Source organism: Lithobates pipiens, unplaced genomic scaffold (assembly GCF_037356315.1).
Source record: "Lithobates pipiens isolate NorthernLeopardFrog02 unplaced genomic scaffold, aLitPip1_a1.2 Scaffold_16, whole genome shotgun sequence".
Classification (NCBI taxonomy): domain Eukaryota; kingdom Metazoa; phylum Chordata; class Amphibia; order Anura; family Ranidae; genus Lithobates; species Lithobates pipiens.
Window position 1 is genome coordinate 22,806,296 of NW_027507748.1, and position 72,089 is coordinate 22,878,384.

Consider the following 72,089-nt stretch of genomic DNA (forward strand, 5'->3'; position numbering starts at 1 on the left):
TCAATGACACGACGCAATGCACGCTCCATAAAGAAGGCATAAGGTACCATGTCACTGATGGCGCCATGGCTGCAACTGACCAGTTTGGTGATCTCCTCAAATGGGCGCAGAAGTCTGCATGCATCGCGCATGAGCAGCCACTGGCGCGGTGAAAAAACCGCCAGCTCCCCAGAACCAGTTCTGCCGCAGAGTTCATACAGGTAGACGTTAACTGCACGTTTCTGCTGGAGCAGCCTATCAAGCATATAGAAGGTCAAGTTCCATCGCGTCGGGCAATCGCAAATAAGATGTCTGACCAGCAGATTGTGTCACTGCTGAATGTCAGCAAGGCGAGCCATGGCCGTGTAAGATCTTCTGAAATGGGCCGAGATTTTCCTTGCCTGCCGCAAGATGTCCTGGACCCCAGGGTATTTGACAACGAATTGCTGCACGACCAAGTTTAAGACGTGTGCCATGCATGGCACGTGCGTGATTTTGCCCTGTTTCAATGCGCTAAGCAGATTGGCACCGTTGTCACACCCCACTTTACCAACTGTCGAATTGAGCGGTGTTAGCCACTGATCTGCCTGTGAATGCAAAGCTGAAAGGAGTGCCGGGCCAGTGTGGCTCTTGGCTTCCAGGCACAACAGACGCAGCACGGCATGGCAACGTCTCACCTGGCATGTCGAATAGGTTCTGGGGAGCTTGGGTGGCGCAGCGGAAGAGAAGCTAGCAGCGGAAAAGGAGGAGTCAGCTGAGGAGGAGAGGGAGGAGGATGGAGTAGGAAGAGGAGGAGAAGAAGAAGAGTCAGGCCTGCATGCAATCCGTGGCGGTAAAACCAAATCTACATGGGTGCCACGGGTTACATGCTTGACAGCCGTCAGAAGGTTCACCCAGTGGGCAGTAAAAGTGATATACCTTCCCTGCCCGTGTTTGCTAGACCACGTGTCTGTGGTCAGATGTATCTTGGCACCAACACTGTTTGCCAGAGATACATTCGCTTGCCGCTGAACATGGCCATATAGCTCTGGGATGCCCTTCTCTGAGAAATACTTCCTTCCTGGGGCCTTCCATTGTGGTGTTCCAATGGCCACAAATTTGCGAAAGGCCTCCGAGTCCACCAGTTTATATGGCAGTAGTTGGCGGGCTATGAGTTCTGACAAGCCAGTCGTCAACCATTGGGCAAGAGAGTTATCCGGCGTCATCATTATTTTTTTACGCTCGAACATTAGACCCATGGAAGCCTGCCTTTTTTGCAGAAAAACGTGAGCTTGGCGTGATGGGAGGTGGAGTGGAGGACAATTGTGAGGAGAGAGGAGAAGGAGAAGTAGAAGACGAGGCTGGACGGTGAGAGCCTGGAGTGTGGCTTTGTGTGTTCCGTTGCTCCCACTTGGCTCGGTGATGGCTGCCCATGTGCCTTCTTAAGGCGGTCGTCCCTAGGTGAGTGTTGGGCTTACTGCGACTAATGTGTTGACAGCAAAGATTGCAGATGGCAACGCTATTGTCAGCAGCGGACACGTTAAAAAAAGCCCACACTGCGGAGCCATGTGCCGTTTGTCCTGGGAGCGCCAGATGTGACCGTACATGGTCGATGACTCGCTCCTGATACATTTGCAGTCTGCTTTGTCCCTCCTGTGCAATGTAAGTTATTCCTGCTTCTCCTCCCTATCTGCTGGTCCATATCTCCCTCTGAACTCCCCTCCTCTTCCTCTCTTGTGGGCACCCACGTGACATCACTAGACACGTCATCATCGATGTCACCTTCCCCACCGCTATAAGTAGAGATCTCAGAGTAGGCAGCAACACCGGGGACCAACCTCCTCCTTGGGCTGATCTGGGTACTGTCGTCGGACTGCTGAGTAGCGGTTGTTGCTACCTCCTCTTCCTGATCCAATACCAAGAGTGGCTGCGCATCAGAAATGTCCTCTTGATATGGATCGGAAAATAATTCCTGTGACTCAAGCGGAAGGTATGTGGTGGTGGTGGTAGTGTTTTGGGGGTGCACATAGCAGAGAGTGAAGAAGAGGGTGCAGATCGAGAGGATGAGGAGGATGCAGAAGAGTAAGGCTGAGCGAGCCATTCAACCAAGTCTGGTGCGTCCTTTAAAGTAATTGAACGCACCTTCTGCAACTTCCCACTTTGGCTCAAGCCTGTTGCTCCTGCCCTACCCCTACCACCCCTGCGGAAGGGCTTGCTCCTTCCTCTGCCTGTCATTTTTTAAATGACCCCGTGACAAAACTCTCAGTCCCTATACCGATGAAGGACTGCTGCAGTATAGGGCAGCGGTCAGCAGTAGTGCACCTCAACCCTATGTATTGTGTACCGATACCAGTCCTTATAGAATAGCAGACTGTACCTCCCTCAATCCTATGTACTGTAGCACCCTAGACAGACCAAGTTACCAGTCCTGATAAAGAGCTTTGTGGAACAAGTGAGTTGTGACTGATTAGCAGACTGCAGCAGAAGGGCAGCAGTCAAGTATAATATCCTTTCTATATTTGGAAGAAAGAATATTATACGTGTACAAGCCTATTACCATACCACTGATACCAGTCCTGAAAAGAACCTTTGTGGAACTAATGGTAACAGCTACTGATTAAACTGACCCTCACTGCCTCACACACTGCTTCCTGCCTGTCCCTATATAAACTGACAAAACAGAGGCTACTGGAACAATAACTGGAATAGCACTTTTGTGGACCTGATAGTAACAGCTAATAACTAAACTGACTGTCCCTACAGCAGCACACAGCGTCCTGTCCCTTTCTCTAAATTGACAAAAGACACTGAGGCTGCTGCAACAATCAGTAGCACAGAAAACCTATATACACCTAACACCTATACCAGTCCTGAAAAAAACTTTTGTGCACCAAATAGCTAGCGATTTGGGTCACTGCAATCTCTCCCTTCTCCACACAGCAACCTCTCCCTATAGTGACTAAAGAAAGAATGTAAAATGTCCACCGGATTGGGTGTATTTATAAGTTAGGGGGAATGTCCAAGTGTCCATGTGCTGTAATGTCTCAATTGGCTGTCCTGTACCCCATGATGGATGTGTCATCATAGGTCAAAGACCGCGAACAGCCGAAATTCGCCGCAAAACGACTGCCGGGCGAACCGTTCAGCCATCACTACTCATAATTGAAAATTGAATGCCAAGACCCCCTGCTCTCTAGCTCCCTTGCCACCTGCTCCCATGCTCACAGGACTTCTCCCAAGCCTCTTCTATCCTACGGAACTCCCTACCCCAATCTGCCCAACTATCTCCTCATCCTACTATCTTCCTTCTCTTCAGAGAAGCCAATCCCGCCTCCACCTAACAACTGTATTTCCACTATCTCCATCAGTTCACCCCCAAATTTATTACCAATTGTGTCCCTTGACCCTCCCTCTTAGATTGTAATCTCTAACGAGTGGGTACCTCTGATTCCTCTTGTATTGAATTGTAGTGCAACTGCATTGTCTGCTTTTATAGCGCAAACCGATGGCGCTATATAAATCATGTTTAACAGTAATAATTACACCACCATGCCTCATTCCAAAACACCATATAACAGGGGTCACCAAACTTTGTAAACAAAGGGCCAGTTTACTGTCCTTCAGACTGTAGAGGGGCTGGACTGTGAATAATGGAAGTAGAAAATGTCCCGGCATCAGTGGGAGTAAACAATGCCACATCATTGTTGACACTTGGTGGGAAAAATCATGCCCCATCGCTGGTGTCAAACAGAGGAACTGTGCCTCATCATTGGTGTCATGGGGAGGAATCGTGCCCCTTTCTTGCTGTCTTTGGTAATATATCATCCTCTGATACCAACACTGGGGCATAACTTCCCCCAAAGGGCTTGATAAAAGCCAGCAAAGGACCGCCACAGTTTGGAGACCACTGACATATAAGCCTCCACTGGTGCCACCATCCACCCAAAGGGAAACATTCTGAACTCACCGAATCCTGGAGTCTAACTTTTATACAAAGAAAGGCAACTGTGCGTTATATTGTAAATTCCTCCCTGGCTCATCGCTCTCTCCTCTCCACTTCTTCTCCTCAGAGGGTTAATGCAATGCCAACATGCTGGTCAAGAAAGAAAAGCTAAAATAGTGTAAAATCTTCCAACCAATTTTAATTAAGACGTAAAATCTACTCAAATAAAAATAATTTTTAAAGCCAGGCTATCGGGGAAGCCGAATATATCGTCTGCTCACACCCAGCTCCACGGGCCGGCCTCACACAGCTGTGTTTCAGTGTCTTGCTGTGCTAGCAGGCTCCTGAACTATCCCTCCACCCTGATGCGTTTCGTTGCCTTAGCAACTTTATCAAGAGGATCTGGAGGATACACGTACTAGAGATATTAGACCTCCTACTGCTTAGAGGTCCATGACTAAAGGGTGAGAATATTTCCATAGGTGTGGGTGATGGCTGTCATATTTATGGGAAACGCTGAAGTTTGTTTGCACAGTATGACGTGTGCGGATGATGGTAGTTACATGGAAGAGGTTTTATTGACTCATAATTGGTTTATGTCATGTTTATTGGAAGAGTAAATGGAAGATCATATACATTATCTCACAAAAGTGAGTACACCCCTCACATTTTTGTAAATATTTTATTCTATCTTTTCATGTGACAACACTGAAGAAATGACACTTGTCTACAATGTAAAGTAGTGAGTGTACAGCTTGTATAACAGTGTACATTTTCTGTCCCCTCAAAAATAACTCAACGCACAGCCATTAATGTCTAAACTGTTGGTAACAAAAGTGAGGACACCCCTAAGTGAAAATATTTTGTATGATTACCATTGTTTTCCAGCATGGCCTCTTGGGCATGGAGGTCACCAGAGTTTCACAGGTTGCCACTGGAGTCCTCTTCCCCTTCTCTATGACCACATCATGGAGCTGGTGGATGTTGGAGACCTTGAGCTCCTCCACCTTTCATTTGACGATGCCCCACAGATGCTCAATAGGGTTTAGGTCTGGAGATATGCTTGGCCAGTCCATCCCCTTTACCCTCATCTTCTTTAGCAAGGCAGTGGTCATCTTGTGTTTGGGGTCGTTATCATGTTGGAATACTGCCCTGCGGCCCAGTCTCTGAAGGGAGGGGATCATGCTCTGCTTTATTATGTCACAGTACATGTTGGCATTCATGGTTCCCTCAAAGAACTGTAGCTCCCCAATGCATTGGTAATCAGTGAGAAGAATGTTCCTTACATTGGTGATCAGTGAGAAGAATGTTCCTTACATTGGTGATCAGTGGGAAGAATGTTCCTTACATTGGTGATCAGTGAGAAGAATGTTCCTTACATTGGTGATCAGTGAGAAGAATGTTCCTTACATTGGTGATCAGTGAGAAGAATGTTCCTTACATTGGTGATCAGTGGGAAGAATGTTCCTTACATTGGTGATCAGTGGGAAGAATGTTCCTTACATTGGTGATCAGTGGGAAGAATGTTCCTTACATTGGTGATCAGTGGGAAGAATGTTCCTTACATTGGTGATCAGTGGGAAGAATGTTCCTTACATTGATGATCAGTGAGAAGAATGTCCCTTACATTGGTGATCAGTGAGAAGAATGTTCCTTACATTGGTGATCAGTGAGAAGAATGTTCCTTACATTGGTGATCAGTGAGAAGAATGTTCCTTACATTGGTGATCAGTGGGAATAATGTTCCTTACATTGGTGATCAGTGGGAAGAATGTTCCTTACATTGGTGATCAGTGGGAAGAATGTTCCTTACATTGGTGATCAGTGGGAAGAATGTTCCTTACATTGATGATCAGTGAGAAGAATGTCCCTTACATTGGTGATCAGTGAGAAGAATGTTCCTTACATTGGTGATCAGTGAGAAGAATGTTCCTTACATTGGTGATCGGTGGGAAGAATGTTCCTTACATTGGTGATCGGTGAGAAGAATGTTCCTTACATTGGTGATCGGTGAGAAGAATGTTCCTTACATTGGTGATCGGTGGGAAGAATGTTCCTTACATTGGTGATCGGTGAGAAGAATGTTCCTTACATTGGTGATCGGTGAGAAGAATGTTCCTTACATTGGTGATCGGTGAGAAGAATGTTCCTTACATTGGTGATCAGTGAGAAGAATGTTCCTTACATTGGTGATCGGTGGGAAGAATGTCCCTTACATTGGTGATCAGTGAGAAGAATGTTCCTTACATTGGTGATCAGTGAGAAGAATGTTCCTTACATTGGTGATCAGTGAGAAGAATGTTCCTTACATTGGTGATCAGTGAGAAGAATGTTCCTTACATTGGTGATCAGTGAGAAGAATGTTCCTTACATTGGTGATCAGTGAGAAGAATGTCCCTTACATTGGTGATCAGTGAGAAGAATGTTCCTTACATTGGTGATCAGTGAGAAGAATGTTCCTTACATTGGTGATCAGTGAGAAGAATGTTCCTTACATTGGTGATCAGTGAGAAGAATGTTCCTTACATTGGTGATCAGTGAGAAGAATGTCCCTTACATTGGTGATCAGTGAGAAGAATGTTCCTTACATTGGTGATCAGTGAGAAGAATGTTCCTTACATTGGTGATCAGTGAGAAGAATGTTCCTTACATTGGTGATCAGTGAGAAGAATGTTCCTTACATTGGTGATCAGTGAGAAGAATGTTCCTTACATTGGTGATCGGTGGGAAGAATGTTCCTTACATTGGTGATCGGTGAGAAGAATGTTCCTTACATTGGTGATCGGTGAGAAGAATGTTCCTTACATTGGTGATCGGTGGGAAGAATGTTCCTTACATTGGTGATCGGTGAGAAGAATGTTCCTTACATTGGTGATCGGTGAGAAGAATGTTCCTTACATTGGTGATCGGTGAGAAGAATGTTCCTTACATTGGTGATCAGTGAGAAGAATGTTCCTTACATTGGTGATCGGTGGGAAGAATGTCCCTTACATTGGTGATCAGTGAGAAGAATGTTCCTTACATTGGTGATCGGTGGGAAGAATGTTCCTTACATTGGTGATCGGTGGGAAGAATGTTCCTTACATTGGTGATCGGTGAGAAGAATGTTCCTTACATTGGTGATCGGTGAGAAGAATGTTCCTTACATTGGTGATCGGTGAGAAGAATGTTCCTTACATTGGTGATCAGTGGGAAGAATGTTCCTTACATTGGTGATCAGTGGGAAGAATGTTCCTTACATTGGTGATCAGTGAGAAGAATGTTCCTTACATTGGTGATCAGTGAGAAGAATGTTCCTTACATTGGTGATCAGTGGGAAGAATGTTCCTTACATTGGTGATCAGTGGGAAGAATGTTCCTTACATTGGTGATCAGTGGGAAGAATGTTCCTTACATTGGTGATCAGTGAGAAGAATGTTCCTTACATTGGTGATCAGTGGGAAGAATGTTCCTTACATTGGTGATCAGTGAGAAGAATGTTCCTTACATTGGTGATCAGTGAGAAGAATGCTCCTTACATTGGTGATCAGTGAGAAGAATGTTCCTTACATTGGTGATCAGTGAGAAGAATGTTCCTTACATTGGTGATCAGTGAGAAGAATGTTCCTTACATTGGTGATCAGTGGGAAGAATGTTCCTTACATTGGTGATCAGTGAGAAGAATGTCCCTTACATTGGTGATCAGAGAGAAGAATGTTCCTTACATTGGTGATCAGTGGGAAGAATGTTCCTTACATTGGTGATCAGTGAGAAGAATGTCCCTTACATTGGTGATCAGAGAGAAGAATGTCCCTTACATTGGTGATCAGAGAGAAGAATGTTCCTTACATTGGTGATCAGTGAGAAGAATGTTCCTTACATTGGTGATCAGTGAGAAGAATGTTCCTTACATTGGTGATCAGTGAGAAGAATGTTCCTTACATTGGTGATCAGTGAGAAGAATGCTCCTTACATTGGTGATCAGTGAGAAGAATGTTCCTTACATTGGTGATCAGTGAGAAGAATGTCCCTTACATTGGTGATCAGTGAGGAGAATGTTCCTTACATTGGTGATCAGTGGGAAGAATGTTCCTTACATTGGTGATCAGTGGGGAGAATGTTCCTTACATTGGTGATCAGTGGGAAGAATGTTCCTTACATTGGTGATCAGTGGGAAGAATGTTCCTTACATTGGTGATCAGTGGGGAGAATGTTCCTTACATTGGTGATCAGTGGGGAGAATGTTCCTTACATTTGTGATCAGTGGGGAGAATGACTAATCAGCTCACCTCGCTGTCACTCTGCTCTCTCCTTCTATGTGTATGCCCCATGTTACTTCATGAGCAGCACAACTGATTGGTTCCATGTGCCACTTCTCCCTCTCAACATCTGAGCTCTGTTGTATCGGGTTTACAAGATGCTGACTCCAAGTAAAATGCTGTCACTTAAACTGCTCGTATATAAAAAAAAATATCCATTTTTATATCACGGCTTCATTGTTTGTTTTAACCATGAAAAGGCCAAACCAATGTACAAGGTTGTAGGGTGGATGTGGATTCACCTGAATGGTCGCTAAGTGATAAAATGTGATGGGGGGATTACATTTTTGCTGCATCATGTGTACAGCCCTGAGCACCTGTGTGGTTTTCTTCAGGTGGGCAGTCGGGGTAAGGGGGGAGGGGGGTGGTAAAACCAGAGACCTGTGTGCCACCCTCAAATTTACCTCCAGGATTCCGCAGGCTGCTTGTACCATTCCACTGATTTAGTGGGGGGTATAAAAAATAATGATCTCAGCACAGACTTTTGTTGCAGCAATCACAGGATTTTTGTGCCGTGCCATGTCCAAAGTCCAGTGTCAGTTTTCTCCTGAGAATGTCACACCCCTCTCCCTGTGGAATGGTACAGTCCTCATGTATATAAGTCCAGGTATTGGCTGATCTACTCAGTCTGCTGAGAACTTTGCAAAAATGAGTGACGTTGGGAAGAGTGAGCGTCCGATACCTGGGGGATGGACTGATTCCAGGCCATCTGGTCCAGAAGATCAAGCTATACTTGACAAGGTAAGTAGTTGGGGGGTCCAATCCTAAGGGCTCATTACCACCAATCAGCTCGTTCAGTTGAGTTTTAATAATGAATTTTAGAAGCTGATTGGCTGCCATGCACAACTGCTCCAGTTTTGATAAAATCCCTCTTTATGTATTTTGCATAATGCTTTATTTTGCATGTAACTTCTATACCTTCCTGTGTTTGCTGTTCCATATTTCCGATAATGTATTAAATAAACAAATGTGTAGAGGGACATCTCTATCTATACGGCAATCGCTCTGCCTTCCTGATGGTAAAATATCAATTGAAAAGACCACATTGGGACAGATCGGCACCCTAGAGCTGGCCACACAGCTTACAATCTGATTGTATATTGTATCTCCGTTGAACCCCGTCCATTCATATTGTATTCAGTTTGGCTCTACACGATTTTCAGTTGGCTAAAAGTACAATCATGTTGTATTATGTGTGTGTGTGTGTCAGATTCAGAGCGGCTCACTGTGAACAATGGGCGGGTGGGTATGTAGCCGACCTGAGCGGCATTGAAGCACAATGGATGTTCCCACAAAGCAGTGATGTGAAAGTGACCCTAAAATGGTATTAAACCAAAAATATGTATTACTGTATATTGCAGCCAATCCTTGGGTATGGTGGCCGCATTAGTTTTTGTTTTGTAAGCTGTTGGCCAGTAAGTGACAGGGGTGCTTACAAGGGTCATCTTTTATTCCTTTTTGTGTAAAATCTTTATTCCAAAAGAAAAACGGTTGCTGGAAACTGTCATCTGGAGCTCAGCTTCAATCTGTTAGTCAATTCCATCTAAAGCCAGCCATCGATCCTTGGTACGGTCCCAACTGAACCAACCAAGATTCCATCCATTTGTGGGCAGGCTGGTTGTGCTGAAGATGATCCATCAATTAACTTCATTGCAACCAGCCTGTCTGATCTTCTTTTTTTTTTTTTTTGTTCCCTGTGATCACTGCCGGCAGCGATCACTGTGTTCTGCCGGTGGGGAAGGTTCTCTGCGGGCAGAACATATTAGCACTACGAGAGAGATTCTGCCATCAACACGGATTGTATCGATGGGAGAAATTGGCCATTTATCTTTCCTTCCATGCTGACTTTTGATAACTTACCTGTCCCAGGATCCAGCGATGTCGGCAGCAGATGACGAGCAATCTCGTCTCTCGGCTGCCCCCGCCGCCATCCTCTGTAAACACAGTTTAAGTTGGTACCGATATAGACAACATTATCGTTATAATACTCTATATAGGATTTCCACATCACCCTACTAAAGCCAGGTGATGGGTAGCTCGCTGTGACTTTGACACAGATGTGTTTCACAGGTCCCTGCCCGCTTCTTCAGGAAGAGAACTACAGCCAAGCTCTAAAATGGGAAACTTGGTTATCAATTGTAGTACTGTAACTGTTATACGGAGTATATATATCACTTCAATTAAGTACTCTACGTACCTCAAAATATACTAAATCAAACCTAATGATCACCCTAAGACCTAAGATCTTTACCAAAGATAGGCACAAACTTTTATATAGAAATAAAAAAAAAAAAAACACAGGATGGTCCTTGTCTTAGTTTTATCTCAGACTATATAAGAAACAATCAAAGGAGATAGAAAGAGTAATATGCGAACATTGGCCTATTCTCCTGAAGGAGGATGTTTTGAACAATATTTTGCTGTCTCATCCAAAGTTTATTTACAGGAAAATAATGCTATACCTGGAAAACTTGTAAAGAATATCAGATCTGCCAAAAAAAGTCAAGATGTTTGGAGATTTGGAAGGTTTCTTCAGATGCAATAAATGCAAGGCATGTAAACACACAAAGGAAAGTAGAAGGGAAAAATAATAATAATTTGACCTCATTTGCTGATGGTAAACATCATAAAATGAAATGTTTGATCACGTGTGACTCCACACATGTGGTATACGTACTGGAGTGTCCATGTAGAAAACAGTACGTGGGTAGGACCACCAGAGAACTAAAGACAAGGATCAATGAACATGTCGGCAATATAGTGAAAGGATTTGAAAACCATAGCGTGTCACGACACTTCAAATTGAAGCACAAAGGTGACCCTAGGCAGCTTCTATTTTATGGGATCGATAGAATTTTAATTGCTTTTTAACAAATTTTTAAATATAGATCATTTTTGGAAATGAACCTCTTAGGCCGCGTACACACGAGAGGATTGTCCGCCCAACTAAGTCTGTCAGACAATCCGACAGACAGTCCGTCCTACTTTTGAATGAACGGACTTGACCACACACGATGAACAGACAGTCTGCTGAAAGCTTGCGCGATGATGTGTACAGCACGTACGACGGGACTAGAAATACGACGTCCAATACACTGCAATGCAACCTTCGGCCGTGTAAATCCTTTCTGAGCATGCGCCATACTTGGTCCGTCCAACTTGCCTACTCACGAGCGGACTGTCCGCTGAAACCAAGTTTGGACGGACAATATTACGGAAATTCCGAAAGACTTAGTCCGCCAGACTGTCCGCTGAAAAAGTCCGCTGAAGCCCACACACGAGCGGATTGTCCGCTGAAACACGTTTCAGCGGACCAAGTCTGTCAGACAGTCCGCCCGTGTGTACGCGGCCTTAGTAGTTTGAAGTAGACAGAGAATGGTCTCATCCTTCAGAGTTACCCTTTTGGTCTAGAGTTACCCTTTTATAGTTGATGATTGGCCCTTTAAAAACATTCCCAGTGAGCGTGTGATATTACTTTACAATAGTCGGTCACGGTGTGGTGTAGGAATAAAAATAACGATAAAACTGTGTCATGCTATTGGTTAGGGTCTATAATAATATATAACAGATGGCTTAGTTGTTAGGCTTTCTTAATGTTGGTACATGTTCACTGCTGAGGGTTGCTCAACAACTTGTGGGTGGCTGGCCCATACATAAAATGGCGTGTATGGCTTCAGACGTTCTGCCACCCGGTAGGACGCCCATATAACGCAACGCATAGGGCGGGGTCAGGATGTTGAAGCAGACACTCTGTCCAGGATTTTACTCGCAGCTCGCATACGAACCTCAGTGGCTGGAGACGGTTTGGATATATTACTATGCCAAAACTCCATAGTGTCGGGTCTGACACTGAAAAGTGTGAGTGTATCTTTTAATGTTTTAAATAAATCTTTTTATAAATGGCATCACCCTATTGGAGCTTCCTTCTTCCTTCCCTTATACATATGGATATCATGACATGATTTACTGGAGAGGACCTGGTGCACTTGCTAACAAACATCTCTGATTTAAGCATTGATCGCAAAAAGGAGGAGCTGCTGGTTTATAATTTGACCAGCTATTGGATCTGGTGAGTCAGTTTGGTACGGCTGGTGGAGGATCACATTCGGGTGTTATTGTCACAGTTTTCATCAATGTACAAGTTTCACTGCATGATATTGTTGTGGATTGATATTTGAAGAATCATCTTTTATATACAATTTTTATATTGTTTCATAGTAAAGTTGAATAAATCACCAGTCCATCCTGAGTGTCTACAATTGTACCTGTACATCACACACTCACATTGGTCCCTACCCTCAAGGAGCCCACAATCCAAGGTCCCCATTCGTATACAAGGGCCAATTTTGGACAGAAGCCAATTAACCTACCTGCATGTCTTTGGAATGTGGGAGGAAACCGGAGTACCTGGAGGAAACCCACGCAGGCACAGGAAGAACATGCAAACTCCAGGCAGGTAGTGTCGTGGTTGGGATTCAAACCAGTGACCCTTCTTACTGCTAGGTGAGAGTGCTAACCACTACACCACTGTGTCACCCATCTCTTATAATATATATATATTTTTTAAACACATCTTTTATGGACTTCATTCTTCACACATTTCTTTTAAATTTTATATATGGTTTATTCACAAGCACTTTAATGTTTTGCATGTACAGTAAAACCTTGGACTGCGAGCATAATTAGTTTCAGAAACATGCTTGTAATCCAAAGCACTTGTATATCAAAGTGAATTTCCCCATAAGAAAATAATGGAAACTCGGATGATTCCTTCAACAACCATTTATTCATAGGTCCTTCAGTTTATAGTCCATATAATAAGATTATAGCAATATGACCAGGTTGTATGACCATAAAATGTCCATCCACAAATGGAAGCCTCCACAAGGGGATTAGAGGCAAAATCCAGCAGGAGCCACAGAGTAAGAGAGGGCGCCTCTAAGTGTAGCAATATGTTGCTAATTGTTGTATCTTCATTAAATGTAACCATATTGTTACACTTAGAGGCGCCTCTCTTCTCTTTTATACTCAGTTGTGACATGACGCTATTTGTATATCAAGACGTCGCTTGTATATCAAGTCAAAATTTATAAAACAATTTTGCTTGTCTTGCAAAACACTCTCATACCAAGTTACTCTCAAACCAAGGTTTTACTTTACATGAATTATGTCACTAGAAGTTATATGATGAATTGGTTATAGATCATATATGTGTGTATACATTTTCTCACTATAGGATATAATTGCAGTGACTATCTGATTAGTCTGATCCTCTGCAGAAATTATTGTATTACAGTTGTTACTGAGTGCGGGTCTAGATTTGAGTCTCTCCAAACCTGATACAGTTTTTCTTGCTTTCAGGTAAAAGAAGAGTTTCAGAGGCGTATAGACTCGCTCTTGCCTATCAGCAAGTTTCTGGCACTCCTTGTCCGTACTCAGATTGTTGGCGGCACAAAATACCTTTTCTTGGTAAGGCTTTGGGTTCTAAGCAATATTGACAGCTTGGGGTGTTCCTATAATGATAAGCGCATTATGTGTGGTAGCTACACGGTAAAGGAACCTAAGGCATGATAACCATGGAGTGGATCAGCTGTAGGAAGCAGGAATGGGATTATTATACATTTATATAGCTTTGACATATTCTGCAGTTCTGTAAAAAGAATACTGAACCAGTCACATCAGTCTATGCACCAAAGGAGCTTACATTGTAATATCTTCCCCACAGTCACATACTATTATTATTATTATAATACATTTATATAGCTCTGACATATACTGCAGTGCTGTACAGAGAACACTGAGCCAGTCACATCAGTCATCAGGTTGTGCTGTTCTGCAATGTGTTGCTGGCTCACGAAGGCCTACACCATGTGCTCAAGCTGCAATCCAGGGCTTGTCCCTATGCAAGGGGAGTGCTTACCAGCATTTCAGGATAGAGTGGTGAATAGACTTCACCGTATTACTAAGGAGGAACAGAAGCTTAATGTCCTGAAAGCAGATGGAGAGTGCCTGTGTAAGTACCAGCCAGAGGGTGGTACTTGCTAGAGCAACGGTAACAGTATGGATGGAGGGTAAGTAAGTGGCTTTACATGGTGGCTCCAATACTACTCCTGTCTCAGGATCTGCCATGACTGAGTCAGTATCTGCCCCACTCCCTCCCCAGCAGCCTGGGTCATCTCAGGAGGAGGTTGAGGAAAATGGTGGATTGCTGCAGGCCATTACAGAAATGGAATCTCCATTGAGTGGCAGGAAATTTTGTTTTTTCACTGACTCGTCAGATGAAGATGAGGAGGAGGATGTCATGCCTCAGCCAGTAAGGGAGAAAGTTGTGGGAAAATTTTCATTTGTGAAGTCTGATCAGTGCTGCAGTGTCTGCAAATGGCGGACATGCTGTTTCAGTTCAGGAAAATGCTGGTGAAGGAGTGCTTGTTGAGAATCTCTGTGTATAGATGCCTTTCCTATGATTACTGCTACAGACAAAGAGACTGCATCTGTCAATGAATTCTTGCAATTGGCAAGGAAAGCAGGAGGAGATGGTGGGAATCCAGACAAAGATGTTCCTGCTGGCTGTTAGATCAAGGAGCAGGAGTCCCACATGAACACCAAGACTGCAGAGCCAAAGTGCCGCATGGATGCTAAAACAGCTGGTGTTTTTTCTAAGCAGAAGACTTTACCTAATAAAAGGACTGTTGGTAATTGTGGTACTTCTGGGACTATGGTGAGTGGGACTGCTGTGCTGGAGGGGAGAAGGGGGGATCAGATGGTGGGTAAATTGCCAAACCTGATTTCAAAGGTTCCTATGCACCCAGTTAATATTTCTATGCAACCAGTTAATGTGTCATCTGTCCCAGTTGGGAACTATGCTAAGGCTGTGTCGGGACAAAGTCATGCTGCTGGTGGAAGGGAACCAGTTGTGGGACTTTCACCTAACACACCTTCTTCCATTAAACGCAGGAACGTGGTACCGCTCAGGTAGGTGGAATACCTCCTCCTTCCTATCAGGAGGGTGGTTGTGAATAGAATCCAAGTCATCGGATTTAAAGTGAAGGATATTTATGCTCTCATCAGTCCGGCAGGTTCCTATGAATATGATTTATCATTTGTGCTTCCAGAATCACTGGATCTGTTTTGGGAGCGATATGAGCATGTGTATAGGGGCCAGCCGGACTGCAAGGGGCTTGTCCCCAAAGTTATCTTATGACAACCTTTGATTATAGAAACATGAGAAGGAAGTTGGGACTTTGTGTGACGCAAATGGTGATTAGACAAGGTAATACATACATGGTGACTTAATGAGTTTATTAAAATAAGGAGGGTATAGAATTGCACTCAGTATGGAAGAAATTAAAGGGCACCACATATATGTAAAAGTTGATTAAAGTACAGTTCATGAACACATAAAATCAGAGAATACAAATACATAATCCAAATAATTCATGTATTTACAACCTTAAAAACGAAAATGGCAGCCCATTCCAGTAGCAATCTATGGAGTGATTACTCCGCGTAAGGAAACAAGTAATTAAAAAAATGAGGAATAAATTCAGTGATGATTGACTAAAAAAAGGTGCATGCTGGCAGAGCTCAACGCGTTTCATGTGAAGACACTTCACCGGGAGTGAATGCATCCATTAGTCTGTAATATTTATATATATATATATATATATATATATAGTAAGAACGCCAGCAAAGAAAGAGGAAAGAATATTGCAGTCTGATTACTTACATAGGACTGACTGGAAAACTGGAGTATGTGGTACTGCACCTAATGAGGAAATGCTAGGATAGTCATCTGTCAAGGGAGCTGAGGAGGCTATACCACGCAAGGGGGGAACGCCCAGACATAGGGTCCCCAAGTAGTTGGATTCTCCATATGGTGTGTATGGTAACACAGAGTAGGGCTCCAAAGGAGTCTATGAAAAAGGGAGGGTTATACTATGAAGAACTCTCATGGAGTAGGGATGGTGTTAAACAAGTAAGGGCCAGAAAAGTGGCGAGGGGAAAATTAGAAAATGGTGAAGGGAGATAAGGGTATACCAGAGAGAACCATAACCAGATGGACAGATCAAGGGGTGAAAAGTGTATATGGCAATCATATAAGCCAAAGTGAAAAAGAGAACAACTGAAAATTGTGCACAGCAAGAAAAAGTGCGCTGGGCATGATGGAAGAAGAGAAGCGTCCCTCTCCGGCAGCAGAGCTGTCCATGATGGTGCCAGAAAGCTCCAGCTATGTATCAGCCATAATGTGGAAAGGCACACACGTTATGATGTCAGGTTGACACCCGGTGTGAAGCGGCAAGCGTGACGCCAATGTGCAGCGAGCAATCCCACCTGCTCCCCCACCCCCTAGCATGAGGAGGGGAGAGGGAGGGTGCCAGGTACGCATCGCAGCTCCCTAGTAACAGGCGGCACCACTGATGCAGAACACACGCAGCTGCAAAATCAACAAGGAGTTCCCCTTCCCCCCTTTCTATGCATATTCATTAGGGATGGAGGCACCTGGCCATCACGGATGGCCCTGCTGCCCAGAGAGGGATTCCTCTCTTCCTCCATTATGCCCAGCGTGATGATGGAGGCTATCTGCAGGTGAACTGGATGCCCTGAGCGTGCTCTCTTGATCATGACTTTATTTGCCCCTTTGGTTACGCAACACTTTCTATCCAAAATTTCATCTGATACATTTTCACATGAGGTATTTATCTTGTTACATTTGGCACTTTTTCTTGCTGTGCACAATTTTCAGGTGTGTGTGTGTGTGTATATATAGTATGTATATATTGTTTTATATATTTGACCGCCATACACTTTTCACCTCTTAATCTATCCCTCTGGTTATGGTTCTCTCTGGTATAACCTTATCTCCTTTTAACCACTTTCAAATTTTCCCCTCACCAGCTCTCCTCCCCTTACTTGCTTCACACCATCCCTACTCCATAAGAGTTCTCAGTATAACCCCCCCTTTTTTCACAGACTCCTTTGGATCCCTACACTGTGTTACCACACACATTATATTGAGAATACAAGTTCTTGGGGACCCTGTGTCTGCACCTATTGTTTCTCCTAGTGTAGTGGAGGGTGCTGGACCAGCGTTTATGGTTGTGCCAATACCTCCTTCTCAGTGTGGCAGAAGTGCTGTGGTTCGAGGTCAGCAGACAGAGGGGTTGAGTGAGTGATGGATCGGATGATGGGGGAGGGAGAGGTGGGAAGGGGAAGGGAACGGAAGTGGCTGGTGCAGAATGCAAGGTGAATGATGTGGAAGTCAAGATGAAAAATGTGGAAGTTGGGGTGAATGATGTGGGGGGAGGGGTTAATGGGGGGGGGTTTGGCTGAGAATGTCCTGGGGAGCAGGGGGGAGGGGGTTCTTCCATTGGGATTGTTGAATGAGAATATGGAATGGTTGGAGGCTAAAAGAAAAATAGGGTGAAATGAAGGGTGGAAGTTCTTCTGGTGATGAGTCAGTGATTTCTATGGAGGAGGAATCACAAGGGACATTGAAGTGTGTAGGGTCTCCAGGTAGGGAGGGAGGTAAGCAGGCTAAGAAACGTATACCTCAATCATCTTGATGGCAGTTCCCACTCCACTGAAGATGGCGACCATTAATGCCACCAGCATAAAATCAGTAAGTGCTCTTAATGTGGCCTTATTTTTACTCAGCAGGTTTGATGCTGATATTTTCTTTTTGCAAGAGACCTGGTTGTCTAGTTTGGCTGATATTCATCTGGCAAAGGAGTGGAGGCACAGCTCCTCTTTCTGGCCCCTTGTGGCCGAGCCTTACACTGGAGTTACAGTACTTTTTCCGGCATGGTAACCTGTATTATTGAGGTATAAATGGGGAGATGCATGGTCTTTGACGTCTCCATGGGGGGGGCAGGACCTGCGCCTGATCAACATCTATGGGCCCCAGACAAAGTGGGACGCTAAATGCCTCTTCATGAAGATCAATCCCTTTCTTTTTACAGCCTGACAAGTTTTCTTTGGTGATTTCAACACCGTTACTAGGACCAAGGACAGAGAGAGTACCAGAGCAAGGCTGGACTGTGACGGCTTCTTCTTGAACAAAATAGCTAGAGAGGCAAGTCTGGTTGATGTGCACATTCATTGCTGCCCAGATGACACGGGATTCACTTTTCAGCGAGGTAGTAGTCAGAGTAGAATAGATAGTTGTTTGTTTTTTTCGCCTGGGCCAGATGGATTGACAGCCAAGTTTTATAAGCACTTTAACGTTACCCTGACCCCATATTTGGTGGAGATTTTTAATGGCTGTCTGAGAGAGGGTTCGCTCACTCCCTCCATGCGACAATCTGCAGTGATTATTCTGTCAAAGGGTAAGGATTCTTCGAGAATTGAGAATTGGCAGCCCATTAGCCTTCTCAATGTTGATAGGAAAATACTGGCAAAAATAATTTTCTGGAGTTTATTGTCTGTAGCGGGCAATCTATTTTCCAGCCACCAGCACTGTTCGGTTCAGGGTATAAGCACTTTTTCAGCAGTGTTAACTGTCCAGGAGACCTTAGCCCTTGTACACACAGTCGGAGAATCAGTCGGAATGAGTCTTATTGGACCGCGTCGTCAGATAATCCGACTGTGTGGTATGCATCGGACTGATTCCGTCCGAATCTCCGTCCGAATCTCCGTCTGATCCAAATTTCCAACATGTTGGAAAGATTTCCCGACCAACTGGGCCGGACGGACCTAATCCGATCATGTGTAGAGCATTTTCATCGGACCAAGTGCCATGCATGCTCACATTCAAATTCCGACACGGAAGTGATCGTTCAGGTAAAACTCCCGCTCGTAAGCGATATAGCACATTCGTCACGCTGCAATGTTAAAAAAGCATTCATCAAGTGCATTCTCTTGATCTTAAACAATGCTGCAAGAACGAACTTCTTTTGATGCTCATAGTCACACACACTTCTTCCGAACGGATTTCATTACTCTTTTTTAACCATTTCAGCAATACAATTTTAGTTTAAGTCACACCTACACAATATTTGTTATTTTTTTTATTTATTTTTTGGATGTTTTTTTTGGGGGGGGGGGATTCCCTAAAAAACTCCTTTAACTGGTTGCCGACCGCCGGCCGTCAAATGACGGCCAGGCGGCGCACCTATTGTGGCGGGAGGACGTCATATGACATTCTCCCGTTTAAACAGGGAATGTGCGCGATCGTGCGCACGCATCCCTGTTTCTTCGGGGGCGGCGTGTCACGGAGACACCGCTCACCACCGAAGGGGGTGAACAGCCATTCGTTATGGCTGTTTACCACGTGATCGGCCGTGATGAAGTCACGGCCGATCACAGATGGTCACACCCCGAACGTGCACGGCGCATGTGCGCGATCGCGAGCGCACTGCGCGTGCACGTCGGTGGCGGCGTGTTCCCCGGGAACACTGCTCGTCACCGACGCTGGTAAACAGCCATTGGCCAGCTGTTTACCCACGTGATCGGCTGTGATCCTTTCACAGCCGATCACGAAAATGTAAACAAACCGTGCTATTGGGATGTTACCGGGTTCTCCTCCTCACACACCGATCGTGTGTGAGGAGGAGATTGCGGTAACATCTCGTTACCGCATACAGTGTACACCAATCACACTGATTGCCCCCCCCAATAAAGAGGACCTGTCACCACCCCTCATAGTACCTGTCAATCACAGTCCATCAGAGTACCTGTCACAGTCCATCAGAGTATTTGAGTACCTGTCCCAGCCCATCAGAGTACCCGAGTACCTGTCCCAGCCCATCAGAGTACCCGAGTACCTGTCCCAGCCCATCAGATTACCCGAGTACCTGTCACAGTTTGTCAGAGTACCCGAGTACCTGTCCCAGCCCATCTGAGTACCCGAGTACCTGTCCCGGCCCATCTGAGTACCCGAGTACTTGTCCCGGCCCATCTGAGTACCTGTCCCGGGCCCATCTGAGTACCCGAGTACCTGTCCCGGCCCATCTGAGTACCCAAGTACCTGTCCCACCCCATCTGAGTAACCGAGTACCTGTCACAGTCCATCAGGGTACCCGAGTACCTGTCACAGTCCATCTGTGTACCCGAGTACCTGTCACAGTCCATCTGTGTACCCGAGTACCTGTCACAGTCCATCTGAGTACCCGAGTACCTGTCAAAGTTCATCTGAGTACCCGAGTACCTGTCACAGTCCATATGAGTACCTGTCACCGCCCTTCAGAGTACCCAAATACCAGTCACCAAACCATCAGAGTACCTGTCACCAGGCCATCAGAGTACCTGAGTACCTGTCACCAGGCCATCAGAGTACCTGAGTACTTGTCACCAGGCCATCAGAGTACCCGAGTACCTGTCACCAGGCCATCAGAGTACCCGAGTACCTATCTCCAGCCCATCAGAATACCCGAGTACCTATCTGCAGCCCATGTCTCATAGAATATACGTTGGGGTGTTTGCTTTCCAAAATGGGGTCATTTTGTGGGTAATTTCACTGTCCTGGTGGTCCAGGACCTTCAAAAGTGTGATGGGTAGGAATGAAATGAGATGTGTCATTTATGCTCCTAGAACGCCTGAACGTACTACTTCAATGTTCGGCCTCTCTATGTGGCCAGGCTGTGTAAAAGTCCTACACATGTGGTATCGCCATACTCGGGAGGAGTAGCAGAATGTATTTTGGGGTGTAATTTTTGCTATATACATGCTATGTGTTAGAAATATCTTATAAATTGACAATTTTGTGTAAAAAAAAAATGTGTTTTAATTTTTTTCCACATATTCCAAAAACTTCTGGAAAAAAATGAACCGTTCAAAAGACTCATTATGCCTCACAGATTATACGTTGGGGTGTTTGCTTTCCAAAATGGGGTAATTTTATGGGAAATTCCATTGTCCTGGTACTCCAGGGCCTTCAACAGTGTAATAGGTGGTTGAGAAACGAGATGCGTAATTTTTGCTCGTAGAACGTCTGAAGGTACTACATCAATGTTAGTGCTCTGTATGTGGCCAGGCTGTGTAAAAGTCTCACACATGTGGTATCACCGTACTCGGGAAGAGTAGCAGAATGTATTTTGGGGTGTAATTTTTGCTATATACATGCTATGTGTTAGAAATATCTTATAAATTGACAATTTTGTGTAAAAAAAAAATGTGTTTTAATTTTTTTCCACATATTCCAAAAACTTCTGGAAAAAAATTAACCATTCAAAAGACTCATTATGCCTCACAGATTATACATTGGGGTGTCTGCTTTCCAAAATGGGGTAATTTTATGGTAAATTCCACTGTCCTGGTACTCCAGGGACTTCAAAGTTGTAATAGGTGGTTGAGAAATGAGATGCGTCATTTTGGCTCGTAGAACGTCTGAAGGTACTACATCAATGTTGGTGCTCTGTATGTGGCCAGGCTGTGTAAAAGTCTCACACATGTGGTATCGCCGTACTCGGGATAAGTAGCAGAATGTATTTTGGGGTGTAATTTGTTGTATGCATATGCTGTGTGTGAGAAATAACCTGATAATATGACAATTTAGTAAAAAAAAATAAAAAAATATAAAAAATCTTCATTTTGCAAAGAATTGTGGGAAAAAATTACAACTTAAAAAAACTCACCATGCTACTTACTTAATACCTTGGGATGTCTACTTTGTAAAAAGGGGTAATTTGGGGGGTATTTGTACTCTCCTGACTTGTTAGTGTCTCAAGAAATGAGATACACCTGATGTACTGAAGGCCTCATCAGAAGTGATCAATTTTCAGTGATTGGCATCATAGTTTGTAGACTCTATAACTTTCACAAAGACCAAATAATATATACTAATGTGGGTTATTTTTACCAAAGATATGTAGCAGTATAAATTTTGGCAAAAATTTATGAAGAAAAAATGACTAATTAGCAAAAATTTATGACAGAAACCAAGAAAATAGGATTTTTATATACAGCTTACCTGTAAAATCCTTTTCTTGAGAGTACATCACGGGACACAGGAGCTTCATTACATAGTGGGTTATATAGGCACCTCTGGTGATTGGACACTGGTTGACCCAATTAAAGAGAATTCCTCCCCTATATAACCCCTCCCATCAGGGAGGCACCTCAGTTTTGTAGCAAAGCAATAAGAAACCACGTAAAACCCAAGAGGGGCGGGAGCCCTGTGTCCCGTGATGTACTCTCAAGAAAAGGATTTTACAGGTAAGCTGTATATAAAAATCCTATTTTCTTGATCATACATCACGGGACACAGGAGCTTCATTACATAGTGGGATGTCCCATAGCAATGCTCAGGTTGAGGGGAGGGAGACACAGATCATGAATCTAGACCGCCAGGGACCTGAGGACCTAAACTGCAGCCTGCAGTACACTGCGCCCAAAGGCGATATCCTCCTGCCCTCTGACATCCACCTGATAGAATCTGGTGAATGTGTGGACTGATGACCAAGTCGCAGCCTTACAGATCTGAGCCAGGGAGGCCTGGTGATGCACTGCCCAAGAAGCACTTACAGCCCTAGTAGAGTGCGCCTTCACCTGAAAAGGAGGAATCTTCCCCTTTAAGTCATAGGCCTGAGAAATAACTTGTCTGATCCACCTCGAAAGAGTGGACTTTGACGCTGCCTGACCCCTTTTAGGGCCTTCTGGCAGAATAAATAAACAGTCAGTCTTTCTTATCTGAGCAGTTGCCTGAAGATAAAGACTGATTGCTCTAACCACATCTAAAGTGTGTAAGGATTCTTCCTCTGTGGACTGAGGGTTTGGAAAAAAGGATGGTAGGATTACATCCTGATTCAGGTGAAAACCTGAAACTACCTTAGGTAGAAAGGACCTGTTGGGACGCATGACCACTCGGTCCTTATGGATAATTAAATAGGGCTCTTTACAGGAAAGAGCTGCCAATTCTGATACCCTTCTAGCCGTGGATATGGCTACTAGGAACACCAGCTTCTTTGTCAGGAGAGTTAAAGAAGCCAGATGCAGAGGTTCAAATGGTTGGGCTTCTAAGGCCGAGAGAACCAAATTCAGATCCCAAGGGCATACCGGAGGTTTGACTGGCGGTCTCATCCGCATAGCCCCCTGGATAAAAGCCCGTACTAGGGAATGTGATGCAAGCGATCTTTGAAAAAAGACCGATAGGGCCGAAATCTGCACCTTGATGGTGCTTATGGCCAAATTCATTTCAAGGCCTGATTGGAGAAAGGCCAAGATTCTGCTAATGACATACCTTCTAGGATGCCATCTCCTGGGTTCACACCAGGAAACATATGCCCTCCAGATCTTGTAATAGATACGCCTGGAGGCCGGTTTTCTGGCATTGACCAGAGTGGAGAGGACTGGCCCCGAAAGACCACGGCCTCTCAAAATGTGGGTCTCAGCAGCCAGACCGTCAAATTCAGACTGCGTAAAGCAGGGTGGTAAATTGGACCCTGTGAGAGCAGATCTGGCCGGAGAGGGAGGGTCCATGACCTGCCCACTGCCAACTTCATGATTTCTGCGAACCATGGTCGCCTGGGCCAAGCCGAGGCCACTAGAAGGACCGGCTTCGTCTCCCTCTTGACCCTTCCCAAGAACCTCGATAACAGCGGGTTCGGGGGGAAGGCATAGATCAGATTGTACTGATCCCAGGGAACTGTCAGAGCATCTGACCCCTGAGCAAGTGCATCTCTTGTCCTTGACACAAAGTTGTCCAGTTTCCTGTTGAATCTGGACGCAAACAAATCCACGTCTGGAGTGCCCCACTTGTGACATATGTCTTGAAACACATCGGGGTGCAGAGCCCATTCTCCTGGGCACAACTGCTGGCGGCTGAGATAATCTGCCTGCCAATTCTCCACTCCTGGAATGAAGACTGCAGAGAGGCACGGAACATGCTCTTCTGCCCAGACAAGTATGCGATTCACCTCCTTTTGGGCCACCAGACTTCTGGTACCGCCCTGGTGATTGATGTAAGCCACTGCGGTGGCATTGTCGGACTGAATCCGAACTGGGAAACCTCGCAGTCTGTGAGACCACTCTCTGAGTGCCATGTAAATTGCCCGAATCTCCAAGACATTTATGGGCAGCAGACTTTCGGTCGCAGACCATTTTCCCTGCGAGCATGTTTCCTGCAACACGGCTCCCCAGCCTGTCAGGCTGGCATCCGTGGTGACAATCTTCCATGAGAGGGGAAGAAAGGTTTTGCCTTTCAGCAAATTTTTGGTCTGTAACCACCAGACAAGACCTTTGCGTGCCCGAGGGGATAAACGCATAGGAAGATCCAGGGATTGGGGCTTCCTGTTCCAAATCGCAAGGATGCATCTTTGCAGGGGCCTTGAGTGGAACTGGGCAAATGGAACGGCCTCGAAAGAGGCGACCATCTTTCCCAACAGTCTCATGTACAACCGAATGGAGGAGAATCTTCTGCCCAGAATCAGGCGCACTAGATCTCCAATGGCCAAGGCCTTTGGCTTTGGAAGGAACACCCTGCCCTGAGCGGTGTCGATAATCAGACCCAGGTAATCCAACCTGGTGGTCGGTTGTAAAGACGACTTTTCTAGGTTTATAATCCAACCTAGGCGGCCCAGATGTTCTAGCGTTTTGGTGACGCTGCGACTTAGGCATGTTGCAGTTCTCTCTACGAGAAGCAAGTCGTCTAGGTAAGCCATGACGGCTATGCCCTGAACTCTTAAGATTGCTAAGAGAGGGTCTAGAATCTTCGTGAAGACTCGAGGGGCCGTGGCTAGGCCAAACGGCAGGGCCACAAATTGAAAATGGCGCTGCTCTACCGCGAACCTCAGAAACTTCTGGTGTGCGGGAAATATTGGCACATGGAGATATGCGTCTTTGATATCTATTGATGCCATGAATTCTCCTCCTTGCAGGGAGGAGACCACAGTGCGTATTGACTGCATCCGGAAGGTCTGGATGTGTAGAAACCGGTTTAAGTCTCTCAGAGCCAAGATAGGTCTGACACTTCCGTTTGGTTTTGGAACGGTGAAGAGATTCGAATAGAAACCTGAACCCTGATCTTTCGGGCTCACCTCTACTATCACACCTTGGGATAGTAATTGATCTAAGGCCAGAAATAGCGGTTTCTGCTTTATCGGATCCCTGGGGATCCTTGACCTTAGAAAACGGGAAGGTGGAATCTCCTGAAACTCTAGCCTGTAGCCCAGAGATACTGAAGAGATCACCCATTTGTCCTGAATCTCTACCCGCCAGGCGCCTGCAAACTGCAGGAGCCTTCCCCCCACTCGGCCGAGCGGGGGCGCCCCTTCACAAGGATGTCTTGGAGGTCTGCTTGGCAGGCTTCCGCCCCCAAGTCTTTTTCTGTCCCTGGGCTCGGCCCTGAGGCTTTGCAGCCGAGGAGGGCTGAGAAGGCCGTCGCCACTGTTTAGAGCTCGACGCTTCGGGAGAGAGAGTACGCCTGAATGAAGGACGTTTACTCTTCTTGACTGGAAGGAGTGTAGATTTACCTCCCGAAATATTTTGGACGAATTTATCTAATTCCTCTCCAAACAACCGTTCCCCTTTAAACGGGAACCCAGTCAAATGCTTTTTGCATGACATTTCAGCAGCCCAATTTTTTAGCCATAGAGCCCTACGCATGTGTACCAACATGAGGGACAAACGTGATGCTTGTAGGACAGAATCCAAAATCGCATCAATTATGAAACATAAGATGTGAGGCATCTCTGCATATTTCTCTACTTCCTCATTAGGAAGGAGTTCAAACATCTGTTTAACCTGTTCCTTAAGGAACTGGCACAACCCCACGGCTGCGACTGTAGGTTGCACCACAGCGCCGGCCATGGAAAAGGAGGCTTTTAACAAGGTTTCCAGCCTTTTGTCAGCTGGGTCCTTAAATACCTGCGCATTATCCAAAGGACAAGTTAGGTTTTTATTCACACAAGAGATAGCCGCATCCACAGATGGGGCCCCCCATTTCTTGGTGAAGCTTTCCTCCACGGGATAATACATAGAAAACCTCTTGGGAGGAGCAAACAGTTTATCGGGATGTCCCCAGTCCTTATACATCAAGTCAGCCATTAAAGGATGAATTGGGAAGGAACAAGCAGTCTGTGGAGCTTTCCTGACTCCCAGGGAAGAGACAGAGGATGTAGCGACTTCAGCAGCTGGCATTCTGAACGTGGTACGCACCAATTCAGTGTAATACTGCACCTGCTTTCTGAGTGCCTGGGAGGAGGGGACTGACTCCTCATCCTCTGACTGATCCGACTGCTCATGATCCCTTTCCAAAGATAGGGATCTCTCCTCATTTTCAGAGCAGCTGTCTGAGAGAGGGATTTCAGCAGAGGGAGGGGATCTACCCCTTTTCTTGCTATCTTTTAGGGAAGCAGAAATAAAATTCATTATCCTCCCTTCAAAACTCTCCAATGAAGCCCTAAGGGAGTCCTCAGTGACATAGACCGGGGCTGCGACATTAGGAGAGGCTGCAAAGCCTGAAAGGGGCACTGACTCGTCTTGAGATGCAGGCTCCACTCTTGCAGAGGGGGATGGTAATCTGCATGCACTTTTAGAACCTCACCCATCACGGCGGGTATTGTTAGCCAACCTTCAGGCGTATCTGGGAATCTTACGAAAAGATTCTCCTACCTGGGCCTTGTAAAAAACTCTGCCAGAAACTTACGGGCGCCCTGAGTAAACAGTACCCCAAGTCTGGTTGTCCCAGAGTCCAGTCTTCCAATGGAGAGGACTTACAGGCAAAACCTCGTGTCTTCGGCAGACGAGGCCCGGGTACCATACCATCTTGGGAGTCAATTATCGGCCCGAGGTATGGATCCGGTTTGTTGTAGCCCTTCGGCCCTCGCCGGGACCCGCATAGAGCTAAGTTTTACGTGACCATCGACCAGACACTGGCGAAAAAACTGAGGTGCCTCCCTGATGGGAGGGGTTATATAGGGGAGGAATTCTCTTTAATTGGGTCAACCAGTGTCCAATCACCAGAGGTGCCTATATAACCCACTATGTAATGAAGCTCCTGTGTCCCGTGATGTATGATCAAGAAAAATGCATTTTATTCACAAAATTTACGTTTTATTTTATTTATAGCACAAAAAATAAAAAACCCACTAGTGATTAAATACCACTAAAAGAAAGCTCTATTTGTGTGGAAAAAAGGACACAAGTTTCATATGGATACAGTGTTGGATGACTGAGTAATTGTCATTCAAACTGTGAGAGCGCTGAAAGCTGAAAATTGGTCTGGTCAGGAAGGGGGTGTAACTGCACTGTATTGAGGTGGTTAAAGACACTGTTCATTTCTCCTTTTTTGAACTTTTTATTTTTGGGTGTAAACTTATAACAACAACATTATTGTATTTTTTAGATTTTAGTTTTTAATCTACAGGAGGTTGTTTAGTGTTGGTACCCCTTGTTATTTATTTTACTTTGTATTTTGGAAATGTGCCTGCCTGCTCACAAATAAACTCTACTTTTTTAAGGAAAACACATTACACAAGTATTTCATCAAACAAAAATAACATTTATTTTTTTTGCTTGAAAAGAAAACTAGGAATGCAGCACTGGAGAAATGTATTAACTTTGGTGCAGCCTTTGGCCCCCAGGACAGACATGACTAAATGAGATCTAAAAAAATTGGTGGCCTGAGGAGTAGATATCTCAGGGAGAGAAGTCCGCTCCTGAATTCCTAGAGAGCAGGAAATTCAGATGCCCAGGATGGTGATCATGAAGAGGCTGCATCTTCTGGCACAACAGACTCATCCCAGGCCATCACTCTCTGGTCTTCCTTTGGGACTTCCCACCAGGCATCCTTCCAGGCTGTGGCTGGGCTCCTCTAGCTGGGGCAGGAGAAGGAGGGCGTTGTTGGGCCTCCTGGCTGCCACTTGCCACAGCCTCCCCCCGACTGAGGTCTTCCTGTGTATGAAAAGGGGACATAGTTTTAGTTTTTTGTTCATCAATCACAACATTTTGTGCTCCTGGCTTTTGCTATTTGACTGTTACCAAATAGAACAGACTATCATTCTGACACCAGCATTTTTCTTTCCCGTCCCAATCATTTTTGGTCACTACTGTCTATTGAGACGTAAACCACTTGGAGAAATCTCAACTTACTGATCAATAAGAACATCTAATCTAGTTAACATCATTAAATGTAACACAAGAAATATGTTCAACAATGCAATACCTGTCTCAAGCTGGGCCCCACCATATGGTGCTGCCTGGGTGGCCCAGGTTGGTCATCAGAAGCCTCAGCTCGGGGTGAAGGATGCCTTGGAGGAGCCTGGAGAGTGGTGGCCTGAGTGGTGGCCTGGGTACCCCCTGGTCTAACAGAAAATTCAGCCTGTCAAAGTGCACCATCCTGGGGTAGTAAACAGCATCTGGATCTCCTGCTCTCAAGGACTCCAGGTGCTTCTTCCTCTCCCTGAAATATGTAAGCTTCATGGCCACAATTTTGCGATTCAGATATGTCATGTCTGCCATGGGGACCCTGATCTCCACCAAAGCAAGAAGTTTCTCCAGTGCTGCGTTCCTCTTGGATCTGTCATAATAAAATTTGTTCTGGAACTGCCACAGGCAGGGCATCTCCATGTAGAGCTCGAGGAAGAGCCCCATAAAGTTGAGATTGGTGAATGGGTCCATTTTCTCTGCAAGACACAACACAAGACAAACCCTCAAATACTAATAATGCAATTAAAATCCCTCCTAATCTTGTCCCAACAGCGGCCTAGATACAAGCAGTCTAGTCTAGTGAAGCACAAATTAAAAAATGTTACCTTCGTTTCGACGTTCGCCGCGTTCGTGCCTCACACTCTCCTCCCAGATCGTACGGACGATACACATGTGTAGCGTTTTATATACAATACACATGCGTGAAACTCCGCCCGCCCCTGACGTTCTTTCCAGACTATTCCCCGCCCCTTCGCTTCCCACACAGTGGGGAGAGCACATGGCAGAGAGAACGCAGGTGCGCAATAATAGTTCCACTAATGAGGAGGAGGGTGAGGAAAGCCCGGAGCCTGAAACGTCCCGATCCAGGAAGACAAGATTTAAGGCCTCAAATACAGTGGTGTGAAAAAGTGTTTGCCCCCTTCCTCATTTCCTGTTCCTTTGCATGTTTGTCACACTTAAGTGTTTCGGAACATCAAACCAATTTAAACAATAGTCAAGGACAACACAAGTAAACACAAAATGCAATTTGTAAGTGAAGGTGTTTATTATTAAAGGTGAAAAAAAATCCAAACCATCATGGCCCTGTGTGAAAAAGTGATTGCCCCCTAAACCTAATAACTGGTTGGGCCACCCTTAGCAGCAACAACTGCAACCAAGCGTTTGCGATAACGTGCAATGAGGCTTTTACAGCGTCCTGGAGGAATTTTGGCCCACTCATCTTTGCAGAATTGTCCTAATTCAGTTACATTAGAGGGTTTTCGAGCATGAACGGCCTTTTTAAGGTCATACCACAACATCTCAATAGGATTCAGGTCAGGACTTTGGCTAGGCCACTCCAAAGTCTTCATTTTGTTTTTCTTCAGCCATTCGGTGGTGGACTTGCTGGTGTGTTTAGGATCATTGTCCTGCTGCAGAACCCAAGTTCGTTTCAGCTTGAGTACATGAACAGATGGTCGGACATTCTCCTTCAGGATCTCTTGGTAGACTGCAGAATTCATAGTTCCTTTTATCACGGCAAGTCTTCCAGGTCCTGAAGCAGCAAAACAGCCCCAGACCATCACACTACCACCACCATATTTTACTGTTGGTATAATGTTCTTTTTCTGAAATGCAGTGTTCCTTCTACGCCAGATATACTTGGACACACACCTTCCAAAGAGTTTCACTTTTGTCTCATCGGTCCACAGAATGTTGTCCCAAATGTCTTGGGGATCATCAAGATGTGTTGTGGAGAAATTGAGATGAGCTTTGATGTTCTTTTTGCTCAGCAGTGGTTTTCTCCTTCGAACTCTGCCATTGCAGGCCATTTTTGCCCAGTCTTTTCCTGATGGTGGAGGCATGAACGCTGACCTTAACTGAGGCAAGTGAGGCCTGCAGTTCCTTGGACGTTGTTGTGGGGTCTTTTGTGACCTCTTGGATGAGTCGTTGCTGCGCTCTTGGGGTAATTTTGGGCGGGCCGGCCACTCCTGGGAAGGTTCACCACTGTTCCATGTCTTTGCCATTTGTGGATAATGGCTCTCACTGTGGTTCGCTGGATTCCCAAAGCTTTGGAAACGGCTTTATAACCCTTTCCAGACTGATAGATCTCAATTACTTTCTTTCTCAATTGTTCCTGAATTTCTTTGGGTCTCGGCATGATGTGTAGCTTTTAAGGATCTTCTGGTGGACCTTACTGTGTCAAGCAGCTCCTATTTAAGTGATGCCTTGATTGTGAACAGGTGTGGCAATAATCAGGCCTGGGTGTGGCTAGAGAAATTGAACTCAGGTGTGGACAACCACAGTTATAGTATGTTTTAACAAGGGGGGCAATCACTTTTTCACACAGGGCCATGATGGTTTGGATTTTTTTTCACCTTTAATAATAAACACCTTCATTTACAAATTGCATTTTATGTTTACTTGTGTTGTCCTTGACTATTGTTTAAATTGGCTTGATGTTCCGAAACACTTAAGTGTGACAAACATGCAAAGGAACAGGAAATGAGGAAGGGGGCAAACACTTTTTCACACCACTGTATGTCTTTTGGAGAGATGTTGGAGATGGTCGACATATTGAACAGGACCGACTATGATGGGAAGTATGGACCTTACCCAAACCCAAATATCAGAAAGGCCAAGATCATGAATAAAGTTGTGAAGAGTCTTAAGCCCCGTACACACGAGAGGACTTATGTCCGACAGACTTCCGAAGGAGTTCCGTCGGAGTTCTGCTGGAATTCCGACGGAGTTCTGACAGACTTTTCGGCTGAGCGGACTTGGCCACACACAATCACACTAAACTCCGACGGATTCGAACGTGATGACGTACGACTGGATTCGAATAAGGAAGTTCATAGCCAGTAGCCAATAGCTGCCCTAGCGTCGGTTTTAGTCCGTCGGAATAGCATACACACGAGCAAATTTTTCGAAGGGACCGGATCCGGCGGAGTTCCTTCGGAAAAATTTGAAGCATGTTCCATATTCTAAAGTCCTTCGGACTTTGGCGAGTCAAAAGTCCGTTGCAGCCCACACACGATCGAATAGTCTGACGGACTCAGTCCGTCGGACTTTGGATGTTGAAAAGTCCGCTCGTGTGTACGGGGCTTTATGAAGAAATTTGGGGTACGCCGATCCAAGGATCAACTGAGAAAATGCTGGTCAGACCTGAAACTGAGGGAGCACGAGCAGTACCTAAGGATCAAGCGTGTTCTTAAAAAAAGTAAGTAGTTGTCGTGTGTTCATATCATTATTCTTGCTTGCATACATGCTCCATGTGCTTGGATTTCATGTTGTGCATTTTAAAATGGCCACTTTCAAGGTCATGGTTTCGTTCGTTCGTTCGTATGAAACATCATTCTGCAGGGAAGTATTCCAGCTTAACAAAGTGTCCCCAATAATGTTCTCACCTTGTAACTCGGCCCAAAAAAACAATTGGACAACACTTCCAAGCAATGTTTCAGATTCCTATTTATGCCCTCTGTGTGCTAATTAATCTTTGTTTACATTCTCATAGGGGAGAGAAGACTCGGCAAGTATGAGGACACCAGGGACAACACCCCTCCCAAAGAAGGGCAACTTCCAAAAGAAGAAACAGAGGAGCAGGAGCAGGAGGAGGAGGAGGAAGACGGAGAGATCGTGGAGGTTGGCCAAATTGTCACCACAACAGGTGAGTGTCGGAGAACACAGCTTCCAGTAAGCTCACCAATATATATCACCATATTTGGATTACATGGTGTGTTTTTTTTTCTTCTAGGTCATGTGGAGGAAGATTCCCGATCTTGATTGGGGAGATAATGGTGTGCAATAGGGATTTGGAAATTGTACAACAAAACATCAATGATGTTAAAAATAAAATGAAGAACATCATTGATGTTTTGGGGAGAGTGTGAAAAACGAAAAAAATAGATAGGGTTTTATTTTTGTTTTAGAAAAAAAAAAGGTGGATTTAGCATAATTCCAAATTTGGAAGATGCACACAGTGTGTAAACATGTGCCATCTCCCATCATGGGGGATCAATGTACATGTTTTGTGGAAAGTGGCTGAGATGAAGGGGTTGCAGCCCCAAAGCATGTACATTGATCCCCCATGATGGGAATTAGCACATGTTGACACACTGTGTGCATCTTCCAAATTTGTATTTTTCAGGGGTGACACCCCATGTGATGAAGGCAATATCAGCCCAGTTTGTACATACTCAGGTCTGATATTGTCTTCACTTTTCCAAGTTGAACTTTGAAAGTTCCTGTGTTCTGTATTTTACGGTTTGATACATGCCTGTTTACAAAAAAAAACAACTCAAAAATAAATATGATTAAACTCGGTTTTGGATACCCAAAATATCTTGGTTGTGTTGTAAAAACCTTTACTAAACGCACATATGAATGTACTTGTATTAAAAAGTTTCATTCTCAACAATGTGTGGCTTCCTTTTTCATTGGGCTTACAATGTATTTGTAGTGAAATTTGAGTTTGTGCTGAGAAGGAGTGTGATTTACTAAAGGCAACTCCACTTTGCACTCCAAGTGCAATTTCAGGTGTACTTTTGCAGTGCACTTGTAGTGCATAGTGGATGTGCCATTAGTAAAAAGCACCCACAGTGATGTGTAAATTTGGACAATCATGCCATTTTCCTGCCATGGTGCTGAAAATGAGCATGATTTAGATCAGTAATGCACTACACATTAGTTAACAAAAACAAGGTGTGTGTGTAGCAGACCCACAACATAATTCGATTATCTGAAGAAGAGATTGTCACCTCATCTCGCTCTGAACTTGGGTTTGCACTGTTGCTGAAAAAGGCACAACTTGTCAAAAAATGGCAAAGTGGGAGGCCACAGTCTGCCATTCCTGTTGCGTTGAAGGACACTGTGTAGTGACACAAGAAAACAAACTAGTAATTTGACAAATCAACATTGCATGCAGATTAGACACCCACATTTTTGAAGACAATTAGTATAACATTTTTTTAAATTAGTACTATTTAAAGCCTAAAGTATAAGGTCCCCTTATGAGAGTCCTAACCCCCCCATCCCCCCCATCTGATGGGCCCTTGATAAAAAATGAGGGGGATGTTTAGGAGAGGTAACCCTCTCCACTTGATTGAGAGCTGAATGCCTAAATAATGTGTGATATCATCCCGGCTCTACCCAAACATTTACAGCAACTGGCGTTTTTTATTTTTCTTGGGGCCAAAGTTACGATAGCCAAGGCCTGGAAGAAACACACGGTTTCCTTTAAGATGTTTAGAACTAAGGTAACTTGGATTATGGTACAAGAACAAGTAGTGGCCAAATGAAACGACAAAACGGAGAGATTCCGGTTGATCTGGGAACCTTGGGCAACAATGTGTAATATTTCTCTTATTCCGGGGGTGCGGCCTGGTACTCTGTCATCCGGGGCAGGTAACACTTGAATAGCATATTACATTCTCTCTTCTCCTCTTTCACATGTTTTCTCTCTTTCCTCCCTCGTCATCTCCCTTGGTGTACCGTGATGTGTCCCGCATGGGGTCCTAAGAAAAACAGCAGCCATGCTATGGGCTAGTTAATCGTCCAAAATTCCTATCGGCATCCCAGGTAGTTGAACCCTGTAGGGATGGGATGGGAGTACCCTGGTTTTGGTGGGCGGGCCCAACCCCTGGTCTGCAGCTTGATCCCATTTGGGGCGCCAGGGGGCCTGAGGCTCGTGTGCCTTGACTGGACATACTCCATTTAGGGGAATTGACTAGATGATATGGGTCCAGGATAACACAATTGATATACCAACATATTGCCTGATTGTTTTACAGGTCTGTTCTGTTATGTTATTGTCTAGATCTATGTTTGTCTAGATTGGCTATATATATGCAAAGGTGGATTTTGCTTGTTTGTTTTAAGGAATGTTCATCTTTATTGTTCTGATGAAAATCTTCAATAAAAATTATTGAAATAAATAATGTGTGATACTTTGGGAAGCCTCTCCTTAGTTACACTATTGGCAGCCCACCGGACGGGTAAGAAGTGTCATAATAACAAAATGGAAGGACATTTTGACATTCTGCTAGTACATAGCAAGAAAATTAATGTGTTTAGAAAATAAAACTAGCATTTGAAAGTATTGAGGCAGGCCCTTACACTACATGCTTTGGTGAATTGTTCCATAAATGTCATCATGAAAAAGATATTTAAAGTGTGTATTAGGTTGGGTCAAGTCATGAGATAGAAGATTGCTATCAGCTGAGGTAGCAGTTGGGGAGAGGGGGGTTCCTAATGAGTTTGGCACAACTCCAAAAAACACTAAAAAGGTCACTTTGCATGAATTGAAGCACACACATGACATTTGTAGAGATTTTAGGGGGGGCGTGACAGGATGTGCAGAGCGGAGTGAGTGAGTGCGTGAAGACGCTGTGTGTGTCTCCCTCCCTGGCCCCCATGGCGAAAGCGCGGTGTGCTTAAAAAATTACGGCCGGGTGCAGCAAGAGGAGGGTCGGAGCTGAGCAGCTTGGCAGCATAGCAGGACGCTGGACGGGAGGAGGAGCGACGGCTTTGCATCACCTTGGTGTGTGGAGATCTCGGAGATGCTCGCTGACCCCCGCTGATTTCCGCTGATTTCCGGGTTCCGTATCCTGACGGCCGCAGAGAAGGACGAGCCCACGAATACTCCCGACCAGTGCCGAACCCCTCTGACCGAGAGACGCCGCTCACAGTATCGAGTAGTTCCGAACGCTCCCCCGCTCCCCGGTAAGCCGCGACAGGAGGAAGGAGGTAAGCGGCGGGATTGTGGGGGAGGAAGAAACCGGCAGACTGAGGGGCATTGCAAGCGGAGGCTTGGTGGAGCAAGTAGGGATACAGTGAAGTCCGTGGGCCGGTAACAGTTAAACAGGCACCGAAGGGGGTAAGAAAGTCCTGTATCCCCCTGTCAGTTTTTTTTTTCTCCCCCTCTCCTTCTGGATGTTTGGATGCCCGGACTCTACCGCCCTGTGTGTGAGACTGTTATAGGAGGAAAAAAAAAAAGGGGAAACAAACCCCCGAACATTTTGTAAGCAGTGTTCAGGAAAATCAGACTCTGGGAACCTGTGATCTGTGGACTGATTGTGAGTCCTGCTCAGTACTGCGCTAACGTAACAATTGAACAACTATATGTATTAATTGAAGGACGGTGTCTGGGTATTAACGGGCTGAACGGTACACGAGCTGATGTGAGCAAAATAAATGTTTGTGGTGTTTTGAAGCCTAGAAAAACCAAGAAAACAGGAAGAGTCTGTGATACCTGAAATGTACATTGGGACACGGCTTTTGCCGCATTTAAGGTTTATTGTTTGGTGGGCGGCAGGGTTAAAATCCTTTTAAACTGTGCTATACCCAGGATTGTTCTGAAGGAAGCAGCGAGAAAGGGAAAGTAATATGCAGCACCTGCGCTCAGCAAAAGAAAGGGGGGAAAAAAGTTCGCAACAGTCCGCCACAGCAGCCAAATTAGAACAATATGCTCATAACCCGGCACAGTCTTCTCAGACTCCTGCAAAAAAAGGACAGTCAAAGGTGCAGCAAGGTGTAATGACCGAAAGGAAAAGTATGGGACAGTCAAACATTAATATTAATACGCAGGCTGGAGCAGGGGCAAAATCCTCAGTAAATAAAAATGCGGATGCAGGGGAACAGTATACAGAAACTATAACAGGCGACTCCCCCTTGATAGAAAAAGAGCCAACTATAAAGGACGTGCTATTGGCCGTAAATGCATGTAACATCTCTCTGAAAGAACTTTGTAAACAAATGAAGGGAGTGAAGGAGGATCTACTAGTGGTAAGGCAAGACCTACAGAAAGTGGTGGAAAGAACGACAGAACTTGAGACGAGGACTAGTAGATTAGAAGATGATACAACCTTCTTAATTAAAGAAGTAGAAGGCTTGAAGGAGCAGTTTAGTAGTTATAGAACAAGAATGGATGAAATGGAAAACAGGCTCCGGAGGGACAATGTGCGAATAGTGGGACTTCCTGAAAAAAGCGAGGGTGTAAACCCTGCTGAATTTATGGAGCATCTTTTGGTTGATCTGTTCGGAAGGGAGGCTTTTTCGACAACATTCTCTATAGAGAGGGCACATAGGGTACCCTTTAGAGCCCCACCTGAGGGGGGGCGCCCTAGGCCATTACTGATGAAATTACTCAATTATAAGGATAAAGTGGTGTTATTACGGAAAGCAAGGGAAATGGGGAATGTATTGTATAGGGGTGCTAGAATTTCATTATACTCTGATTTTTCCCCAGAACTCCAGAGAAAAAGGGCAGAGTTCTTTCAGGTGAAACGCAAGCTACAGAAGCTTAGTGTGTCATATGCTCTTCTTTATCCGGCAAAGTTACGGATTAATGCTCTAGGACATACTCAGGTTTTCTGCTCCCCAACGGAAGTGGAAAAATGGATAGAAGAAAATAAAGAAAAATTTTAGCCCCTGGGGACCGTGGACAGGAGGGTGCTGGGAAGATAGGAAGAGCTGGGGGGGTATAGTATGCATGGTTCTTTTTTTTTTTTTTTTTTTTGTTGTGTGAAAGGGGGGGGATGGGAGGGAGGTAACACACAGCGAGGGTAACAGGTGTGGGTGGTGAATAGGTTGTGAAGAGAGTGGTACGTGGTCACTAATAGCCCCTTGGGTAACACCTGGGAAGGTGGGGGAGGGGGTAGAATGGGAAGGGAGGGAAGAAAAGGGGGGAGGTTGAGGGTGGGAAAAAAATATATGTTTGCACTAAAAGAAGTTCAGGAGATAATCCAAATAAAGAAAGGATATAAAGTTAGGGGTGGTAAAATATGGGGTGGTAAAAAACAAGGAAAATCTGTTGGTTTCACGGGGAAAAATGGTAACAAACAATTATATAGTATAATTCACGTTAAGAGACACATAATATATGAAATAATGATGATGTTTGGGAAATTTATTATTATACTGTGGTTTAATAATAGGGGAGGTTGGTATAATTTAATTAAAAGGGTGGGAGTGGATCCTAGCAGTGTTTTCATAAGACTGTTCAGCTTATTCTCTCTCTATCCTGCTCCACTTCCCTTTTTCATCTATTGGTGTTAATGCAGGATGGAAAAATTAAGGTAGGCTCCTGGAATGTGAGGGGCCTGGGGATGCAGGTGAAACAAAAAGCGGTGCTTTCAAGGCTGGAGGGATATGGAGTAGGGTTGGTATGTCTGCAGGAGACTCATTTAAATAGAGACACAATATACCGGTTGCAGAGTAGAAAATACCAATCTCAATACCATTCTGTTTACTCGACATATAGTAGAGGGGTGAGTGTCCTGGTAAGAACGGGGGTGAATTTTGTATGTAAGCGGGTTAGCCTGGATGAAAAGGGTAGATACATTTTCCTACACTGTTTAATTGAAAATAGAGAATGTATGTTGGCAAATATTTATATTCCCCCACCATTCAAAATGGAAGTGCTTTTTAAATTACAGGACTTCCTAGTTGGGATAGATGGTGTTCCTATAATAATAGTAGGGGATTTCAATACGGTTTTAGATATTAAAGTTGATAGATTCCCAGAAAAAAAACTGGTGGAATCGGTTGGGCAGGGGAGAATGGGTCAGTACCTGGAAGAGGTAGGACTGCTGGACTTATGGAGAACCGGGAATCCAGGAGTCCGGCAGTATAGTTGTCACTCGGTAGCGCATTCTACACTATCCAGGATTGATATGATACTGGGGAATGACCTTGCCCTACATATGGTGGAAAAGATTGAATACCAGCCCAGGGGGATTTCAGATCATTCTCCAGTGATAGTAGCATTGAAAATGAGAGAACGAAGGGTACAGAGGGCGTGGAAATTGAACCCGCTCTGGTTAGAACTAATAAAAAAAGAGACGGAAGAACGCCCTGAGAGAATCCAGTGGGAGCTAAAAGAATTTCTAAAAAAGAATCGGGGTACAGTAAGGTCAGGGATCCTATGGGATACTCTGAAAGCCTACCTGAGGGGTCTGCTGATCCAATCAATAGCAAAAATAAATAGAAAATCCAAGGAGCAGGAGGTAAGATTAGGTAGAGAAGTGCTGGAGGCTGAAAGAGATTTTATTAGTGACCCCATCCAGGGTAAGAAAAAAATTTGGTTAGACAAACAAGAAGAATTTAGGTTAATAACCCTGAAGAAAGTGGAGCTACAACATATGTTACATCGGCAAGTCTCCTTTGCTGAAGGGGAAAGTATGGGAAAAATGTTAGCACAACTGGTGAAGAACAACATGGGCCCCTCCTCAATCCCGGCGATCAGGACAACCGAGGGAGAAGTTATAACTGAAACTGGGAGTATATGTCAAGTATTTGGAGGATACTATAAAAAACTTTATACTGCACAAAAAGTGGGGATGGATGAGCAGATGGAAACATTTTTAGGCCACCTAGAGGTACCATGTTTGACACAAGAAGAAAGAGAAGAACTGGAAGCCCCTATAACCCTGAAGGAACTTCAGGAAGCAGTTGCGAGTATGCCAAATCAGAAATCGCCTGGGCCAGATGGGCTACCGATTGAAGTTTATAAAAACTATGGCGAGATACTGCTTCCTGAGCTTCTGGAGATGTTAAGAGGAGCATATGGGGAGGGTAAACTGCCACCATCAATGATGGAGGCAGTTATAATCTTGCTGTACAAAGAAGGAAAGGACTCACTAGATGTAGCAGCATATAGACCAATCTCTCTCTTGTGCACTGATACAAAGATACTGGCCAAGGTTTTAGCGATTAGGCTTAATCGAGTTATAGCAAGATTAGTTCATACGGACCAAACAGGGTTCATTGCCAATAGGTCAACTAGTATAAATATTAGAAGAGCGTTCTTGAATCTTCAGATCCCAACGGATAATGATACCCCGGGGGCAGTTGTGGCATTGGACGTAATGAAAGCATTCGATAGTGTAGAATGGGGTTATATATGGAAAGTCTTGGAGAAATTTGGCCTGGGTCCTTTTTTTATAGGATGGATTAGGATGCTATACGATAAACCTAGCGCTAGATTAAAAATTAATAACGAGTTCTCTGATAAAATAGAGTTGGGGAGAGGGACGAGGCAGGGGTGCCCATTGTCGCCCCTGCTCTTTGCGTTGGCTATAGAGCCTTTGGCATGTGCAATTAGAGCAAACCGGGAAATAGTTGGATTTTTGAGAAAAACGGGGGAGGAAAAAATCTCTCTCTATGCAGATGATATCCTGTTATTTCTGGGGGATATGAGGCACTCGTTGCCAAAGGCAATAGGATTGGTGCAAGGGTTTGGAGGCTTTACAGGACTGGAGATTAATTGGGAAAAGTCGGAATGTCTTCCGTTAGACCCAACTGGTCAACAAACAGCCCTGGGAATCCCCCAAATGGCAACAGTAGATAAGCTGAAATATCTGGGAGTAACCCTGACAAGGGACCCTAACCAGTATATAAATTATAATCTAGTCCCATTATTGGTTAAGTTTAAACAAAAAATTGCTATATGGAATAGAATGCCTCTCTCGGTGGCCGGTAGATGCAACCTGATAAAAATGATATGGATGCCCCAACTTTTATACATATTGCATAATTCCCCTATATGGATTAATAGATGTTGGTTTAATAAGATCGAGATGTTGTTTAGGGAATTAATATGGAAGGGAGGACAGGCTAGATTGAGGTTGCGGATGCTCCAGCTACCGGGAGAGGAAGGTGGTTTCGCAGTCCCCCACCCGGAGTGCTATTTTTGGTCATCCCAATTACAACAGTTAGGGGGAATAGAAGAGGTGAATGGTGGAACCCCAAACGGGATATTAGTATTAATAGGCTCCCCGCATAGAACGTTGATTGAGACCCTGGAAGCGGATTCATTCCAGTATAGATGCCCCACAGTAAAAATGATGATAAAACTATGGGATATAGTTAAAAAAAAAATGGGATACAGTAAAATAACAAAGTTTACACCCCTTTGGAATAATAAGAAGCTACAAGAAATATGGCGGGTTGGAAAAATTGTAGAATGGGAAAAATGTGGTATTGTAAGGTTGAGTCAGCTATATGGAGGTAGGGGTATTAAATCTTTTGAGCAATTACAAAAAGAATTTAAGTTACCACAAAAGTCTTTTTATGCTTATATACAAGTAAGGCACGCTTTAAAGACCCAGCTTGGAAACGTAGTATCAACATGGGAAGAACTGTCCCTGTTACATCTAGTAGCACAAGTAGGACCCACTAAAGGATTAATATCTAAATTTTATGCCCAGTTGGGTGCACAGATTAATTGTGAGAAGAAAGGGAGGGTTGAGAAGGGGAAATGGGAGCAAGACATAGGTAATATAACACGAGCGCAGTGGAAAAATATTCTGGAGGCATGTCCAAAAGTCTCAGTCTCTCCCCCCCATAAGATATCTCACTTGATGGTAATAAATAGAGCTTATTATACCCCCCAGAGATTATTTAGATTTGGTAAGAGAGCAGATGATTGTTGTTCTAGGTGTGGGGGGATAGGAAATTTAATACATATGCTCTGGAAATGTCCTAAATTATTTAGATATTGGGAAGGAGTGGTAGAGACACTAAGCAGAGTCTTTAGGACGGTAATAGAATCAAACCCCATAGTGTGTATCCTGGGATATAGAGACGAGAAAGCAGAGAGAAAGGGAGTAACTATCGTAATTCTAAGATGCCTATTTCAAGCTAGAAGAATGATTGCTAGAAGATGGCAATCAAATCTAGCTCCTACAATAGAGGATTGGGTGAGCGCTGTAAACGAATATCTATGTAAGGAGAGAGCGGTATATGCAAAACGGAATAACCTAAAAGAGTTTAACAGAAACTGGCGAGATTGGTTAGTAGAGATGCATACCCCAGTCTAAAACACATTAGGAAAAGGGAGTAGAGAAGGGGGGGGGGATGGGTACTGGGTGGGGGTAGGGTAGAGGGTAATAAAGGTATTAGAATTACTACAACACATTACAACACATGTATGTTACATTGAAGGTTAAAAGCACAAATATATACACTTGAGAGGGGGAGGGGGGGTTGTAAAGATATAAAGGGAGGGAAGGAGGGAGGGGGGTATATTAATAGGAAAAATGTTGGAAGAGTAAAAAGAGTCGAGGAGGGATAAAGGGGGTTATAGTACTGTCTAGATAATGTTTTCATTTTCCCTTTTTTTTTCTGTTCTTCTTATTAAATTATACTCGTTGTATGGATGTATATTTATTGCCCCCTTCTTCCTGGCACTTTAAAACCCAGACTCCTGGCTGGAAGGAATATGTAATGAACTGTTGGCAATGTTATTTGAAAAAGGTGTTTTGTATAGTCTGAAAATTTAATAAAGATTAAAGTTAAAAAAAAGAGATTTTAGGGGGTGTTTAGGGAAAAGCAATACTATGGAGCTGCCAAAATACATTGTCAAGTGACTAGACTCTATTTTTAGGGGCCAAGAAGAGCATGGTGGGGAAGTTAGTGAGGCAAATCCGCATGAGGACAAAGGGGCAGAGCATATAAATTAGAGCATATTGCAATGATGGTAATTAGGGAATGAGGAAAGAAATGCAAGACATTAGCAATCATGAAATACATAGAATGTGATATTTACGGTTAAAAATTAGCATAATATAGTCCTTCAGCAGGAGCTGAATGATGGCAGAACATGTCTCTGGAATAATGATCCCCAGAGCCTGGGGGGAGATGGCTGTAGAGAACTTGAGGTCCTGAAGGTTCGTCTACGTCCTCATCATACAGTTTGTGCTGTGCAGGGGTTCTTACTTTGACTTTGACACAAGCCCTTTGTCACAAGAACCCCTGCACAGCACAAGCTGTACGATGAGGACGTAGACGAAACATGTTTGGAAAACGGTTGGCTGGTCAGAACGGACACCAGAAAGCAATGCTAAACAGCAAGGCCTGAAAGGACGACCTGAATAGCAGAAGCAAGCAGACAATAAAAAATGCCTTTCAAAGCGTACTATACCAAGATAGAGTCCACAATGAGAAGCAAATACTTAATGACTGCACGCACTGATTATCAGATACGCAAAGACAAGCAGAAACTGAAGAGCAGTAGCGATCTGAATCACTAATCTGAAAAGCGCGAATCGTCTTTCACCAAACTTCTACTAAAACACGAGATCAGCAGAAGGAGCCCAAAGGGTGCCGGACGTGGTGCTGAACTTCCTTTTTCTAGTCCCGCCATACACGGCTTATGTCACCGCGTTCTTGGCAACCGCAAAATCAGACAACTTGGCTGACCATGTGTATGCAACAGTTTCGGGCACAATCCGTCGGACTCAATCCAACGGGCAAAATCCGACGGGTTTGGTTGCCGAAATCTCCGACTGTGTGTACGTGGGCTTAGAGTGGTGCAGGGCTGCAGGCTGGAGAAAGTACTTGCTGGCATTGGATCAGGCTAAAGATTTTGATCGGGTCAATCATGAGTGCCTATGGCTGCTTCCTGGCAAGTATGGCCTGGAGGGGGGCTTTATTGATTGGCTGAAGACCTTGTACAGAGGAGCTGAAAGCTTCATGCTTGTGAATGGTTGGATAGGACGGCTCTTTGAGGTTGTGCGTCAGGGGTGTGCTTTGAGTCCTCTGCTTTATGCGTCCCTATCTATCCATTCATCCAGAAGTTAGAGAGCAGACCATTGTGCGGAGTGCCTTTGGGCATTCCTGGTGAGCATTCTCTGAGGGTCATGGCCTATGCTGATGATGTATCTATTTTCATTTATGTGACAGAGGCGGCAGAGGAGGTGGTCTTGGTGATGGAGCAGTATGCTGAGTATGCTGAGGCATCTGGCTCAAAGATCAATCAGGATAAAAGTGAAGTTATTTGGATGGGTGAGAAAGGTGATGGCTTCAAGCTTCTGGACGTCTTTTCAGAGCCCTGACTGGAAATTAAAGTTTTTTTTTTTATTGTATTTTTATTGAAAATATAAAGATAACAATGACACAGTATCTTATGCTTGCATAAGTGCACATGTAGACAGTAAGTCCATCATATAAGGCAAATCAAAAACAGAGGGAGAGGGGGGAATGGTGAGGGGGGGAGAGAAGGGAAGGAAAGGGGAGGGAAGAAAGGGGGGGGGGCAGGATAATTCAGCACATTCAGTATGTCTTCACAAAAATTAACAATTATTTGCGGTACAGATCAGCAATCGTCACAATCAAATAGGCATAGAACAGTGAGCAGGGAATGTGGAAATTTCATTCCTTTAGAAGGGCATGAAATGGTGTGAACGGTCAATTTGAGCCTTAGACTCAGCGTAAGAGGTCATAAATTAGTAGTCTATATTAAGCAGCAGTATACAGTTTAGAGTGATACCACAGATCCCAAATCATAGAGAACTGAGGCATAGTGTCATGGACTATGGCTGTAAGCTTCTCCATACGGCCGATATGTTCTAGGTTCTGCAAGACTTGGGGGAGAGCAGGCAAAGTACGGGATAACCACCGTATAGGGATAGCTCTTTTAGCTGCTAACAAAATAAAGGTGGCGAGCTTCTGAGCATGTCTAGAGAGTCCAGGAACCCTAGTAGGAAATACAGAGGGTCTAGTGGAAAGGAAATCTCAAACAAGTCTTGGATGAAGGATTGTATTGTAAGCCAAAATGGGCGGATCAATGGGCATTCCCAGTAAATATGGAAATGGGAACCTATATCCCCTCGGCATCTCCAACACACCGCAGGGGGCGTGGGATCATATTTATGTAAAATTTCAGGCGTTCTATACCAAAAGAGCAGTATCTTGTAAGCCGTTTACTTCTGTTCCACACAGTGGGACGTCTTAGAGACGGCTTCCCATATTCTCTGCCATTGTGGGAGTAGGATGGGGTGTTTTAACACTTGCGACCACTTCCGCATATATGCATGGGAAGATTTCGTAATGGGCACCGATTCATGGAGTATTCTATAAATGTCAGGGATTAAATGGGCCAGGTACGGGCCTTGAGCGCATAAAAATTCAAATGGGGTTGGCTTGTCGAGACAGAAAGTGGGGGGGAAATTAAAGATTTAGGCATCAAATTTGGTCCCGGCGATTATGGCCTTAAAAATTGGGAAAGCAGGCTACAAGATGCTGATGCCAAGGTTGCCACCTGAAAGGATTGGAAACTCTCTTACAGGGAAAGGATTGACCGATCCCGGTATTTCTGTATGTCAGCTTTGTGTTTTGCCAGTGTCTCTCTATGCGAGAATCTACAGCTGTTTCTTCCAGCTGTTATGGGGGAACAAACTGAAACTTGTCAAGAGGTCTGTAAGCTACCTTCCCAGGCAGATGGGTGTTTTTTCTCTGATGTTTTTTTAAACAGAATTTTGCTAACATGCTGGCAGAGGAACCGCCAAGGTGGGTTGGTATTTTTTAGTGCTGGTTTAGGCCTTTTCTGCAAAGCTGGGAGAATGGTGGGCCAGTGAAAAGCCTGAAGTCTGACATGGTGAGCTCCTGCCTTATGTTGCCCCACGCCTGAAAATGCCTTGATAGTGGCAAGTGACGGCGGTAGCACCGTCTGTTAAGATCTTTAGAGACCTTGTTCTCAAAGACCTAGCTAAACTTCCAGAGAAACGCATTCACCACCAACACTTTTCGGATGTAGGACTCAAGTCCTTGTGCAATCGAAAGGACTTGGTCATACGTCCGGCCGATAAAGGGGGTGGGATTTTCAATTTAGACAAAAACCAGTATGAAATAGAAATGTATAGAATCCTTAGTGAACCGGGCACATATAAAGAATTGCCGAACAATCCCACCAGTTTATATAAAAAACAACTCGTTGACCTTATATCAAAAGGTCATGACCATAAGATTTTAAATAAAAAGGAAAATAATTTCTTGATACCCACAGCTCCACGTATACCCACCATATATTACCTACCCCAAATCCACAAAGATCCCGTTAAACCTCCCCGGACAGCCTATAGCGAGTGGCATCAATTCGGTCACATCACATATAGGTCGTTATATAGACTTTTACTTGCACCCTTCAGTCATAAAGACTCCATCATATTTGAAAGATACAGGCTCCACTATTAGACTACTAGAGAACATCGAAGTACAGGAGAATTACATTATAGCCACAGCAGACGTGGCGTCCCTATACACTTGTAAAACACATGAAAGGGGCATAGAGGCTGTTCGCCACTTTTTGGATCGGGAACACTCTCTGGCACCCTTTCAGTGTGAATACCTCATTGAACTTTTAGAATTAGCTACCAGATATAGTTATTTTTGGTTCAATGAACGTTACTACCTCCAACAAAGGGGCGTAGCAATGGGGACCAAATTCCCTCCCAGCCTTGCGAATCTCTTCATGGCCAAGTGGGAGGAGGATGTCGTCTATGCCCAACAGAACCCATCATTGGTCCTTTGGGCAAGATACATAGACGACACCCTCCTCCTGTGAAGTGGCACTCGAGAATCTCTTGGAATGTTCTTTGACTGCCTTAATTCTAACGATAGGGGTATCGTACTGTCGTACGAGGCTAGTACAAGTAAGATACATTTTATATATCTGGAAATTGAGATGGTTGATAACCACTTCAGATTCCAAACGTAGTTTAAGCCCACAGACCGTAATGGTTTTGTCCCTATAGACAGTTGTCATCATAAATCATGGCTGAACTCAGTTCCACGTAGCCAGTTCCTGAGGCTCCACAGAAATTGTACCAACAAGGATACATTTAACACACAGGCTAACATCTTAAAATGGCGTTTTCTTTATAAGGGGTATGATGATAGGTCTTTAGATCTAGAACTTCAGAGAGTGGCGAACTTGGATAGAAAATCTCTCCTTGTAATTAAACCTAAACAAAAACCAGACGAGAACTTTAAATGGGCCATGCTGATGTAATTTTCAACGCAATCCAAACAAATTAAAACTATTGTCAACAGACAGTGGAATGTTCTTAGAAATGACGCTATTCTCAGCACGTCACTACCTGAGTGGGCTAAAATCATTTTTAGGGGAGCACCTTCTTTGCATAACCGCATAGCACCAAATATAGTGAACCCGCCAGTTCGTTCTTCCTTTTTTTATGTTCTTTGGGGAGACGCAAAACTTTAGAATTTACATCAACTGTAACAAATAAAAATATAAGATCAAACAATTTTGCACTTGTAGCAGCAAGTATATTGTATATTTAATCACTTGCCCTTGCGGCCAACAGTATGATGGCCGCACGATCAGGATGTTTTCCGTGAGAGTGGGTGAACATATTGCTCTTATTAAAAGCAAAGATTCTAAGCATACTGTCCCCAGACATTATAAAGAATTTCATAACAGTAATCCATTAGGTTTACAATTTATTGCCATCGACAAGTATGTTCCCCCATGGAGAGGGGGTGCTATGACTAGAGGAGTGTGTTGTTTAGAGACGTTCTGGATCTATGAGCTCCAGTCCTTCTCCCCTTTCGGAATGAATGTGGAGTGGGACATTAATGCTTTCATTAATGAGTCTTAGGAGTGGTAGTCATTATTGATATTTTCATATCGATTTTCATCTTCTATACAATTTAGTGGGCGTTTTCTCTTCCTTTTTATTTATTTATGTTTTGTGTTTGAATTTGGTATTATAATTTTTCATTCAGTCACATTGAATTATAATATATGTTTTTTGCCTTTTGGCTGTATGTATCTAAACATCACGATAAGATTATTACTATTGTAAAACCTCTTTAAAAGAATCCATCTCTGACATATGTCCCAAAACTTTTGACACATTGTATTTGGGGTTTTAAATTATAGTCGGCTGTCCATAGTTACTAAACTCTGAAATAATATCCCTTTTGCCCAATCACGACCCAGTGGCTGTAAATTGCAAGTCTGGGTTTGTAGAATATGTGATAACTGTTCTGCAGACACCGAGTATTTCTTGCTATATATCAGCTTTGTTCACCATAATACTGTATTTGAGACGGGCTGTGGAGAGCAAGCCCTGCTTTCACATTGAGGCTTGGGATGGCCGTCTATTTCACACAAACCGGAAGTTGGACGGCCGGTGGAACGCCTACCACTCTTTGATATAGAGACGTGGAACGCACGCCGGTCCGCCATTTTGGCTTAACCCAGAAGTAACATTTACATTCACATGGTGATACTATGAGCTAGATTCTGGTTAGAAGGGTCATATTCTCTATAAATGTAAGTAAGGCTGCGGTGCAGAGACACCCCAGACGAAGTGTATTGACACGAAACGCATCGGGAGGACTCCACTGCCGCCACCTTTTGTTTTATACAAGCCCTTGAAACACTTTTTTAATGTAAGTGTACAACCTTTTAATATGTTTCCTTTTGTCATATGGAATTACACTATATGGACTTCTCTATCCTTTTCTGTATATCGGTTGTATCCTGACACTATACTTGTGATTTCAGTGTTATCATACCAGTCACTTTTCCATTGTTTATCATTTTCTCTGTCATCCAAGATTTGTTGCCAGTACCTATCACTATTCAGTGTGTCCTAAGAGTGGTTGCTATTGTTTGCCACTACCTAGTGTGCCATAATATTGACTACCAGTCTCTGTCACTTTTTTACACACGATCGCACTATGTTCAGTCATGTTATTGTTTTAGTCACTTTAAAGCACTACACCATATATATCCAAGTGACGGCGGAGGAAATTATGTAGTATACATGGAGATCACATCCCCCCTTATGTATTATACATGGAGATCATATCCCCCTTTTGTATTTATACATGGAGATCATATACCCCCCTATGTATTTATACGTGGAGATCATATACCCCCTTATGTATTTATACATGGATATCATATCCCCCCTTATATATTTATACATGGAGATCATACCCCCCCTTATATTTTTATACATGGAGATCATATCTCCCGTTATGTATTTATACATGGAGATCATATCCTCCTTATGTATTTATATATGGTGGTGATCATACCCCCCTTATATTTTTATACATGGAGATCATATCCCTCTTATGTATTTATACATGGATATCATATCCCTCTTATGTATTTATATATGGTGGTGATCATATCCCCCCTTAATCTCCTCTTCTTAAGAGGGAATACATTCAGTTCCTCTAATCTTTCCTCATAGCTGAGCTCCTCCATGCCTCTTATCAGTTTGTTTGCCCTTCTCTGCACTTTCTCCAGTTCCCTGATATCCTTTTTGAGAACCGAAGCCCAAAACTGAACTACATATTCCAGATGAGGTCTTACTAATGATTTTTATAGGGGCTTCTCATGAGTTTGCAATTTAAAGTGCATAGTATCTCAGAAAAGTTATTCCTGATAGAACGCTTACCAATACTTACCAATATAAGTAGAATATCAGTGAAAATACACAATTAAAAAGGTGGAATTGTTTTCTGAAATTTCTTCATCTTTTCAGGTTGACATTGGACAGCCCGATAATATCTGCCTTTATGTGATTCTACCTCTGGATCAGGAACCAATTTTGAAGGAAATCCTGCAGGCTACAAAAATAGATGAGGATCCATTGGATCTCTAAAATGGAGTTGCAAATGATACCAGAGAATGAAGATGAAGAATCCTCATAGGACAAATATTCCCCACTTCACTTTTTAATTAGTCATCACAAAATTCCTAATTATATGATATGTCATGGAGAATAAAGTATACATCACATCTCTACAATACATGCATTCCATATGTTTATCTCTATAACCTCTTCCCACTGGTATAATGCACATATGTGTCCACACAGCGGATGGGTCCTAATGCTGGTTGTATAAATCTGTCGGTCGCCTCCAACATTCTATGCAGAACGACTCTCCACCAACAACTCCCCCTCACTGTTAATGAAAGAGAGCTGGTGGGTGGCGCTTATGATCATGTGACTGCTGCAACAGCCAATCACTGGGTCGCATTAGTAGGAACTCCACCTCCCATCAAATTCCTAAAAGGGCCAGCAGCAGCCAGCAACAAGGAGTTAATGCAGTATTAAACTCAACCCATTATGTGCTTTGCCACGTACACACGACCGGTTTTGCCATCGGAAATTAAGTCCAAAGGTTTTCTTCAACGGAATTCAGCTCAAACTGTCTTGCATACACACGGTCACACCAAATTCCAATGGTCAATAACGCGGCGACATACAACACGTATGACGGCACTATAAAAAGGAATTTTAATGCTTCTGCGCATGCGTTAAATTGTTTCCGAGCATGCGTCGGAATTTCGCACGTCGGAATTGCATACACACGAACTGAATTTCTGATAGAAACTTTTTCCGTCTGAAAAATTGAGAACATCCTCTCAATCTTTTGCTGGCCGAAATTCCACCAGAAAAAGTCCGATGGATCCACGGTTGCATTTTCCGGTGAAAACTTCTCATCGGTCTTTTGCTGCCCGAAATTCCGATCGTGTGTACGCGGCATTAGATGTCTTCTGAGCTCAGTGTTAGCTCTTCTTTTGTCAAACTGAAGCTTTGATTTTCCCCTTTTTCCAGCTGGAACTTGGTGGAGCTCAGTTCCACCACCTCTGGCTCAGGCTCTCTGCCTACCTCTATCACCTGTCAACACAGAAGTCACCTACAGTGGAGGCACTAGGGCCGGCTGGGTGCTTCAGCTTAATACAGCAACAAAAGTAAGATATGTGGACGATGGTGGAGCTGTTAAGGAAGGGGGGTGGCATAGAGGGGTCAGAGCTGAAGATAGGTGAAAGTAGGATGCAGAGGTAAGTGGCTGTGGAAGAAGGCTGAACTCTGCACTCTCTTTGTAGTGCACCCCCAAACTCTGCACTCTGTATGTAATGCACTCCTGGTGTTTAATGCCCCTTAAGACCCTCCCACTGTTATGCCCTGTACACATGGTCAGACTTTACAACGGAAAATGTGCGATCGGACTGTGTTGTCGGAAATTCCGATCATGTGTGAGCTCCATCTGACTTTTTCCTTCAGAATTTCCGACACACAAAGTTTGAGAGCATGATCTAAAATTTTCCGACAACAAAATCTGATTGTTTTCATTCCGATCGTGTGTAGACAATTCAGATGCACAAAGTGCCACGCATGCTCAAAATAAATTACGAGATGAAAGCTATTGGCTACTGGCCTCTTTATAGTCCCGTCGTACGTGTTGTACGTCACCTCATTCTGAATGATCGGATTTTCCGACAACTTTGTGTGACCGTGTGTATGCAAGACGAGTTTGGGCCAAAATCCGTCTGAAAAAATCCAACGGATTTTGTCGTCGGAATGTCCAACCTGGTGTACAGGGCATTAGTGAAGTTTAACCACACTATTATCCCACTATGTGATGAGTTGTGGAGGGTCGTTATTGAGTTCCTGCACCTATTTTCTGAAAAAAAAGCTGCATTTGTTTTCTTTTTTTAGGCTTTTTTTCCCCTGTCTGTTTTCACCTGGTGATCTGTCCAGCAACACACCTCCTATCACAGGAAGAAGGAGCACAGGAGGCACCTCTGGACAACAGCATTGTCCATCTAGGGGCAGGGGAGTGTTGGATGTACTATCAGCTTTGGATACACAAGCAAAATTAAGCCAAATTCCAGCTAACATTGCTGTTACATGAGCAGATACGGCAAACTGTTTGTTTTTTCTTTTGGAATGTACATGAATAAATAAAAACTTATCATTGTAAGTACCCCTTGTCAGTTGAAGGCTCAGTTCACACTGATGCAACATAGGATCTGTCTTGTAAGCCCTTGTACACACGGTCGGAGAATCCGTCGGAATGTGTCCTATCGGACCGTGTTGTCGGATAATCCGACTGTGTGTGGTATGCATCGGACTGATTCAGTTGGAATATCCGTCGGACTCTTTTTACCAACATGTTGGAAATATTTCTGGGCTGATCGCACATACTCCGATCATGTGTAGCGAATTTTGATCGGACCAAGTGCCACGCGTGCTCAGATCAAATTCCTACATCAAAGCTATTGGCTACTAGCCTGAATGTAGTCCCGTCGTAATGAAATTACGTCATCACATTCTGAAAGATCGCATTTTTCGACAACTTAGTCGAACTGTGTGTATGCAACAGTTTCGGACAAGATCCGACGGACAAAATCCAACGGATTTGATTGTCGAAATCTCTGACCATGTGTACAGGGGCTAAGACTCTAAGTCAGATGACATGTGAAATTCAATGTTTCCTTATGAGAGCCATCTTAAAGGATATCTAAAGGTGTTTTTTTTTTCAAACAAAAATGTTATACTTACCTCCTCGGTGCAGTTGGTTTTGCACATAGTGGCCCCAATCCTCCTTTTCTGGGGTCCCTTAGTTGCACTCCTGGCCCTTCCTCTTCCCGAGTGCCCTGTTGGAGAGCCGCTTTCCCTCGGGGGCACTCGTGCGGGTGTGCTCCAGTGTCCTGCTGCTGTGCCTATTGTCACAGACAGCAGGACTTGGCCTCCGGCTCACCATTGGATTTGATTGACAGCAGCAGAAGCCAATAAGCCAATTGCTATAAATCTATCGAATCGGGACGCGAGAAACCAGCTGGAGCTGGTGTGCGCGTCACCGGCACCGGGTTCAGGTAAGTAAAATGGAGGCTCTGGGGGGCACCCGAATCACAGGAGGTTTTTCACCTTAAGGGTTTACAACCCCTTTAACTGACACTACACAAGTCCGTCCGACTTTAGAAGAAGTTCCTGCACTATTTTGGTCCGACTTTGATACGACTTCAGTGCCACGGAGTGTAAAAAGTCACATCAAAGTCCTATCAAAGTCGGACTCCAAAGGTGCTCTGAAAGTCGTGACTTTGGGGGGGCGGGCTAGTGTGAACCGAGCCTTAAATGGTTTGGCTCAACACTCAAACTGATAAATTTTCAGGACAGCTTGTTCTGTTGAAAAACAACAGACTTACTGGCCAGATCACCAGAAAAAAATAAAAGAAAGAAAAAACCTAAAAAAAAAGGAAAATGAATGCAGCTGCAATATAATAAATGTTTGCTTTTGGGTCCAATACCGCTTTAAAGGATCCGAAAGTGGCTAAAAATCTGATCTGCCAGAAATGCTTTTGGCTGACAACGCACAGCGATTTTATGGACTGAGGACTCCTGACTTTAAACCTGAACACTACATTGATAATTGTCCTATTTGTAAAATCTTGTTCAATGTTATATCTTCATCATTGTAATAAAAACTGATAAATACAATAAAATATTTGAAAATAAAAACAGTCTTTTGTTTATTACACCTACAAATGCATGTAACGTCACATTATGCTTCAATGTCCCTCTAAAAGTGCAAATCCTAACCCTAAACTATCTGAGCCCCCAACTAATTTATCCTGGTTCCTCCCCCTTACATAACTGAAAAATGTTCCCCTTTTTAAGAAAATATCTGTTACCTTGTTAGAGCAGCGGGGCAGATCTTCCCTCTTTTCTGGCCTGGACCCCTCACTACTGCCTGAGAAGTCCACATCCAAAAGGTTGCTGAGGGAGGCTTGCGCTTCAGATCCCACATGTGCACAGATGTACCCAGGGCCGTCTTTAATATTGACTGGACCCTGGGAAAACATTTTCTGGAAATCTTTGGTAAGTATATAGTGGGGCATTCTACTAATGTAATGGGGAATATACAATGACCACCAGTGTGAGGGGGGATTTACACTGACCACCAATGTGAGGGGGAATTTGCACTGACCACCATGTAACAGGGGATTTGACGCCCCCTCCCACCTAAAGAAAAGAGGGATTTCTACACTGACACAAATGTAATAAGACCATTTACACCAACCACCAGTGTAAGGGGGACTTTAAACTGACAACCATTGTCAAAGAGATTTGTAGTGACCACCAATGTTAGTGGAGATTTACACTGACCACCAGTGTAAGGGCCATTCTGCACTTACCACCAATGTAAAGGGAAATGTACACTGATCACCAATGTTATTAAGAACTTACACTGACAGCCAATGCAATTAGGGATTTTACATCAGCAGCCAATAAAGGGGGATTTCTACACTGGTCACCAATGTAAAGGGGGTTTACACTCTCCACCAATTTAAAGGGGGCTCCAGTGGCAACCTGTGAAGCCCTGGTGATCTCCATGCCCAAGAGGGTTAAGACAGTGCTGGAAAATAATGGTGGCCACACAATTAATATTGACACTTTGGGCCCAATGTGGACATTTTCACCTAGGGGTGTACTCACTTTTGTTGCCAGCGGTTTAGACATTAATGGCTGTGTGTTGAGTTATTTTGAGGGGACAGAAAATTTACACTGTTATACAAGCTGTACACTCACTACTTTACATTGTAGACAAATATAATTTCTTCAGTGTTGTCACATGAAAAGATAGAATACAATATTCACAAAAATCTGAGGGGTGTACTCACTTTTGTTGCCAGCGGTTTAGACATTAATAAAATGGGGGAAATGATGTGTAAAACCAAACTGTATAGAATAGGATATAAAAGGATGGGGGAAGCTGCCAACATATAAAAGTGTTCCCACACAGATAAAATATACGAATAAGTGAAGTATGTGGTGCTAACTAAAGTGCAGAAATGAATCAATTAGTATATAAATACTAAATGGAATCACTCACATACCTGACAAGTAGGAATGTAAAATAGAATAGGCAAGTACCCATATATATATATAGTCTAATGATATAATGACATATATAAAAAGTTAGGGTGTGGCTAGAGATCAATTTCCCAAAAATCTTTATACATAAAGGTACCAACATCCCATTTCACTTAAAGAATAATAAAGTACTGGATAAGGGATTTTAAGGGTACATATTTCAAATATACACTACAACGTATTATTCTAAAAATTTTAAAAAAAAACATTTTATTTATACACAACACACAAATAAAAAGATGGATACAGACATATATTCAGAGTCATAGGTATATACACAAAATCCCTATTAATGACACTGTCAATGCTGTAATCTTACACTTAAAATACTGCTTCCAAAAACTACATGTTTCGCTGAAAAAAGCTTCATCAGGAAAAAGGGACGAAGTTGTTCAAAAGTAATTTTTAGATAAATTCTGATATAGATTCTCAACCTTAGGTGTATAGAAAAGAGAAAAAAACAAATTAATAAAGAACACATCAACATAAATAGCATTAGATCAGTCCAAGATGGCCACATGAAACCCCATCGGGAACATCCATATCAGATGAAGTCTCCCACCCCCATCCAAAATCCCTCCCTTTCCCCCCTTCCCCAACAGCACCCCCCCCCCCCCACACACAAAAAAATAAATAAATAATAATAAAAAAAAAACTATATTGCAACACTCCATACCTCAGCATAGGTCCAGGGGTGAGCACATACAGGGAGTCAACCAGCAATGTCACCCGACACAAATATTTTGCACTCCATGGTCAATCGTGGCCGTGTTGGGTCACCCGTAAGGAGGGATGACTTGATGTCAATTTTATCATAGCGAATAATGAATAATAATACCTAAGGTATAACATATATAATTATAGCCCTTAATAGTCAAATTCTACCATTTGGAGTCTGACAAATTATTTATGTATATATACGGGAGAACAGCTCCATGGACTAAATATAAACAGACCCCAGACTCACCCCTTTTTCCTAAGTTTATGCTGAATATATCTAGTATCACTATTGGGAGCTCAAGCACATGGAGGTCAAACACATAACACACAGTACACCTAAAAAATAAAAAAAAATAAAAAAGTAACAAATGTAAAAGAGGATATACATGAATAAACCTCTATATAATTTTCATGATTTTATCTAGAAACAGAGGGATTAAATTCATAGGGAACATATCTCACCTCTTAATAATGTATAGCGTCTTGACACGCACACCTGATAATCAGTCGGTGTGCGTTATCACATGAAAGAGGGAAAAATGCCAAACCAATGTATCTCCATGATACAAACTGAAATGTGTTCTCAATAGATGGTTCCACTGAAAAAAAAAAAAGGGAAACCAATTTGTTATTGTTACTTGTTTCAAATGAAATGTCCAGACCAAGCTGGACAAGGTATCGTCAGTTCTAATCATAGAGATGTGTTCCTTACCCTGTGATGTCCTCCATGTTGAACATGAGCTCCTCAAGCTGCACACAAAGGCTGTGCTGCTTTTATATCCCTCCCCGTTGGCTCCAAAAAGCGGCATGCGACACTGATATCACGCCACCAATGGCGCCATGTGGACACTCTAGGGAGGCCCACAGGGCACGGACTAAAATCCGGAAACCGGAAGTAACCGATTCCGGTCAGCACAGCCGCAATAACATACCCTGCTGACAGTCAAATTCCATGGTGTGAATATACAAGATGATGATATGGCGACAGGCAAACCTGGGAGCCGTGACCAGAGGGGGCCTCAAGGTGGGCACACAGCGGGAAAGACTCGTAAGTCCAACCTACCGTGCACCCTTGGGTGTCCATACGGGGACCCCTATACGGCCTTAAACCCCCCACGGAGTGCAAAAAAAGGGAAAAAAGATAAACTTTTTATTAAAACATTGTAAGAGATTACTCCAAAAAGGGGCCCAATACTTCTTCCCGTGGCCATCTCAGATGTCACGAATGCATCTCTTGATTGCTATATACAAACATCTGAAAAACAATATACAAAATTATTCGGCAAATATTATACATAAAGAAAAAAAAGGATTATTATATATAAATGTTCCTCATGTGAATGGATCCACATCCTCCTCTCTGCTCAGGAGGCCACCAGATAGCCCATATGGCCCGCCCACGCCCCACCACCGTATGTGCATGTTGGTTGTATGGGCCCATGACAGGAAATGAGGGGCGAACGTGACCAAAACTTCCTATGGCAGCACAGGATGCCCAAGGTCAAAGCACAACAAGAGACAACCAGAGCCAGATATCAAGAATACAGGTGACTATTATCATTTCACTATGAGTAATCCACCCAAATTCATAGGAAAGGTTTATAGTTTATCCCTTCATTAAGCTCTGGGTATCGAGTCGCTTCCAACATATATATCCATCGAGTTTCTAACTGTAAAAGTCTGGTATAGGTATCCCCCCCCTTGTTCATGATGAGGTAAATGTTCAAGTCTAAAAAATGTAAGATTGAAATTGTGATATAGCCCTACGTGTCGGCTTATGGGTGTTTCCATCCTGCGTTTGGAGATAAGGGATACACGGTCTCTTATCCTACAAAACAGAGGACGCTTAGTTTTCCCCACGTAAAATGCTCCACATACATATTTCATCAAATATACAGAACCAATTGTTTGTTTGACGGTTTGTTCTGTATTTTGTTCTGTATTTTGGTGTCCAAGTGTTCTGATTGGGAAGTAGAATATCTCTCCCTTCCATGATGGAGGGACAAAAGATACACTTGCCACATGGATGAGTGCTTTTTATCATTCTTTTAGATGTATCAAGTTTTCTATGATGACTACTCACCAAAGTATCTCTAATTGATCGCGATCGTTTAAACGTAAATGTCAGGATAGGGTTTAATAAACTTTAGAATCCTGTCGTCAGTTGTTAACAGGTGCCAAAATGTATCATATATGTTGTCGATTGTATTTTGTAATAATCCTAGTCGTTGCTGATGAGTTAATCCATCTGGGTTTATATAAGACTGTTGATCTATCCTGGTTTTTCACGCGGTTATATGCCTTTTTGAGACAATTTTTACTATAGCCCCTAGTTAGTAAACAATCTCTCAGGGAATTTGCCTCTTTTTGAAAGTCAATATATTCGTTATGGTTTCGCTTCATTCTTAGAAACTGACTGTAAGGAATACTGTTAATCAATTTTTGTGGGTGTGAACTATTGGCATGTAGTAAACTGTTACCCGGGGGCGTGGCTTGGGACGGCTCGGAGATGGCCGCCTGAACGAGGAGCTCCAGCTACCTGAGGTAATCTGCCACAACTCCGGAGGCTTCCTACATCGGCATGACAAGCAACTTGGGCCGCGGTGAATCAACATCCAGGTCCCAGTCCCCAAGGGAGCCGAGAACACAACTGAGCGGCACTATACCGGAGCTGTTTCGCTCCCATCAGCAGAGAGACAGCATGGCCGCTCCAGGCAGGAGATCGCGCTCCCCGAGCAGGAGCCGGCACAGCACAGGACGATACAGGCAATGCAGGAGGGGGGTGAGTCCTGCTCCTTAAACCTACAAGACATGCAGATGATCGCCGCTGACATTAAAAACACTCTGTCAGCGGCGATCGCAGACCTAAGGAGAGACCTAAGGAGAGACATCCACACTATCAATCTTAGGGTGGAGGAGGTGGAGCTAACAGCCGCCCGCCATGATGCCTCTTTGTGCCAGGTACAACAGGTGACGAAGTCCCACACTACACACCTCAGGGACCTACAAAGGCACATTGAGGACTTGGATAACAGTGGCAGACGCCACAACCTAAGAGTGCGGGGACTGCCCGAGAACATTGACCCCGGCAGTCTCTCGCAAACTACAGTAGCTCTCTTTAATGACATACTCGAAAGGCCACAGGACACGCCAATAGAGTTTGAATGGCTACATAGAGCCCTCAGACCCCGAGGAAGGGAAGCAGATCCCCCCCGTGACGTAGTCTGCTGTCCAGTGAGCTTTTCCCTGAAAGAGGAAATACTGAGAAAAGCCCGCACCAGAGGATGCATAATGTCGCATGGGTCGGAAGTCCAGATTTACCAGGATCTTTCTAACAGAACCTTGCAAAGAAGAAAAGAACTGAGACCACTATTGGATCTCCTGAGAGCGAGATCCATTGCATATAGATGGAAATTCCCATTCTGTCTTTCGGCAACATACCAAGGCCGCACCACATCACTGAGAGTGCTGGAGGATCTAGACCATTTCTGCAACATCTTAGAGATCCCCAGAGGGGAGCTACCGGATTGGTACAGCGACTTCCGCTTTCCACAAGCCAGAAATGCCACCTCTATGGAAGGGGCTCACGAAGCAGGTCAAAGGGATCCTAACTTCCGACGTTCTCTGGCCCGCCTGTACCATCCACCGACAGCACAAGGATCACCGAGGAATGGCAGCCCAATGGCCTCCCCGGCCCACCGAAGAGCAAGACTCTCAGCGTAAGGAAGGCAACATTTAACACTAAACATTCATCTGTGGACCAGGTATGTGCCCTCGTTCTGTTTGTGAAAGCTCTCTGGCCTACCTAAAGGATGTCGTCAAGAGACAAACCTGATACAGTCCGGATCTACGGGGACTGGACAGATCTTCTACCACCACCTTGATGATATTTAAGAGAATGATCACAACCCAATGCCCACCATCTCTCCCAGTTTGCCTTCGAACCAACAAATTGCCTAGGGGAGAGATTTGGTCAATATGTTCTGCTCTTCCATTACGGGTACCCTCATTCTCAGAGACACTCCCTGGGAGAGTTCCTGGGCTGGGTCTTACACCCCAATCCAGAGACAATATGCCCACTCCCATCTACTCCCTATTCTCCCGCCTCACCCTACCAAGTTTCAACATTCCCCCACTTCCTGAACTACTACTACCCTGACTCTAAAGGGTTGTATGTTACAGCAGAGCCCCCTACAGTGACTCTTTTTTTTTTTGGCTAGTTAAGCAATAACCTATAGCCATTGGCCCAACCATAGACCCTGGTCCACAGCCTGCTCTATGTTTTTTTCTGCTCCTTACTATGTTTATATATACATCCTTGTTTTTTTGTTTGTGTTTACCACCTCAATACAGTTGAAGTTGAATCTGTCCTTCCAGCTGTAATATCTGCTACTTATCCATTATTACTAAAGGTTCTGTCTGAGGGTCCAGAGGATAGTAGCCTGCAGGTCACTACAAGGCCCGCCTAGAGTGCTTACACTCATTCAGGGTGACACAAAACGGCCCTGAATGTAGTAATCAGCTTGAGAATATTTGATGCTTTAAGCAGTTGCTTTCTTACTTATTTCTTGAGGGCTGGGAGACCTGCAGGCTCTACCAAAGGTACACCTCTCACACTACTGGGTTGCTTTGCAAGGTTATACGAGGTACAGACCTAGTTTAAAGTTCAAATGTTTGTCTCTATAGATATAAAGTAACAATCTTTTTGGATTTAGTTCGACCAAATGTAATCACTATGTTTTCCCAACATGCTTTAGCGCCTATGTTGCTAGATAGCAAACATTAAGAGGCATAAGCTCCAATAGCCCTTTTCCATCGTCACACTTGGCTACCCTCATTGCCGGATCCTATCCTGTCCCACTTTTCAAAAAGATTACATTTAAATATATTTCCCCTTGCCAAGCAAAATTCGAGATATTCTTGTGCCCCTCGCATTCACTTAGTCGTGGCCTGATCTACATCTCACCACCTCACCCACATCATATCACATCCAACACTCAATCGACCAACAGGCCTACCCACCCGCTCATACCTATTCCGCCCCCTGCACTGGCCGCAACCTTTACCTGCTGACTAGCTTATTCTCGAGCCTCCACATCAGCACCACAGACCTCCATGGTAGCTGAAATCTCGACAAATCCGAAGTCCGTCTCTACACCCTCCCAACCCAGCAAACTCTGGTAGTCCCTGCTGACTTTCTCCGGACCCCCCTCTCCTCCCTAAGGGTAAGTTAGTGGACCTAAATACTTACCCCCGGATACACAATCCTACCCTGATCATCACACCCCAACTCCCACTCCCACACCGTACCTGACGTACCTCCTTGTACCCCCTACTTGATGCTAGACCCCCACCCACCCCTTTTTCCTTTTAACCCGGCCACCCCCCTACATACCCCGCTATCTCTCTCTCCCTCACAGTCCAAAGTCTCACCTGACTTGGCAGCCCAAGAAAACAGAGTACAACACTCAAACTAGTCATCCACACATCCCTTCGCATACACCACAATAACCATGACTCCCCCTCGATCCGCAGACGCACCTTTTTCGCTTAAGATTGTATCCTTAAACACAAAGGGCCTCAAAAAACCAGAAAAAAGATCATAGTTACTACTCACAATGCATAACATGAAGGCTGATATTGTATTCCTTCAAGAAACCCACTTCAAAACCGGTTCCATCCCCAAACTTGAAAACTATCGTTACCTGCTTGCCTTCCACGCAACAACCCCGAACTCCAAAACAAAAGGAGTCTCGATTTTATTAGCAAAGAATCTCCCTCTTCAAATAATTGAAACACTTGTAGACGACCAGGGGAGGTATATTTTCCTTAAAGGTACAATACGGAACAAACCCATTACGTTAGCCAATATTTATAGCCCAAACACCTCACAGGTTCCTTTCTTCAGATCGGTTACCCGCCTGTTAACCACCTTTCAGACAGGTATATTAATCATGGTGGGAGACTTCAACGTCCCCTTGAACCCCTTACTTGATTCATCCACAGGTACAACCCAACTCCCATATCGTGCATTAAAACAAATTAAATTTGCTTTATGCCGCGTATACACGTAGCCAACTATCCGACGGACTTAGTCTGGCGGACTTCCCGCCGGACTGTCCGTCGGACTTTCTGAACGGGCTACTTGCCCACACATGGCACTTTTTCAGCTGACTAATACGGCATACTAAGTCCGCCGTACTATCCGCCGTACTTTTTAAATGAAGGGACTCTTCCACATACGCGGAGGAAAGTCCGCTCATTTTGAGCACGTCTCCAGGTAGGCGGGGCCCGCTGACCTGGTATGGACTTAAAGGGGAACCCCAACGCCGAAAAAGTCGGCGTGGGGGTTCCCCCCAGGTCCACATCAGACCCTTGTCCGAGCATGCTACCTGGCCGGCCAGGAAAGGGGGGGACGAGCGAGCGCCCCCCTCCTGAGCCATACCAGACCACGTGCCCTCAACATGGGGGGTGCCTTGGAGAAGGGGGGGCCCCGCGGCCCCCCATCCCAAAGCACCTTGTCCCCATGTTGATGAGGACAAGGGCCTCTACCCGACAACCCTGGCCATTGGTTGTCGGGGTCTGCGGGCGGAGGGCTTATCGGAATCCGGGAGCCCCTTTAATAAGGGGGCCCCGAATACCGGCCCCCCACCCTATGTGAATGAGTTTGGGGTACAGTGTACCCCTACCCATTCACCTGTAAAATAAAGTAAAAACACAACACAGGGTTAAAATACTTTATTGCACAGCTCCGGGGGACTTCCGTCTTCCGGGGTCTTCTCGCCGGACTCCTCCGCTATCTTCTGCTAGCTCTTTTGCTAGCGGAGGAGCCCGGCTTTCTTCCTCTCTGCCAGCCTCTTCTTCCGACTTCGGGGGTCTTGTCCCCCTCTTCGGTTCTTCTGCTGGGCCACCGCGCCTTCTTGTAGCTCTTTTACAGGCGGTGGCCCGGTCTTCTGTCACCGCTGTCATCACCGCCTGTTCTTCTGTTCTGTTCTTCTCTTCAGATGTTGGCTCGTCGCTCCCTCCGCTCACAATGGCACGGACGCGACGCGTGGCGACTTATATAGGGACATCAGCGGATGATGTCCCTGCCCATTATGGTGTCACAGTCCCAGAGGATGCTGGGACTGTGACATCATAATAGGCGGGGACATCATCCGGTGATGTCCCTATATAAGTCACTGCGCTCTCGGTCCCCGTCATTGTGAGCGGAGGAAGCAGCGGTCAAGATCTGAAGAGAAGAACAGAAGAACAGAAGAACAGAAGGTGGCGGCGACAGAAGAGCTACAAGAAGGCGCGGTGGCCCGGCAGAAGAACCGAAGAGGGGGACAAGACCTCCAAAGCCAGAAGAAAAGGCCGGCGGCAAGGAAGAAAGCCGGGCTCCTCCGCTAGTAAAAGAGCTAGATGTAGATAGCGGAGGAGTCCAGCGAGAAGTCCCCCGAAGACGGAAGACCCCCGGAGCTGTGCAATAAACTATTTTAACCCTGTGTTGTGTTTTTTTTTACTTTATTTTACAGGTGAATGGGTAGGGGTACATCGTACCCCATACTCATTCACATAGGGTGGGGGGCCGGTATCCGGGGGCCCCCTTATTAAAGGGGGCTCCCGGATTACGATAAGCCCCCCGCCCGCAGACCCGGACAACCAACGGCCAGGGTTGTCGGGAAGAGGCCCTTGTCCTCATCAACATAGGGACAAGGTGCTTTGGGGTGGGGGGGGCGCGCGGCCCCCCTTCCCCAAGGCACCCCCCATGTTGAGGGCACGCGGCCTGGTACGGCTCAGGAGGGGGGGCGCTCACTCGTCCCTCCCTTTCCTGGCTGACCGGGTAGCGTGCTCGGACAAGGGTCTGATCTGGACCTGGGGGAACCCCCACGCCGATTTTTTTTGGCGTTGGGGTTCCCCTTTAAGTCCATACCAGGTGGCGGGGCCAGTGACGTCTCCTTTTGCAGGCCCCGCTTACCTGGAGACCCGCTCAAAATGAGCGGACTTTTCTCCGGGCGGAAAAAGTCCGCTCATTTCAAAAGTACGGCGGACTGGCATGCGCACGGCCGGATTGTCTGCCGAAATGCAAGTCCGGCGGGAAGATTGGAGTGCAAAACTACTTTCTAAGTCCGCCATACTTTCGGGTCAAAAAAGTACGCCGGAGGCTACATACGGGGGGATTGTCTGGCGGACTTGAGTTTGCCGGACTTTTCCACCTGATTGTTTGATCGCGTGTACGCGGCATTACAAGAACTTGCCTTGCATGACACTTGGAGATCCATGCATCCCCAAACTAAGGACTATACATTCTTTTCGGCCCCCCACAATAAGTACACTCGATTAGATTACCTTTTTATCAGCCAACAAGATCTACCGCTCCTCTGCTCTTCCTCAATTGAACCAATGACCATCTCAGACCACAATCCGATCATCCTGCGACTGTCCCACCCACTCACCAACAACAGTTCAAAAATTTGGAGACTTGACCCCAACCTACTCACTGACCTAGCCAACTTAGCACAAATTGGAAACGACCATCGCCAACTATTTCAGAGAAAACGACACTCCCGACACTACATCACCTACCCAATGGGCAGCACATAAGTGTGTGATACAAGGACATCTCATCTCTCTTGCCTCATCTATAAAACGTGACGAACAAAAACAATTAAATGCCTTACTCAGCAAAATTCAAATACTGGAAAGGAAACATAAACGCGACTTAGCCCAACGCACCCTTAAGGAACTCTCTGAAATGCGGAAAAACCTTCTAGACATCCTAGGCCTTAAGATTAAAAAAAACATGTCCTCTCACAAAAGCTCTTCCAAGAGCACAGTAACAAAAATGGCCACCTACTAGCACAGGCCCTACGCATTAAAAGATCTAGAGTATCTGTCCATCAGCTAAAAACTTCCAGGGGACACACGGTGCGGAGCAATCTGGATATTGTTCTAGAATTCGAAAACTTCTACTCCCATCTCTATAACCTAGCCACCTCGGAGCCCCAACAAATAGAGACATTGGATAGGATGTCCCTCATTGAAAACTTTCTACAAACCCATTGCCCTAAGGCAATATCTCCAGAAACATCAGCCCAGCTAGACCTACCCTTAAGGAAATCTGAATGGGACCTGGCCCTCAAAAGTCTGAAACCTGGGAAAAGCCCGGGTCCAGACGGCCTCTCAGCAGTCTATTACAAAACATTTGCAGAAACTCTACACACCCCGTATCTCAAAGCATTTAATTCCATCTCCCCAGATCACCCCCCCCCCCCCCCTTCTATGTTGGAAACCCACATCACAGTGATACCTAAAGAAGATAAGGGCCCCTCACAAACAGCAAATTATAGACCAATATCCCTTTTGAACATAGATATTAAAATTTTCGCCAAAATCCTAGCAAACCGCCTTCTCCCCCTCCTCACTAATATCATTGAACAGGATCAAATGGGCTTTGTCCCCGGCAGAGAATCCAGGGACAACACCATAAAAGCGATCAATCTGCATCACTTCCTTACCTCTACCAACACAGCAGGATTCTTCCTATCATTGGACGCGGAGAAGGCGTTTGTCACGGTAGCCTGGGACTATATGACAGCAGCTCTTAAATCAATGGGTGTTGGATGCCGCCTTCTGAGCTACATATAATAATCCCACTGCTCGGGTCCGAGTTAACGGCTTCCTGTCAAACGCCTTCTCCATCCGCAGCAGTGCGAGGCAGGGATGTCCTCTTTCCCCAATAATCTTCTTGCTCACCCTAGAACCCTTCTTACATTGCCTGAAAAACAACCCAGATATTAGAGGAGTCCGAACCACAGTAAGGAATATAAGCTAGCGGCCTTTGCCGACGATATCCTCCTGTTCCTTACTGACCCACATATTTCCTTGCCTAACCTTTTAAAAGAATTTCACCAATTTAAACTGATTTCCAACCTTAAAATAAATTTCCCCAAGTCCTATGCCCTGAATGTTTCCCTTCCCGACAGCCTAGTAGCCCAATGCCAGAGTAATTTCCCCTTCAAGTGGAAGGAGGACCATATCACCTATCTTGGAATTTAACTCCCCCAACGCCTGTCAAACTTTAAAAATTACCTCCCTATTCTGCAAAGCCTTACAGACGATTTCAAACGATGGAACACACCCATCTTCTCTTGGTTTGGCAGAGCAGCCATTCTAAAGATGAACGCTCTGCCACGCCTGCTATACATTATGCAAGCCGCACCAATCCACTTACCCCCTGCCCTTTTCAAGAATTACAAAAGTCTATGTACCCGATTCCTCTGGGAGGACCGTAAACCCAGAGCTAGCTTTTAGTCTCTTTCGCTACCTGAAACCAAAGGAGGGATCGGTTTACCCGATATCAGAAACTACTATCATGCTTGCCAGCTCACCAGGGTAGTAGATTGTAACATTCACAGCAGCACGAAAGAATGGATCCACCTGGGGGCTTCCTTTACCCCACTACCACTACACTCACTGCCATGGACAACTCACAATCATATACCAATTGATACCCTATCTCACCCGCTTATTAGCCCCATCCTCAAAGCTTTCTGAGATATCTGCAGAACAACACTCCTCTCTTCTACTCCGGGCCCCCTAACACCAATTCACCAAAACCCGGACTTTACGCCCGGGCTCAGTAGCAACTTTCTGAACGACTCCTGGCCATGTAAAAACGCGCTGGCGTGCCATTTTTACTCACAAGGCAAACTCCTTCCTCAGGATAAACTACCCTCTAGTGATGGGAACCCCCCCCATTTCTTTTTGGAATTATGTACTGCTGGCTCACTTCCTAAACTATTTAGATAGGAAACACAAGATCTCTAGGCCCATGCTGCCATTTGAATCTATATGCTTGTCCGATAACCCGCGACGTCACCTTTTATCAGCTACTCACTCTCTCCTTTTCTCTAACACACAGCCAAATACAGGCAAGGCCTGTCGGTCCTGGGAAAAGGACCTAGACCTATCAATCCCACTGGAAGACTGGGTCCAGATCTTCAAGAACATACACAGGGGCTCTGTGAACATCACAACTCAAGAGAATGGATATAAAATCCTATAAATATATCAATATGTGCAAATGTGCAAATGTGCTAAAGTGTAATTAATAAAATCCACTAAGAAAAATTGTGTTACTCCCAAAAAGGATTAAATCCAATATCACAAACATGAAAAATTTATTAGGTCTACAAAGTATTGAATATGTGCAAAAGTGCAATACGTAAAACACACAATCACATAAAACCTATGAAATAACTGGTGTTGCTCCAAACGAACACAAACATCAAAGTGCAAAGTGCATATAAATCAGTCCGTACAAATATCTCCAGAATGTGCACTCAGTCCAATAGGTAATGATGACCATGCAAAGTGGATAAAGGTGCAAACTATTCCGTCTCTCCACACTTCAGTGCTTAGGGTGCACCCCTTATTTCCCCGAGCCTCTCACCTCAAAGCATGGTCCCTAAGGACCGGACAACACTTCAGGAATAATGGGCAATCTTCCACCTCCTCTTAAGTATAATCATAAGGAATCAGCTTCCCTTTGAGAAAGTCACATGGTATGTGACGCAACGCTCCAGGGAGGAGCTAGGTGTCGATCGTCACTTCCGGTCGCGGCCCAGACTGGAAGTATCATTGTTTACATTCGTGATTCATTGGATTTTAATGTAAGTGTGGATATTTTTATAAATAAACGCTGTTCAAATTATACTACACATTGGAGGCCCCTTTATTTTCTTTCCTCATTATGATGCAAACCGGACTGGGAGTTATGGAGATACAAAGCTGATTACGTGGATAGGTGTTTGCCCATGGGCTGTTCGGTTTTTTGTGCTGTGTTTGAAGCATTTAGTTCCTTTTTAGAGTGGGTAGTACGGGACGTGGCTGGATTGGATTCCGTCATCCATGATTTTCTCTGCGTGGGCCCTCCTTCGTCCAATGTGTGTGCGATTTTATTGTCCACTTTGCAACACATTGCGGCAAAGTTTGGTGTGCCTTTGGCTGCTGACAAAACGGAAGGCCCGAGGACGGAGCTGAGTTTCCTGGGCATTGTGATTGACTCCGTGGCCATGGAGTGCAGGTTGCCGGAAGGGAAGCTCAGGGATTTGCAGGAGGAGATTAGGGCAGTTCATGGTTGTAGAAAGGTTAAATTACGTGCATTGCAGTCCCTGCTGGGAAAGTTGAACTTCGCTTGCCGTATCATTCCCATGGGTAGGGTTTTCTGTCGGCGGCTGTCGGTCGCTACGGTGGGGGTAAGGGCGCCTGCACACTTTATCCGGCTGAGTGGGGAACATAGGGAGGACCTCCGGATTTGGTATCAGTTCCTTTCCGAGTACAACGGCAGGTCAGTGTGGATATCGGGCCCGGTGAGCAACTTCGACATAGAGTTGGTTATGGACGCCGCAGGATCTACAGGATACGGAGCATTTTTTCAAGGCCGCTGGAGTGCTGCGCCGTGGCCTCAATCGTGGGTTGAAGCCGGTTTCTTGAGAAATTTAGTACTGTGGGAACTTTTTCCGGTAGTGCTGGCTTTAGAATTGTGGGGCCAGGCTTGCCGGAACCTGAAGCTGCGGTTGAATTGCGACAACATGGGCGTAGTGCAGGTTATCAATAGCATGTCAGCGTCTTCACAACCTGTCATACGCTTGAAGCGACAGCTGGTGTTGCGCTGCTTGCAATTGAATGTCTTTCTCTATGCTGTACATATTCTGGGAGTGGACAACACCCTAGCTGATTCTTTGTCTCACCTCCAGTGGGACAAGCTCAGGGCCCTGGCGCCGGAGGCGGACAAGGAAGGAGTACCGTGCCCGGATTGGATCTGGGGATTGGCGTTGGAATCGCCACGCGGTGGATACAATGATCAGTGAGTATGTCCACGTGGTCGGCGTACCAAAAGGTATGGCAGGAGTGGTTGGAGTTAATTTTGGAGTCGGAGGGCAGCGGGGGCGAGACAGATTTTTGCCTGCTGGTTTTGTACTTTGTTTCCAGGAATATGGAGGCGGGGAAGTCTGTTTTGTCGATAGAAAAGAAGATGGCGGGCATAGCGTTTTGGTTTAAACTGCGGGGTATGTTGGATTGGACTAAGGACTTTTGGGTTAAGCAAGCCATGAAAGGGTACAGGAAGGGGCACAGGAGGCAAGATAAGAGGCGGCCCATTACGTTCGTGAATTTGTTGGCGCTAGGGGAACAACTGGAGTCGGTGTGTTCCTCTCTATGTGAGGTTGGTTTGTTTTTGGCCGCTTTTTCGTTGGCCTTTTTTGGGGCGTTTCGCATTAGCGAATTGGTGAGCCTTTCTCGGCGGATGGTGGGCAGATTATATAGCCAGGATGCAGAGGTGTTCGAGGATAGGGTGTCGGTGCGGCTGCGGAGGTCGAAAACTGATCAAAGGGGAGTGGGAGTGCTGATAGGGTTGTACGCCAATCAGGGGTGTGCGGTATGCCCTGTTCGGGCTGTGGGGAATTTTGCACGGGTAAGACCCAGGGGAGAGGGTCCTTTCTTGATACATGAGGATAGGTTACACCTGTCAAAGTTCCAGTTTGTGGCAGTACTACGGAAATGTTTGGGGAAGATGGGCATGGAAAGTTCCGCATACGCTTCACACTCCTTCCGCATTGGGGCGGCTACTGAGGCCGCCAGGTGCGGGTTGGATGAGGCGGCGGTGTGCAGGTTGGGTAGATGGGAATCTATGCGATTCCGCTCTTACATTCGACCTCAGTTGGTGTGTGAATAATAAAAAAAATAAAAAAAAATAAAAATAAATGAATAAATAAATAAAGTGAACTGTTGCTGTTACCCTAAATGGGGGGGTTTGTTATGTTAGTACTGGTTAAGATGCGGGTATGCTGTTGGTTCGCTGACAGTTGGGTGTGTTTGTCTTTTTAGATGGAGGGCCTACACACCTCATCTGGATCCTGGGGCACTCATATGCTTGTTGGGGTGCCCAGAGAGGGGACGCAAGACCAGGTGGGAGAAAGTTAGGTATCTCTAGGAGGGAGGCGGTGATACGGTGGCTGGGTAGACCGGGTATGTTGTAGGGCAGGGTGGTGGAGAGGTATGCGAGGATGGACAGACCGCCGGATGTATTGGTGATACATGCAGGGGGGAATGATTTGGGAGTACGGACTGTCAGGGATCTGATAGCGGACATAAAGTCTGACCTAGTATACCTGTACGCAGCCTTCCCGGATACATTGATACTGTGGTCGGACATGGTGGCACGGACTACATGGCGCATGGCCCGGTCGGTGTATAGATTGAATAACGCAAGGATTAGAGTAAATAAGGTGATCGGGCGGTTTCTGGCCCGGGATGGGGGGATGGTAATTCGTCATAGGGAATTGGAGACCAATGTGGGTCTCTATTTACGAAAAGGATGGGGTCCACCTCACTGACGTGGGTATCGACCTTTGGTCTGGGGCTTCAGGAGGGTATTCAGGCGTCCCTGCGGGTGTGGAGGTGCCATCAAGGGTGAGGTTTCACCCTTTCAGGCTGTGGCAGTATTTATTGTTGGTCAGTGACGGGAGCATTAAAAGAGGTGGTTAAGTAGGTGGGGAGCTCATCGGGAGATGGTCCCTCCAGTGTGTACATCAAAAGTTTTGATGTTAATGGTGTTGTTGCACTGCGGGAAAGGTGGTTGTCTCCGAGCGGTACAGCTGGAGGCCGGTAAGGTGGTGGTAAAAGGTCCCGCAGTGCCCCCTGGTGTGTATACAGATATGTATACTTGGAAAAAGTAGCTCCGTCACTGACCAACAAAATTGGGTAAAACATGTTGTTTTCACATGTTGTGGAAAATGTTTATTATATTAAAATTTTATTTTTGAGTTTTATTTTGTTTGGTTTTAATAAAGGCTGTTGTGGCCATTTTACTCCACAAAAAGAATGGTGTGGTCTCTTAATAAAAGGGGGTAAAAAAGGTTGGGAGTAAAAGGGTCGGTTACAACAGAGTGGGTCTTATCTGGGCTACACTGGAACGTCTAATTTCCCAAGCTAATGATACACCCACAAAATTTGCTACAATATGGGCCTGTTGGACCCATTCACCACAACGACAGACTACCATAACCTGACGTCCCCCATGACTCAGCAAACAAACCCTACAGACGGTGCCCCACTCTAAGATTGCAAGCCCCCACACTCTACCGACCTGTGTCCTGTCCTGTGACCTGTGTCCTTAACACATAACCCAAAAGTAATAATTTCTGACCCTTAATTGCACTATTCAGACTACTCTGCTTTTACACAATAACCTCATGGAGGGAGAGAGAGATGGCATCCATTCCATTCCCCCCAACCCCAATTTACCACCATCCCCCTTTCCACCCCTCGCCAGCCCACTACTCCTTTCCCTACCCCATTAATGCCTACTATCCCTACACAGAAGTGTGATGTCCAACTCAGACCCATTTAGGCCTATAGGAACTTTCTCGCCCTATGCTGTAAGCGGTGATAATGTCAACAAACTTATCCCAACACTGTATCTCGGTGCACTGTGGACCCATAAACATACGAGCTGATGCACATAATACAACTGGCCCAATATGGGGGCCAAGCCACTCAGGCCACGGAAGATACCAGTTTGCATGCACACGGCTCCTCGGTGTACCCTGTTTCATTTCTCACTTGAAACCGCTGCTGCTCTTCTCTGATCTAAGAGGTGCTCAGTCTTAGAGGATTGTTCTGACTTGGACAAATGATGTGTTTATTTCCTCTGTAAAACAGTTTACTTCTGTAATGTCACTTATTGAGCTGTTATTTGTTCTACCTTTAATACAAATAAAATTTTCATGGAAAAAAAAAAAAAACTGTTACCCGCTGAGGGTTTTCTATATAAGGTGGAGCTTAATGTTTCCATTTCGTTGGCATACATCTCGACATCCAAAAAAGTGATTATCCTCTGATAAAAGGTGTAAGTACATTTTAAATTATAATTATTTGTTTGTAAACTTTCCAAAAATGATGTCAGACCCTCTTTTGATCCTTCCCAAATCATAAAGACATTGTCTATGTATCGATGCCAGGATACAATCTGGCTGATGTCCATTGACTTGGCTTCATCCGAAAATAGATCTCGTTCCCACCCCCCCCCAGGTACAGGTTTGCATATGAGGGCGCACGTTTAGCCCCCATTGCAACACCCTGCACCTGGAGGTAGTGGAAACCCTTAAACATATAGATATTATGTGTCAATATGAATTTGAGCAATTCCGCAATAAAGTTGTTATATTTTCTTGAATCCAATTCACGTTCATTTAAGAAGCCTCGTACAACCTCTAAACCATGAATATGTGGTATAGAGTTGTACAGAGCCTCTATATCTATAGCTACCAGCTAGCAATTCTGTAGTAACGTCAAACCGTCTAGTGTTTTCAAAAGCTCAATTATATCCTTAACATAAGAAAATAATCCTTTTACATGTGGGTAGAGATATTCGTCTTTTAGTTGACTTGCCTTCTCTGTCAAGGAACCACACCCTGAGATAATTGGGCGTCCGGGGGGATTTAGCAGACTTTTATGCACCTTCGGCAGTGTGTAGAAATTTGGAGTTTTAAAATCCGTTATGTCCAAATATTTAAAGGTTTCCTGATTTATAATACCACAATTGTATGCTTTGGATATGATGTTCTTGTATAGTCGCATGTAATAGTTCACATGCGACTATGGAACAGATCTATACCGGTTGGCATTACGTATGATATTTAAACACATTTCTTTGTACTGATCTACATCCATTTTGACCAGGTTTCCACCTTTGTCTGACAGTTTTACTACGATGTTTTTGTTGGAATTGAGGTAGGCAGGGCTTTCTTTAGGTCATTAGGGTGATTTGATTGAGGTCCAGTGGACCAGTTAGTTTTTTCTATCTCTTTGGCCACCTGAATAACAAAGGCCCATATGTTCGAGTTCCCCTGCAGCATCGGAAAGGACCTCAACTTTATAGGTTTATAGGTTTTGGGTTGATCTGAAATGATGGCTGGGGGGAGAGTCCATAAGGGGGGGAGGGGTACAGGGAACCAGACTGTCAGGAAGGGTGCAGGCGGTATCGGATCCAGATGATTGATGCACCCAACCCTCCTCCTCAGGGTTGCTCTCATCCCATAAATTCATCAGATCTTGCAATGCTCGTAGATCCTCAAATGTGACACCTTCCATGACCGTTTTTTGCGGTCCACTACTGGAAGTACTGTTTGAATCTTTATCATACAAAACCTTGTACATGAGCTTCCTGGAAAATAAATGCAGATCTTTGATAAGTTCAAAACGATCTGCATTTTCATCTGGGCAAAATGTAAGACCCAATTCTAGGACCCTATATTCCTGCTCAGTTAATGTGTATGAGGAAAGGTTTTTAATGTCAAATCTGTCCCGATCCACATCCTCAATGGGATCAGGGCAGGTCATTTTAAAGGCTGGCTGGTAGCCCGCATGGGAGTAGGTGCAACCGTTGATGCACATTGAGAATCCATTGTATTGGCATGAAAAATTGGTGCCATTTGTGATTCTCCCAAAGGAGCCACGGTAGGTGGATTTTGTTCTGTCGATCAATGCGGCAGAGGTCCCGCAGGTATCGACAAGGAGAGGCCAGAGTCATAAGTGAATGGTTCAATATGTGACGGACTGGGGTTTATATGG

General features: G+C 44.7%; 1 protein-coding gene across 4 annotated transcripts; it reads left to right on the forward strand.

Annotated features, from left to right (window-relative positions):
• The first annotated feature begins 8,807 nt into the window (after positions 1–8,807).
• LOC143981667 (leukocyte cysteine proteinase inhibitor 1-like) lies at positions 8,808–48,832 on the forward strand. Of its 4 annotated transcripts, XM_077479665.1 has the most exons (5): positions 8,833–8,940; positions 11,896–12,057; positions 13,561–13,668; positions 31,775–31,927; positions 32,015–34,271. In XM_077479665.1, the coding sequence occupies exons 1-5, from the start codon at positions 8,848–8,850 to the stop codon at positions 32,066–32,068; spliced, it is 570 nt and encodes a 189-aa protein (XP_077335791.1). In that variant the 5' UTR covers positions 8,833–8,847; the 3' UTR covers positions 32,069–34,271. The 4 variants fall into 4 exon arrangements, with proteins under 4 accessions (XP_077335793.1, XP_077335794.1, XP_077335791.1 ...); XM_077479667.1 differs by lacking the exon at positions 11,896–12,057 and having other exon boundaries at positions 8,808–8,940; positions 32,015–34,255; XM_077479666.1 differs by lacking the exons at positions 31,775–31,927; positions 32,015–34,271 and adding an exon at positions 48,567–48,832.
• The last annotated feature ends 23,257 nt before the right edge of the window (positions 48,833–72,089 follow it).

Bases quoted from the DNA above. Each gene is read 5' to 3' on its own strand.
- LOC143981667 (XM_077479665.1), top strand. From the start codon at position 8,848: ATGAGTGACGTTGGGAAGAGTGAGCGTCCGATACCTGGGGGATGGACT. The intron at 12,058-13,560 runs GTGAGTGTATCT...TCTTGCTTTCAG, and splicing joins CGGGTCTGACACTGAAAAGT to GTAAAAGAAGAGTTTCAGAG. The intron at 13,669-31,774 runs GTAAGGCTTTGG...ACATTCTCATAG, and splicing joins GCACAAAATACCTTTTCTTG to GGGAGAGAAGACTCGGCAAG.